A 72,089-nucleotide genomic window follows, 5' to 3' on the forward strand; every position below is an offset into this window, starting at 1 on the left:
CACGAAGAAACGTTTAGCACAGTAGTCAAACCGGCTACTATTCGCACTATCTTGTCTCTAGTTTTTTCTTATAATTGGTCTCTTTAGCAACTTGACGTTCGAAATTCCTTCTTGAGTGGGTACCTGCAAGAAGAAGTGTACATGAAACAACCCCCTAGTTTTCATGATCCCTAGTGTCCTCAAACTATGTGTTCGCTCCATAAGGCTCTCTATGGCCTTAAGCAGGCCTCCCGGGCTTGGTTCCAAAGCCTCAGTACCTTTCTTCTTGCTCGGGGATTTGTTCATAGTCATTCTTATGCCTTGCTCTTTATTCATCTCTCCTTATATTGCACAGTGTATGTTCTAGTATGTATGGATGAATTCATTATCACTGGGTCTAAACCACAAAGTGTCCACCGGTTTCTTAATCAGTTGTGTTCCAACTTTGATAATTGCCGAGTGGGTGAGCTCAATTTTTTTTTTTTGGCATGGAAATTAGTTGGTTTCCTGATAATTTATTTCTCTCTCAAACCAGATATGCAGTTGATTTATTGAAATGGTTTAATATGACTGAATGCAAACCATGCCCTACACCGTTGCCTTCTGACACTTGACTATCTTGTATGGATGGTGATCCCTTATTTGATCCGTCTACCTATCGAAGTATGGTGGGTGGCCTCCAATATCTTACTGTATCACGACCTAACATTTCCTTTACCGTCAATCAGGTGTGTCAGTTTATGCACAACCCTCATTCTTCCTATCTTCAGGTTGTTAAGCGAATTTTTCGGTATATTAAAGGTACGGTTGAACAAGCGCTTGTCTTTCACAAGTCCACTTATTTTACTTTACGCAGCTTCTCTGATGCTGATTGGGACGGTTTTGTCGATGATCAACGTTCTATCACTGGTGCTTGTATCTTTTTCGGACCTAATCTTCTCACATGGAATGCCAAGAAATAGACTAACGTTTCTCGTTCTAGTACTGAGCAGAATACCGTGCTCTTACCAGTACTGCAGTTGAAATTCTGCTAGTTTGGTTTCTTGTTTTGTGAACTTGGTATTCCTCTTCATTCTGCACATTGTATCTATGTCGACAATCTCTCCGCCATCTATATGGCTGCCAATCCTATTTTCCATGCTCGCACTCGGCATATCGAGATCGACTATCACTTTGTTTGAGAATTAATTGCTCGGAAGGCTCTTCATACCTTCTATGTTCCTTCCTCTCATCAGATTGTTGGCATATTCACCAAAGGCCTTAGTCATGATCGATTCTTAGTTCTTAAATCCAAGCTCAATCTTCGCGTTGCTTCGTTACGCTTGAAGGGGAGTAAAGAGAATACTGCCCCAGCAGATTCTCTTCAATATGGCAACACCATGAAATCAGCCAAACCCAATAATAGTGCAATTGACAATTCCTCATCACAGCATCATCATGATATCACTTGAAATTGATTTATTAGTTAATTTGTAAATTATGGGATTGATTGTACTTACCTTAAATCACTTAGTTTTTGTAAATAGACTTGAGAAAGTCTAACCCATGTACTATTATATATACAGCTACTAATAGAATGAACAGACCAACTTGGCTGTGGCAATTATCCTTCTCTTCTCCCTTTCATCTCTTTCTTCCATCTTTGTTTTCTTATAGATTACATTTCCTTGTCATCTGAAGTTGGAATACGATTCTCACTCAATCCATTCATGCTTCAATATAAAGCACCAAAGTATAGAAATTTGATTGCATAGAAAATAATAGCGGAAGAAAATTGAACGTGCTCCCTTGAAAACTTTTATTAAAAAAAAAAAAAAAAACTATACTTAATGGAAGATAATGGAATGTCTATAAATTGTAAACTTTGGGAAATACATTGACCAATTTGGCTAAATTTTTTTCTCAATGACCAAATTGAATTTTCATATAAAAACTAGTGATCAAAAAGTTATTTAACTTAACTAATTATTGAGAAGCGCAAAAGGGGTCCCACTATGGAGGGACAATGAAACCAACATGACCTTGGACATATAGGAATAATGACAATGAAAATGTTGAAGATTTATACCAAGAAAATGATGGCAATGAACATGTGGGACACGTAAGGAGCTTATTTTCATACTTAAAGTACTAGTAAAATTCAAAGTTTGATGAATTTGATTTGTGATTGATTGCATGCTAATTCATCTTGAAATTTTACTTAAAAGAATATTGTTTTATAGCATTAAGTCATGGTGATGAGCCCCAAGAGGCTGTGCGATCTTTGGGAGCTTGAGTGATGAGCCCCAAGAGGCTGTGCGTGAAAACCCAGAAGAGGACAGCCAAGGCGCCAAACTCAAAGCTCCTATGGCCGAGACACCGAGCACTGTGAAAAAGTGATTCTAATGTATTATTGGTGTGCCTGTTTGTTTCGCCCTTTCCTTGTATATATATTTTTTTTCACTCGGAAATAAAAGAAAAGAAAGTTGCAAAAGACAAAGACAAAGACAAAGTAAACAAACTTCCCAAACTTAAAACGAAAGAAAGACGACAACTGGAAAAGAAATGCAAACCACAATGCACCAGAAAATAGGGAGGAAAAGAAAGTAAAGTGAAAGTAGAAATGCTTCCCCTTAAATGGACATGAACGGCAAGACGATGCTCTGGATATCCAAAGTGTTTTCGGCTCCCTCATCAACAGATGTCTATTTAAACCACTTCTCAGTTGAATTGAGGAGTACCCTGCTTTTCTTCCTGAAAACTCAGATAAGATCATTAGATAATCAAGAAAAGCAATGGCAACCTCATCCACTCAGATCGATGATCTCAATCTTGAGTTATCCCTTGCACCACCGAATGCCCAGATAAGGGCTCCTCCAAACCCTATCTTCCCAAATTCCTCTTATCACCATGACTCGGCCTCAAACTTCGCTGAGGCAGTGCCGTGTAGAGTAGTACTGCCAGAAGGCATGACTGTCAGCAGACTCACACCGGCAGATCATCTGCATGTGGCACAGAGGTCTGACAAGGTAGCAGTGGAGGAGTCCCACAATTTAACTGTGCTCCACGCAGTCTCAGCTACAAATTTGGGTATGCGATTACTAGCGAGGACGCGAGAGTGTGCAGCGCTGAGTGAGGAGGTGGCTGCCTTGAAAGCTCAAGTGGCAGACTTGCAGAAGTGGCTCTACTGTGCCAACCAGCATGTAGAAATGCTGCAAAAGAGAAATGAAGACCATGTAGAGCTATTGCAGGTTCTACAAGCAAGAGAAAATAGAGGCAATTAGCATGATGACTCAAGTGGCTCAAAATGCAAAAAGAAACATGTGATCTAAAAATCTATGTATGCATTTTCAAACTTATGTTTATAATCACATGTTATGGAATGAAATAAGCATTTAAGCCAAATTTCTGAGTGCACAATCATGAAGCAATCTACTTCCCAAACTTAACAACAAATTATAAACACAAACAAGTAAACGAAAGCAAAAGAGTAAGAAAAACAAAGAGAAACAACAAGAAATTCGAAATTACCTTGGTTGGAGATTGAAACCCTAACTCAAAAAGAAAATAAATAAATAAATAAAATAAAATAAAAGTAAGTTTGAGTCTAGAGAAACTCCACTTTGAAGCGATTAGGACGACAACAAACTTCTTCTCTTCACCTTGGGTTGCCTCCCAAGAAGCGCTAAGTTTAAAGTCTTTTGCCGGACTTCCAACATACTTTGGTCACTTGGGGGGTTTTGGCTTAATCGCCTCATTGTGCCGAACATGAAGCTTCTTCAAATCTCTTTGCCATCTAATCAACCCCTTTCGTATTCTTTTCTTTTTACGCACATGAGTAGATTTCAAAAGTAATTTTAAGCGCTCTTCAATACGTGGATTAGATGGAGGAGGCACATATTCAGGATTAGGTAGCCTTCTCACTTGAGTAGAAACATATTCAGGATTATTCAGGATTGAACATGTGATTGGTGCTTGGAACATGGATGTTGAGCTTATCTTCCTCTAGTACTTGAAAAGCAGAATAAGGCATTAGATTAATTGAAGCACCTTAATCAATTAAAGCTTTCTCAAACAATTTATCACCAATTATACAAGGAATTGTAAAACTTCCTGGATCTTGTAACTTAGGAGGGAGCTTCCTTTGCAAAAGAGCAGAAACCTCTTCCGTTAGTGCAACTGTTTCATCATCTTTGAAGTCACTCTTGTTGGTACAAAGATCCTTCAAGAACTTTGAATCCTCCAAGAGAGGAATGTTGACTTGCACCTTCCTGAAAGTTTCCAATATGTCTTTGGCATGTTGATTTTTCTTGGAACACATTAACCTGTGAGGAAAAGGAGCACGTAAGATATCTTCATCAGTAGGTTCATGACATACCTTCTCCTTCCTTGCCCTTCTAGCAATTTCGTGCCTTGGGATCCACTCGGATGAAGAAGCTGCTTGTTTATCTTCCTCCTCTTTGATTTCATCCTTTTCCTTAGGCCTAGTCACTTGCTCAACCTGCAGCTCATCATCATTTTGAATCAAATTTTCAGAATCATCAATTTCACCAATTATCTTACCAATTCTCAAGGTAATTGCTTGAACATGCTCACGCCCAATTGGATTAATCACTATTTGGCTAGGCATCATCCCAGGTTCCTTTTGACTCAAAGCTATGGCAATTTGCCCTACATGATTTTCTAGGTTGGCTATGGCATTGTCTGCTTTTGTCTCCTTCATGAAAGTATTTGTGGTTCTAACCATAGAATCTACGGTTCTAGCCATAGAAGCAACAAGTTCTTCCAAAGATTGTCCTGTAGGTTGTTGGTGAGATTGGCTAAGTGGTGGTGGATTGTAATGTTGAGATTGATCATGAGGTGGACAAGTATTATGTTGGCCTTGATATGGTTGATATGGCCCTTGTTGAAAATTTGGATTGTTGGTCCACCAGAAGTTCGAATGATTTCTCCACTCCGGATTGTATGTTTGTAGGAAATATTCATTCATAGGCAAATCATTCTCAAATGAGCCAAATGCAGTTGATTCCTCCATCACAAATTCATTGAAATATTCTTGCATAGTAACTACCACAATTTCAGCTGCAGCCGCCATTGGTGATGGTGGAGGTGACTCATCGGATGTTCCTGTAAGAAAAAGAAACAAAAACAAAACAAGATAAAATGAAACAACAAGGATAGATTAAAATAGTGAATTGAAATTCATCAACAAAATCTAGAAATTCATACACTCAAGCATCAAAACAATAGAGTAATCATGTTTAGGGCTTCAACCTAAGCCCTAGCTATGGAGTTTAGTTCCTCATACTTATTTCAAATACAAACTCAAAACAAAATTAGAAAGAGTTTACAGATTTTGTGAAAATGGTGGGAGCTCAAGGTCTTCAATGGTGGAAATCTCTTCCACTTCTTGCTTTGTTGCCCTTGTCTTCCTCCTTGAGCTCCCTGGCTCTAAGCTCCCAAAAATCTCTGCAAAGTTGTAGAATGATGGAATTGAATTCAGATTCCAATGGCTGCCTCCTTCTTTGCTCCCTTCTCTCCCCCTTTCCAGCTTTTACTTTTAATATAAAACTCATTCTTTTGCCAAAGCCTTTTGCCTTGTCTCCTTGCCATGATGGGTTCTTTTGTTCTTGTCTTCACCAAGATGCTCTTTGTTTCAGAAAATATCTCTTAACCAAAGTAATTTCTTGTTACCAAGTGTTATGGTAACAAGAAGAATCAAGATGACACTTATGGAGGTAAAAACTGGAGCAAGACAATTCTCTAGAGCTGCCGTAACATGTAGGATCAGTTGGATAGGCTATACTTGTCCAATGGAGCTCAAATTTGGATATGTTGTAGTTAACATCTATTGGAACAAGTTTCATGGAGATCTTTACCTCATCCGAGAACCAGAGCATGCTGATCCAAGGCCAAGAAGTCGACCTACGAAAATGAACAAAATCAGAATTTATAACCAGTAATGCACTTTTAGCTCATTTTCATTCTAACCAAGGTAAAACTTATGAAAACACAAAAAGGAAGTAAAAAGCTATAAAATTTCAAGAACTAACTCAAAATATTAGGTGAATAACATGATAAATCATGTCTAAAAATGAACCGAACATCGCCCTCATACCCACCCCAAGTAACGAATTCTCGAGTATTCCCCTACTCTGCAAAAATTTCTCTAGACTCCATAGTCAGCTGACATAAGCATTAAAGACTTTTCGGTCATACCACACTTGTGCCTAAATGCTTACTGATTATTCGCTTATCTTACGGATTCACCTCCACCTACTGAAAGATCTCAATGGCAACATTCCTTAAAGTTGCATCCAAATTTGGACATCAAATTTGTCTTTGTATAATGACTACTATATACTTTCAGGAACATCCCCTAATGTGTTTGGAGGTTACAAGTATTGGATGCCTATAAAAGGCCACTCCTCTTTCACATTTGAACACACCACAATCAGATTTCTCTATTCTCTTACTTTCATATATTCCCTACTTTTCATATTATTTTTGGGCAGCGGTTTTGTGGGTTGGAGATTTCTTTTTTACTGTGAATGTGCTCATATCGGACCTTAAGCCTGCGTATTGGGGTCATATCTTGGAGTCTGGTAGACCGTCATTACCTATACGTAGCTAAGGAGGCTACAAAGGCTTTAGGACAACGTCTTATATATTATTTATATTTAAAGGGTTTGAATAAGAATTTTATAAATAAAAATAATAATTAAAAAACCACAATTTTTAATAACAGTCTAAAGCCTTTTGCATGTTAAAATTATTCTTATCGTATTTGTTGTTGCTATAAGTTTCATTTATTTTCCTTCTTATAAAATTCAAATAAAAATAATAAAAAAAAAAAACCAAAAACAAAAGTTGAGTACACCTTTGATTTTCGCTAAACTAATATAACGTCTCTTTTAATCTTACTACTCAAAGCAAATTCAGCGTATTTGTTTTAATGTAACAGCCTAATTAAATACATAGTTGGATTTTTGTTATAAATAAAAAAGGAAAAATTTCTCCAAATAAATAATGTATGTCTTCATTAGTTGGCGGGTTTTTTTTCCTATTATTGCTTGTCAACACGATTTTCAAAACTGAAGCATTAAAGTCCAAAGCTAAGGAAATTTTAAATTAAAAAAAAAAAATAACAATAGATCTTAACGTTTGTCTACACAGTTTTTTTTTTTTTTTTTTTAAATTTAGAAAAAAAAAGAAAAAGAAAAAAGAGTCAGCTACACGTTTTTTTTTTTTTTTTTTTTGAGAAATTCTAGGATTGCATTCATAATTCAGCAAAAAAAACCATTAGCCACAAAGGGCGATTACATTTACGGAGCGGTCTAACATCACAATTAAGACGATCTGGTGCGCCTCTACTAACAATCACGCAGGATCGAATAAAGTCCAACTTTACACAAATCTTTACAAACAAATATCACATAGATTACAAGCTTAATAAAGTACACAAATATTATACAAATCTTTAAAGCTTTAAGTGAACAAATTAAATACACCAGAAAGCTTTAAACAATATCACTATTCAAAAGCTTAAGAAAGTTACTATTCCAACGTTTAACCAAACTTTTATAAAACAATGTTATACTATTGCTTTTGGTCTGCACTTTTGTTTTAAAAAACAAATATCTAAATTCTAATAATAAAGTTAATTTGGTATTTTTCTAATTTATTGTTTGATTATTATTAAATTTCAACTTCTTACATTTAAATTTCATATTTTGTTGCTTCATTATTGTTTATTAGAAATGAGATGGATAGTATAGAGACCAATAGTGTTAAACCTGGAAAATTTAATGGGACAAATTTTAAGAGGTGGCAAAGACAACTTAAATATTGGTTAACAGTTTTAGGGTTAGTTTTTGCCTTAGAATATCAAACTACACCTAATAAAACTATTGAAACCACTTCTAAAACTAAGGAGAAGATGACAAAAGACGAATTAGAATATCATTGTCGTAACAGAATCCTTAGTGCTCTCTTTGATGATCTCTATGATGTTTATCAAGATACAAAAAATGAAAAAACTTTGTGGGATGAATTAGAAGCTGAATATGGTTTAGAAGATGCGGGAATAGATCGTTTTACAATCTCAAACTTTTATAACTATATGATGGTTGGGAATAAAACTGTGTGAACAAATTCATGAGTACCAAGATTTTTAAAGAAAAATAGAACTTAAGGGTACAAAGTTTAGTCAATAGTTTAAAGTTTCTTGTCTCATTGATAAATTACCCCCAACTTAGTAAAAACTTTGCAAAAACCCTTAGGCACAAACAAGGAGATTTAACCTTAACCCAAGTATTAAACTCCCTTAGGATTGAAGAGAAACATAGATCAAGCAACAAGCCTAAGGAAGAAAAAACAAACGTGAGGGGGGAAAGGTAGCTGTTGTGGGGTGGTTTGGGAGAGAGAGGATGAGGAGGATGGGATATTGGTTTTATTTTTTCTTGGGTAAGTTTTTGGTTAATTTTTTTTTTACAATTAAAACTAATTTTTATATGTAATTTTAAATTTAAATATTTAAATATATAAAATTATGAAAATGCCCATGCCACGTTAGCAAATTAATGATTTTACTGACCAAATTGATGGAATTTAGGAAAGGGGGAAGCGAAAGTCAAGCATAGTGGGCACATTGATAATTAAGCCTAGTTTTAATGTTTAGAAGAGAAAATGAGAAGCTATCATACAATGTAACCTTGAGAATCTAAGGGGAGTGAGCACAACAAAGTTGCATATGAACTTATTTGGGTTGATGAGAATAGATAACAAAAAGTTAGAAGTCCTATTGTGGTGTCACCTTCTACCTTTTATTAAGTTTGTTAGTTGGTTGGAGCAGAATTTTTAAGTTATCAAAAGAGGAATGCTAAGTTTTCCTTCTACTTCAGCAATTTCATCTTGAATTGTTGTCTTTGACCCCCTCAATCTTGTTGTGTCTAAAGACATTCTTTTTTCCTTGAAATTTTATGCATTGCTAGTTTTCTCAAATTTTAAAACTTTAATCAAACCAGAACCTCTAATTGGGCAGAAAGCATATATCTTCATAAAAACCAGTCATTTCCAAAAACAAAAAAACTCAAACAACAAACCCGTATGAAAATACATTTTTTTTCTTTCTATTTTATGCTTTACCCCATATTTTGGAGTTCTTCTTGATCCCTCCGAATTAGAATGGAAAACTTAATTGATCATGGATTTCAAATATATGGAAAACAAATGCAGGCAATTCTTTAAAAACTTAGGTGAAGATGATTCAAACTTGAGATCCTTTCAATATTGGAAATAAAAATGCTAGACTAGAAAATAATTTGTAAGGGCAAAATGGGTCCTCGTCAAGACCTAGGAAACCGGCTGCTACATAGGGATGTATCATAAAAGGACTAGTTGTGTGTGTACATATGTATAGTCTCCTTCTATTGAGAGACACCCTTTAGAGTCCCCTACGATTATTATTATTTTTTTTAACAATCCATGCTGTCTATTTTTCAAGTCTCCATTTAGATATCCTCATTACAAAAAATAGGCAAATAAAAAATTATTAAGGCATTTAGTTGGAACCAACAAAATACACAAACATTGTGTTTTGCCTCTGTACGAAGAACTATGATGCTTCTTTAGATCGTAGGTGGCCTTTCTTTCACATTATTTGTGTAGTGATGGGATGTGCTTCAATGGCTTTTTGGTTGGTGGTTGGTGGTTGGAGAGATCTGTGTTCATCTCCATAGTATATTTTGTCTATGTACGAAATTATGATGCGTTCTCTAAATTATAGGAGGCATACTTTGACAGTATAAGCGTAGTGTTGGGATGGTTGGGTTCTACGTTTGTCTGTTTTCGCATAAGTTGTTTGACTCTTCTATTTAGTCAATAGCATGGGTGGTACTCTTTCCTCCCCCGATGATTTGTTTTCTCTAGGAAGGTTTTAATAAGGCCACTTTTTATCATGCTAGTTTATTCCCATGTACTGGTTCTTATGCGATTAATGCAAATATAATCTTTTCTCAAAAAAGAAAATACTATAACAACAACCATTTAATTGAGTGGTCAAATGGTTTTGGATTTAAGTGATTTTTTGCTTAGATGATCTTTGAGGTAATATCTTAAACCTAGACATTTGGATCATTGAAATACAATGCACGATGGACCCTACAAAGGTGTCTCTCCAATAAGTTATTTGAGAGAACTAAGCTTATTTGAGGGATTGATAAAAAAATAAAAAAACTTATTTGAAGGATCCCTCAACTAAAGAACACGATCGCTAATATAACTTAGATCTACCCAGTACTTTAGGCCCTGTTTGGTGTCCTACTCAAAAATGAAAACTAAAAAGCTATGATTTTTTTTTTTAAACATGAGTTTTCAAATAGTGATTTTGAGATCTAAAAACTTGTTTGGTATTGAACTCCAAACTATTTTTAAGATCTACAAAAAATCAGAAACCCTAGTCCCTAAATTGAAATTAACAAAAGAAAAGGAAAAAGAGGTGAGAGGTGAGGCATAAACCCAATCAATTTTGGTATTGCCTAACAACTTCAACACTTCGGTGGTTTTGGTGGTTATTGTTTCGCAAAGACAAACCCAAGAGAGAGAGAGAGAGAGAGAGAGAGAGAGAGAGAGAGAGAGAGAGAGAGAGAGATGGTGATGGAGAGGGAGGAAAGAGACAGAGGGCGATGGAGAGGGAGGAGAGAGACAAAAAGGGAAGAAAGGGAGAAAAAAAAACTATAAAACCTCACTTTTTTTGTTTTAAATAATAGATGTGTTTTTGAAATTTTTTTTTTTTTGGGTTTGGGTTTTTAAAAATGGGCTTACCAAACAAGTTTTTGGAGCAAATTTGTTTTTGAGTTTATAAAATTGAATCTAAGTAGGATACCAAACATGCCCTTACTATTGTGGAACTTTACACACGATACTACAAATTCGAGTTATCACCTGTTTGGGCCCAAATTTAGCACGCCGAAGACAAAAGCCCACACCATCTCCTAGGCCGCTTGTATCAGATGACCTCAAGCCCATCAGCACGACCCAGCCTATTAAATGAATGGACGGGCCAAAAACACGGCCCAAAACATTAAAAGGCTTGGGAACAATAGGAATCAGAAAAAACTTGGGCCTCGAAGAAATCCAAAATTAGGCTAAAAAGCAAACTAGACTCAAGCTGGCCTTCAAAACGGAACAGTCCCACGTGATCCCTGACTTGGAGGAGTCAATAATTTCGGCTGAAAACTGAGAATAGAACAGGAGCAGGTATAAAAGAAGAAAAAATCTAAAGTAGCTTGCTGCCAGAAGATTAGAACCCGCTTAGTTTATCTAAAAGATATTCTGATATTTTGGAGGAATACCATTTTCGAGGATAAGCAGACTCTGTTTTTATAAAAAGAGAGATAAGCAGGAAACATGAAACTGTCCAAAAGCTGAGAGCCAGCCATCTCCAAAACTCCAGACCTTTTGCAGAAGCAGGTGGAATGGAAGAACAGGCAGGGCACTCCATCAAAAATACAGAAGTAGTCACCTCAGGAACTAATCGTTGAGTGCTTACTCGCCAGAAAATGGATAGAACCCCTGTTTATTTCATTTTAAAAATTAAAAGATCTTTTGATTACTTGCCGCCCATTCTCGGAGGAACACTTCCTATATATACAAGAGAGGGTGAATAGAGCAAAGGACAATCAATCAACCAACCAACCAAAACTCAGTCAAAAGACAAACACTCAAAATGATCACTTGATCACAAAAATCCTAAACAAGTTCCAACAGACTTCGAGCCTGAAATATTCAAAAGCTTGCCAACAAGCTTGCAGAATCATCCTGTCTTCTCCCAGCAAAGATAAAGTTTAAATCGCTACCTCTGGTTCGAATCCCAGTTCGCTAGTCAGCAATAATGAGGTTTCTCTCGTTACAAATTTGGTTCAGTAAAAGCCAAACTAAGCAGAGTTTCGAGTTTCCTCAAATATGAAAAACTCAACAAATTTGTGAAGAGCCCTGACTAAGCAGCACAGGTATTACAGCCCATTTCCAGCTCGAGTCCAGCCACTTCTGCCCCTTTTAGACTGGAGAAGTCCCAGTTCTGCCCATCCAAAAGCCTTCCAGGGTTCGAAATAGATTAAAGCTCTGCCAAACTCAAGCTTTGGTATCGATTTGCAGCTGAAGCCTAGCAGTTGAAGTTGTTAAAAGTCCAGTCCAGCACAGGCGTACCCAGTCCAGCCCAGAACAGAGGCAACTATCCAGACAGAAATGGAAGCACAGCCCTCTTCTTGTCCTTGTATAGTCAGTTTTTCCCTTTTTGAGTCTTGTAAAAGGGAGTTCTGCCTGAAATTGGTTCAATCTGTCATCTTTCATTCTGGCCAGAACTGCCGGTTTTTATACTGAGATAAATTGTAAAAGTCCTTACCAGTCTAAGGCATAGAAAAGAACTTACTTGGGAGATATTCCTCACCCAAATTCACAATCGTTTGGTAAAAGTTAATAACTTGGGGCGCAAGTTATTTTACCATAAGTCTGTTAGGGTTGAAAAATTGCTAACAGTGGCACGCTCAACACATAAAGAAAGTTAATTCACTGACCAAAACATGGTCTTTGAATTAATGGGGAACTTTGCCCTGTCATCTCAGGAAGTAAATTAAAACGGGTGAACAATTTGGCACGCCCAGTGGGACTTCTCAGTATATACACCCTGCAGTATTTTGAAAGTATATGTATATTGGAAGTTCTAGCCAGAACCCATATCACACGATGGAACGAGACCAAGCAGCTTTCCAAGAAGGACCAGACTCGGAAGAAAGCGACGCTAGACAATCAGCTCATGGCAGTACAGGAAGCAGACGTTCCAGAACTGGTTCCAGGAGGCTGAACCAAATACAGGAAGCCGTGTTCCGACAAGAGGCCACAACACAAAGGAGTCAGGAGTCTTTGAACAACATAACAGCCATGATGCAGTGGCAAGTTAACAGGCAGTTCAGGAAAGACCGCGAGGCTGCTATGGCCAGGATTCCAAATCCTGACGCCGTAGTGCAACAGTTGGACCTTCCCTACGGTCCTCCACCAGGACTGGCATGGCCATATCAAGAGAATCCTCTTATTGCACAGATAGCTGGAGTACCGGGACCCGAAGAAATCCAAGCTGGACAGAGGGGCGGAGCCCTTCTAGCCCAAGAACACGAGGCCCCAGCCAGGCCAGAAGGTCTTGCACCAGTTCAGGTTCCCCAGAATCGGCCAGAACCGCCTGCACCACAACCTGTGGCCCCACGAGATCAACCATTGCCACTTCTGCTTGAGGCGCCAGCCGTGCCACCCTACAGACCAAGAAGAATGGACCCCAATCCATTCCCTCCATTAGCAAGGGGCAGGAGAGGCAGAGGGGGAATTAACCCTTTTGCCAACAATGACAGGAACAGACCGGGGGCAAATTGGAGAAACCATCTGGAGATTGAAGAAGAGGAAGAACACAGGGAGGAAGCTCTGCCCCGACCATACAGAATAGAGCATAGGTTTGATAATGATCAGCCAGAACAGGGACGAAATCCACGTCCTGTCAATGCTTTGAATGACATGGGGGCACTACAGAGAATGATCAGAGAAATGATGGAGCCAGAGGCCAGGAGAGGAGAAAGGCCCACCTACAGAAAGCCGTACCCGGCTTACATAGATCAGATTCCTTTACCTGCAGGTTTCAAAGTACCAAACTTCACCTTATTTAACGGAGAAGATCCTCATGCTTCGTCCGTTGAACACATAGGCAGGTTTTCTGTCCAGTGTATAGCCATAGAGAATAATCCTCTGTTAAAGCTAAGGCTTTTTGGGAATTCTCTCTCCGGACAGGCTTTCACCTGGTATACCAGTTTGCCAGCCAATTCTGTTCAAACCTGGGAGCAAATGGAAAACATTTTTCATGACTATTATTTCAGGATCCAGCCAGAAGTCACCATCAGTGATCTTGCCGCTCTTAAGCAAAGCGAAGACGAACCCGCCCAGGATTTCATAACCAGATTCAGGAAGCTCAAGATGAAGTGCCGAATTCCCATGGAAGAAAGACATTTCATTCAGATGGCTCAGACCTCCCTCAAAATTTCATTAAGAAAAAGATTTGACGGGATGCTGTTCAGAGATCTGGCAGAACTGGCAGACAAAGCGTCCAAATATGAGGAACTGCTGAGGGAGGAACAGCAAAAGAGGAACTCTTCCAAAGGCACATACTACAAGTCCCCTTCTTCTTCAATTCATTTGATTGAAGTAAAATCAGAAGAAGACACAGATGGCTCGGAGGAAAGAGAGGTTGCAGTGGCAGAAATGGCAAAGTTAAAGCATCCTATCAGTTGCAAAGCTCTTACAAAGCCACCAAAGGACCAGAAGCCGCCACCATTTACAGGAGGATTTGTTCCAAACAAACCAACACAGAACAAGGTTTACTCTTTCGATCTAACCAAGGTCGATGCTCTGTTCGATGAAATGTTGGCGCAAAAGGCAATAGAGACGCCTCACAAGCTGCCCAAACCAGAGGAGCTTAAGGGCAGGCAGTATTGCAGATGACACAACTCTTGGAATCACTCTACTAACAGTTGTGTCGTGTTCAGAGATGTCATACAGGAAGGAATAACTGCAGGAAGATTGAAACTAGCAGAAAAACCACCTTCAGTCACGACAGATCCGTTTCCCCAACCTCAAGTTAACATGGTCAATTTAAATTGGCCAGAACGGAGGGAAGATGCCAGTTCCAGTAGAAGCAGGAGAACTACAAAGGAGAATTTTCAAAGGCCAAAGGCGACCATCTCGGCCGGGATAGTACTATGCAGTAAATGCAAGTGTGAAAGTGAGTTAGAAGTTACTCTGGACAGGCAGAAACAGCCCACACACAGCGTATTTGACCGGATTGGAACGTCGCACCAGCGTATCTCAGGCCAGTTCAGCAAAACAAAAGAATGCCAGGACAACCTAAGGAGGAGATACCAATTAGGATGCCAGGAAATGACAAGCCTTTGGCAACTATCATAGAGGGAAGATGGTATTCCGTCGGAAAAAGCGGCAGACCAACCTTGGAATTAACCAGAACTCAGAAGAGAAGGGTTCAGAGGCAATATTCCACCTTCCTTAGAAACAGGAAAGCTGTGCAGGTGTTGACAGAACCAAATTCTGCCAGGAGAAGAGAAAATCCAGAAACAATTCCTCAGGCAGAACAGACAAAACATAAGTCCCAAAAGCTGATAAAGACAGAATCCTTCATCTGTTCAACCTCATCTCCCGCCGATCAACCCAAACTTCAACAAGTACAAGAAGGGCCAGAACCCGTTCCAGAAGAAGAACAACAAGGCTGGACAGAAGAAAACGAGGAGGAACAGTTGGACTATGAGCCATCTGCAGATGATCAAGCTGGTTCCCTCGAAACAGGAGAACAAGGAGAATGGACAGAGGAGATGGAATACGATGGAGGATTAGATGAAGAAACCGAAGCTTTTGGGGCAGAATTGGAGAACTTGTTGCAAGGTGATCTTGGCATTAACATGGTATTTATCCTATCAGAGAAATTCAGGGCAGCAGAAGGACAAGGAAGCACTCTAGAGGGAGACGTACTCTCGCAAGAAAGCTTCGAGTGCAGACTGACGGAAATAGAAGGAGCGCCAGAACAGCAAGTGCCTGCTGCCAGAACAGGCGGAACCACCATGAAACTAGTTGCAGAACAGCTTTGTTTCTCCAAACCAACCGGGGAAATGGCCAATCACCTCAGGCCTCTATTCATAACTGCAAACTTTGGAGGCATTCCTGTTTCCAAGGTAATGATAGATGGAGGCGCAGCCATTAACCTTTTACCACACAGACTGTTAAGTAAAATGGGCAGAACAGAAAAGGATCTAATTCCAACACGTCTGACCGTCACCAACTTTGTCGGGGGCATCACTAAGACTCATGGAATTTTGGACGTGGATGTCATTGTTGGGACCAAAAAGCTGAAAATTGCATTCTTTGTGGTGGACACTACTTCTACTACCTACAATGCATTGCTCGGAAGAGACTGGATTCACCAAAGCCTCTGCGTTCCTTCTACTCTGCATCAGCAGCTAGCTCTTTGGCATGAAGAAGGTTACATGGAGATAGTAGAGGCCGATCCACGGCCATTTCTGCCTTCTGCCATGTGTTTTGAGGCAAGATACTATCACGATGACCTTGGTCCTTTCACTTTCTTTGGAGTCAACCAGAACGGCCGCCCTCATGGTGTCACGGCCCAAAGGCTCATTGAAGACGGTCTGGCCAGTTCTCTAGAAGACTGGAATAGGCCTTTTGTTCTGAACCTCCAGAACTCCGATGTTTAGTCCCAATCAACAGGAAAAGGATCGAGCTGCAACAATCCGATCCATTACAAAAAGATTGTTGATATACTGGGAAGAAAAGAAACTCATTGTGCAGAATCCAGCCATTAATATGGCAGAATTCACGCATGAGAGCATCAAAGAACAGGAAGAGAGTTTACAGGAGGAAATATTGGACTTTGCACCATCAGCACTAGATGATTCCTTACCAGAAGTGGAAGATCCATTACAGGAGATTAATCTAGGGACAGAAGAGGATCCAAGACCCACTTTCATTAGTGCACTATTGGAAGAACCGCTCAAAAACGAAATCATCGCACTTTTACATGATTTTAAAGACTGTTTTGCTTGGCATTATCACGAGATGCCAGGATTAGACAGGAAACTGGTAGAGCACAAGCTGCCTATCAAAGAAGGCTACCTTCCAGTTAAACAGGCCAGAAGAAGAATGTCCATGGAAACAGAATTAAAAGTCAAAGAAGAGATAGAAAGACTGCTTAAAGCAGGATTCATCAGGCCGGCCATCTACACTGACTGGCTAGCCAATATTGTGCCAGTTCTAAAAAGGAAAACAGGGGCAGTTAGGATCTGTGTGGATTACAGAAATCTGAATGAAGCATCCCCCAAGGATGAATATCCTATGCCTATGGCAGATATGCTAGTAGATGGAGCTGCCCAGAACCAAATGCTATCTTTCATGGACGGCAACGCAGGGTATAACCAGATCATGGTAGCAGAAGAAGATATCCACAAAACAGCTTTCATGTGTCCAGGGCACATAGGTGCTTTTGAATACACTGTGATGCCTTTTGGCTTACGAAATGCAGGAGCCACTTATCAAAGAGCAATGAATTCTGTTTTCCATGATATGATAGGACATTCTCTAGAAGTATATATAGATGATGTGATAATTAAATCCAAGGAAGCTGAAAGTCATGTGTCGGATCTGAGAAAGGCATTCCAAAGAATGAGACAGCATAAATTGAAAATGAATCCTAAAAAATGTATTTTTGGAGTGCAGGCAGGAAACTTCTTGGGTTTTTTGGTCCATCAAAAAGGAATAGAAGTCGATAAAAATAAAGCAAAGTCCATCATAGAAGCTCAACCACCTCGGAACAAGAAGGAGCTGCAAAGTCTTCTGGGAAAAATTAACTTCCTAAGAAGATTCATATCCAATTCCGCGGGAAAGATTCAGCCCTTTTCTTCCTTGTTAAGGCTAAAACAGGAACAGATCTTCAAATGGGAGGAACAGCACCAACAGGCTTTTGAAGAAATCAAACACTATCTGTCAAATCCACCAGTTCTGTCCCCACCAAAGAAGGGCAGACCGCTCAAACTCTATGTGTCTGCATCAGGAACATCTATTGGAAGTCTGTTAGCCCAAGACAACAACGAAGGGAAGGAGCAAGCGGTATACTATCTGAGCAGAACTTTGACAGAAGTAGAAAGAAATTATTCTGTGATCGAAAGGCTTTGTCTGGCTTTATATTTCACTGCTATAAAACTCAGACACTACATGCTGCCATTTACCATCTATATCATTGCCAAGACAGACCTAATCAAATATATGCTAACAAGGCCAATGCTAAGAGGCAGAATTGGGAAATGGACTCTGGCTCTGACAGAATTTGCTTTCAGATATGTCCCTCAGAAAGCTGTCAAGGGGCAAGCTGTAGCAGACTTCCTAGCCGATCATCCAGGAGAAGAAATTGAAAATATGGACTCTTTGGATATAGCAAATGTAGATCTATTGACAAGAGCTCATGTTTGCCTTAACAAACCCATTTATTCGATTCATCTCACACCATGGAAGCTGTATTTTGATGGATCAAAAACTGACTTAACTTCCGGAGCAGGAATTGTTCTAGAAGAACCTTTGGGAGTCAGACATTGTTATTCTTTCCAGTTGGATTTCCAATGCACCAACAACAGAGCTGAATATGAAGCTTTAATCATTGGCCTTGAAATGTTGGTGGAACTGGGAGTCCAGTCTGTGGAAATTTTGGGAGATTCTATGCTTGTTTTGAAACAGATTGCTGGAGAATACAAATGTTTGAACCCTGCTCTAGCTGTCTATTTAGTAGCAGCTAGGAATCTGTTGACAGAATTCAGGGAAGCCACTTCGGAACACATCCCAAGAGAAGAGAACTTTGCAGCCAATGAACTGGCTCAAATAGCTACAGGAATACAGATCCCGGAAGATTGTGTGCAAAGGATTATTAGGGTAGGAAAGAAAAGTCTGCCATCTGTTCTGACCAGAGGAATGGAGGTAGATGTCAATTCTGCCATAATCACTGAAGATGATTGGAGAACTCCCATCATAAACTACTTGCAGTATCCAATTCTGCCTTCTGAAAAGAAAGTCAGAATCATGGCTTCAAATTATCTTATGTGGAATGAAGATTTGGTCCGGAAAAGCAAGGATGAAGTATTATTAAGATGTTTGGGAAAGAAAGAATACATGAAGGTCATGGGAGAAACTCATGAAGGAATATGTGGAGCACATCAAGGTGGAAGGAAAATGTGTTGGCTAATCAGAAGGTATGGTTATTTCTGGCCAACCATGATGAAAGATTGCATTAACTACTCCAAGGGATGTGAAGCTTGTCAAAGACATGGACCGATCCAGCAAGTTCCTTCGGTTCCCATGAACCCAGTAGTCAAGCCATGGCCATTCAGAGGATGGGCAATGGACCTCATTGGCAAGATTTATCCAGCCAGCAGCCAACAGCATTGTTTCATCATTGTAGCAACGGATTATTTTACCAAATGGGTAGAAGCCAAGCCTGTTAAGTCTACCACGTCTCAAGAAATCATCACTTTCATAGAGGAACAGATCATACAGAGATTTGGTATTCCAGAATCAATCACTACCGATAGGGGATCTTCTTTCATATCCGGAGATATGCTGAACATGGCAGAAGCGTTCAAATTTAAGCTACTCCAATCCACGCCTTATTATGCTCAAGCCAACGGACAGGCAGAATCAAGTAACAAAGTGATAATCAATATTATCAGGAAAATGCTTGAGAAAAATCCAAAGCAATGGCATGAGAAGCTGTCAGAAACCTTATGGGCATATAGAACTTCGAAAAGGGAGGCGACTGGTATGACTCCATATGCTTTGACTTATGGTCACGATGCAATTCTGCCTATGGAGATAGCAGTCCAATCCCTCAGAATTGCCCATCAAAACGAATTGGTTGGAGAAGACTATAACCAAGCCATGTTATTAGAACTGGAAGGGTTGGACGCAAGTAGGATTGATACCCTCAACAAACTCTTAGCAGGAAAACAGGCTGTGTCAAGAGCATACAACAAGAGAGTTAAAAACAAGAGTTTTGAAGAAGGAGAAACAGTCTGGAAAGCAGTTCTGCCCCTCGGAACACATATAGCTGGTTATGGAAAATGGTCACCAACTTGGGAAGGACCTTTCATAATTAACCAAGTCCTAGGATTAGGGGCGTACAGACTACAGGATCGAGATGGAGAAGTCCATGCTGCGCCAATCAATGGCAAATGGTTAAAGAAATTCTATCCAACTATGTGGGATTCACAGGCTGTGCAGACAGATCCTGGGATAGAAAGGCAACAACTTGAAACTGTTGTTTGATCTTGTTTTAAGATTTAATTCGGTATTAGTATAAGCTTTTATTTCAGTTTGTCAAGAGAAATCGAAATTCCAAAAAATAAATAAACTTTCATTTTCAAATAGTCATTTTGGTGACTCAACCAGTTCATTACAATTCCAAAATCTGAATGTTAAAATCCTAGTTTTCTAAGGGTTTCCTGCAGACTCGTCTTCTTAATCGAAAGCTCCTTCTGAAGCAGTACTCCCTGGTGGATTGAAGCCTCTGCAACTTCCAAAGCTGGCCTGGAGGCTGAAACCATGGTCTGCACCAGGAAAGTGGCCTTGGTCTTGGAGCTCAGTCCAGCACCCAGCTTGCGCTGTACCTCCCTGCGTTCTGCCAGCCGCTTTTGAAGCTCCTCAATCTGCTTCTCCAGCCTGTCTGCAGTAGCCTTGGCCTCTTTGTACCCCGCGACCATCTGATCCAGTTCTGCCTTTTGTTTTGCATAATCAGCCAAATTAGCGTCATGAGTTGTCTTGCAGAGTTCAGAAGTCTCGAAGGTAGGCTTGAGATCCTCATAGCGATCGTGAAGGTTAAGCACATCTCTGGCCAGGTTCAGACTTATCTCAAGAATTGGCCTAGGAGCCATGTTCTGCCGGTGCAGCAGGTCCAGATCTTTCATCAATTGTTCTACAGCTTCCCTATTTTCCTCCAGTTCCAGCTCAGTAGATTGCCAGACCTTCACCCTCTCCATGGCCTCATCCACTGCTTTGAATTTGGTCTTGTTAGGGGTAGAACTGAGTTTCTCCAGCCTGTCCAGTTGGGCGTCCAAGTCCATAGCCTCGAATTCAGCCAATTCTGGGTCAGCAAAGGAGGCTGTGATGGTTGAAACAGCACGGGATTGGACAGGCATCTGCAAAACCAAAACTGTGGATTAGAAAAGGGAGAAATAAAAGAAAAATTCATGACATGGTGAAAACTTACAGCTGCGAGAACAGGCTTCAAAGGGCTAATAACCACTGCCATGGCTCCTGCGGCGCCGGGCACTTCCACCTAAAAAAAAATAATAAGATGTAAAAGAAAACAAGGACAGGATAAAGCACGAAGGATGGACAGAAATAAAAGGACAAAGACTTACCATGGCTTCAGAAATAGTAGCAGTTAATTCTGCTTCAGATTCTGGGGTTGCAGCAGGAAGCTCCACCTGCTCCACAGGCCCCGAGGCAGATGGTTCTGCCAGGCTCGCAACCGGAAGTTCTACCCGTCCCACAGGTCCCGATTCTGCCAAAGCCTCCATATGCTCCCCAGACCCTAGCATTGCCTGTTCTGCTTGAGCTGTGACAGAGAGTTCTGCTTGTTCTACAGGCTCGAATGCAGGTTGATTGGTTGAAGCGGCTACAGGAACTTCTACCTGCTCCACTGGCTCTGAAACAGAAGGCTCTGGCTGTTCCTCAAATACTGGAGCTGCAGTAGAATGTTCAGCCTCCGTGTCCTCAAAGGCGGCCAGTTCTGAGCTAGTCAGCTCTGTCCGGGGAATGGCACGCTGTTGTTGAGCCAAGGCAATGCTCTCTGCGATCACCTCAGCCGGGATCTCCTCCTAAACAGACAAACAGAAATCAGGAGTTAGAAAAGAAAAAGCAGAAAGAGCATGTCTACAAATGACCAGAATTCAACCCCACCTCTTCGTCGAGATCTTTCCCTTTCTTTTTTAGAGTTTCCACTGCCGTTTCTTGTTGCTCCTCTTTTTCAACAGCCTTAAAAGCTTCTCTCAACTCATCATCAGTCCCAGAGGCTTCATTCGGATTGGCAGCAAACTCTTCTGTCTCATCAGAATCGATCTCACGCCTCTTCCTAAGTCTTTTAGACCTGGTGCGAGGAGGAGGAGGAGGAGGGCTTTCAGCTGCATAAAAGAAGCAAGGATTAGAAGAAGGAACAAGGCAGAACAAGTCAAAAGGAAGTGGGACCTAAACACAAGGACCCTACCAGAAGTTTCAGGCTGGGCAACGCTGCCCTGAGCAAAAGTGCTCTCTTTCCTTTTCTTTCCAGCAATTGGAGTGGCCACGGCAGGCTGTTCTGCCAGATCTTCATCCTCCTCACCAGAAGGAGGCTCTAGGTCCCCAGCAGCAATGATAGAACTGACTATATGAGGAAGAAATTTGAAGTCAGAACAAAACACAGTATAAGGAAATAAAAGGAACAGGGTAGATCGAAGCTTACCAAACATTGCTCCAGCTTGAGCCGTCTGTTCACCAATGATTTTCTTCATGGAAGGGTCTGATACAGGTAGAATTGATTTGTCAGACAAGTATAAACGACAGAACAAGAAATTGTAGACAGAACGAAGAATTTACCTTCTATGATCTGATCATTGACATCTTGAATAGTCTTAACTGTGAATTTTCTGGCCTCAGCCTCGCCAAACACATTTCCACAGGCCCAGCCCTCAAAAAGCACCTTGACTGTAGCAGCCGAAGTAGGCATCCCTCGAAACCTGGCCTTCCACCAAGCATCAAAATCGGAGGAACTGGATGAATTCGGCTCCCAGGATGGATAAAGACCATCCAGATTGTTATTGATTTTATTAACTGCACAACGAGCATCCTTGTGCACCTCCAGATTATCTGAATCTCTCCAGGACGAGGCTCGATTGCAACTTCGGTAGTATTTGAATGGAATGACCTGTGGACAGCCAAGTTGTCGTGCACAGAAATTGGGATGGTAGACTTCTGCCCCCAGATGATAGCTTGGTGGCTTCCCACCTCCATGAGGCAGATCCCTCAGCAAGGCTACACTCAGAAATATCTTCCTGTATTCTGTCCTGGCAGCCTCGTCTTCTGGCTCCTTTTCAAAAAGCCGGTGCCCAGGCTGGAACCAAGGATAGGTTCTTCTGATCACCACTTGCCATTGAGCCGCGGAGCGCTTAAGACAGTGTCTGAACCACATCAGGTATTCGTCAATGGAACGCTTGGGCACTTCTGCCGACATCAGAGGGAGAGCCAGAACCTGCTTTTCAGGCAGGACTAGATCAGGAAATCGGAACTCTGGAAAATACACCTGCAACCAGACCTGGATCATCCAGAATGAGCCAGGAGCAGATAAATTCAGGGGATTCTCCATTGTGGCAGTATGCAGGTTCTTGAAAAGATGAGCCAGAACTGACGGCCCAAGTCCAACGTCGGTATGGTTGTGTAAAGCTTCTGCCAAATGCCTATACTCAAGCAGAACAGCAGAAGAACGATTGGGGAACACAAATCTGTTCAACCAATACAGAAGGAATAGCATATGCTGCTGATCCTTGTCCTTCTCCACACTGAATTTCCTCAGAAAAACGGAAAAGGAGCAGTTCTGATTGATAGTAGCAGGAGAGACAGTGAAAGGCTTGGCTAGTTTCTCCTGGTTCCTCCTACGATGATAGTCTCCAACAGCATTCACAGGTCACCCATGGGGCCTAAACCCAAAGATCTGAGCCATGTCCAGCAGAGTTGGCGCCATTGGACCCACACGGAAATCAAACGTGTTGCTGGCAGAATTCCAGAAACATAGGGCAGCGGCAAGCAGGTTCTCATCCCGGTTGATGGATTGCTTAGACAGAAGAATCGCATCATAAATTCCTGCCCGCCTCCAGTGAGCTCCAAACTTGGGAAGAAGTTTGTCAATCCAGTCCGCCCACTTCACAGGGCTATTCCTTACTTCACTGGACGGAAATGAACGGCTTAAATTCTTGCTGACCCAAGAATAAGAGGATAGGGCAGAGTTCCCTTGGTAACACAGAGGTGCTTCGGCATCCTTCTTAACTAACTCTGCCATCTCAGCTGGGACAGGACCAAACCAGCGAGGTCCCACAGTCAGAGTACTGTCAAACAAGTGAAGGACGTTTTCGTCCAATTTTTTCTGAACAAAAGGATGAAGTCTGCTTCGAACTTCCATGGCGTGAGCGTCGATTCCACTCCCAGTGATGTAGTCTGGAGGAACCGAGGAGGAAGCACTGTGGGCACGAGTCCTTGGAGAAGACATTTTCTGGGTTTACAGGCTAGGAACGAAAAAGGGTTTAGGGATTGAACGAAGCAAAGGGAAAGGATTCTGACAAAAACCGAGAAAATTGAACTCTGAGAAAGCTAGGTTTTGAGATGAACAGGAACTGGAAATTTCAAATTTCTTTTAAAGGACTCAAAATCGTGGGAAAGGGAAGACAAGACGCCACCTGAAAGCTAATAGTGACGAGCTAGTGACGAGCTAGTAACTGACCAGTTTCCCACGAAGTCTAGGTAGGTGGACGTGGCAGACAGGGGACGTTTTAAACTGGCGCGCCCAAATTAATAGCCGAAAACATTAAATCTGAAAACCGGTTGATAAACGGTTCAGATTTAATGGGGGCATTGTTTGGGCCCAAATTTAGCACGCCGAAGACAAAAGCCCACACCATCTCCTAGGCCGCTTGTATCAGATGACCTCAAGCCCATCAGCACGACCCAGCCTATTAAATGAGTGGACGGGCCAAAAACACGGCCCAAAACATTAAAAGGCTTGGGAACAATAGGAATCAGAAAAAACTTGGGCCTCGAAGAAATCCAAAGTTAGGCTCAAAAGCAAACTAGACTCAAGCTGGCCTTCAAAACGGAACAGTCCCACGTGATCCTTGACTTGGAGGAGTCAATAATTTCGGCTGAAAACTGAGAATAGAACAGGAGCAGGTATAAAAGAAGAAAAAATCTAAAGTAGCTTGCTGCCAGAAGATTAGAACCCGCTTAGTTTATCTAAAAGATATTCTGATATTTTGGAGGAATACCATTTTCGAGGATAAGCAGACTCTGTTTTTATAAAAAGAGAGATAAGCAGGAAACATGAAACTGTCCAAAAGCTGAGAGCCAGCCATCTCCAAAACTCCAGACCTTTTGCAGAAGCAGGTGGAATGGAAGAACAGGCAGGGCACTCCATCAAAAATACAGAAGTAGTCACCTCAGGAACTAATCGTTGAGTGCTTACTCGCCAGAAAATGGATAGAACCCCTGTTTATTTCATTTTAAAAATTAAAAGATCTTTTGATTACTTGCCGCCCATTCTCGGAGGAACACTTCCTATATATACAAGAGAGGGTGAATAGAGCAAAGGACAATCAATCAACCAACCAACCAAAACTCAGTCAAAAGACAAACACTCAAAATGATCACTTGATCACAAAAATCCTAAACAAGTTCCAACAGACTTCGAGCCTGAAATATTCAAAAGCTTGCCAACAAGCTTGCAGAATCATCCTGTCTTCTCCCAGCAAAGATAAAGTTTAAATCGCTACCTCTAGTTCGAATCCCAGTTTGCTAGTCAGCAATAATGAGGTTTCTCTCGTTACAAATTTGGTTCAGTAAAAGCCAAACTAAGCAGAGTTTCGAGTTTCCTCAAATATGAAAAACTCAACAAATTTGTGAAGAGCCCTGACTAAGCAGCACAGGTATTACAGCCCATTTCCAGCTCGAGTCCAGCCACTTCTGCCCCTTTTAGACTGGAGAAGTCCCAGTTCTACCCATCCAAAAGCCTTCCAGGGTTCGAAATAGATTAAAGCTCTGCCAAACTCAAGCTTTGGTATCGATTTGCAGCTGAAGCCTAGCAGTTGAAGTTGTTAAAAGTCCAGTCCAGCACAGGCGTACCCAGTCCAGCCCAGAACAGAGGCAACTATCCAGACAGAAATGGAAGCACAGCCCTCTTCTTGTCCTTGTATAGTCAGTTTTTCCCTTTTTGAGTCTTGTAAAAGGGAGTTCTGCCTGAAATTGGTTCAATCTGTCATCTTTCATTCTGGCCAGAACTGCCGGTTTTTATACTGAGATAAATTGTAAAAGTCCTTACCAGTCTAAGGCATAGAAAAGAACTTACTTGGGAGATATTCCTCACCCAAATTCACAATCGTTTGGTAAAAGTTAATAACTTGGGGCGCAAGTTATTTTACCATAAGTCTGTTAGGGTTGAAAAATTGCTAACAGTGGCACGCTCAACACATAAAGAAAGTTAATTCACTGACCAAAACATGGTCTTTGAATTAATGGGGAACTTTGCCCTGTCATCTCAGGAAGTAAATTAAAACGGGTGAACATCACCATTTCTTCACATGAATGCATGACGTTGTCGTTGGGCACACAATTGCTAGACCAGTTTCTAATAAGCCTCGCTATAGTCACTACTATAGTATATATCAACTCAGACTCAGTGCTATTTTGTTGGGGGCCTCATCAACAACACAGTAGCACAACGTGGGGTATCACAGACTCCTTCACCCAAGTACTTTGACATCCTCGTCAGGCACATAGGGGGAAATTAGTTCAGGGGTATTTTGACGATTTAACCAAGAAAGTTTGATGGGAACATTGTTGATTAAATCATAATTCACGACTCATTGCCGATAAAATACGAAAGTTAGCCTAAATAGGCGCCAATGATACAGGAGAAAGACTGCCATAAGAAATATTTTTCTTTTAAAACTAGAAGTTGAATGGGGCTCCATGGCCAGCCCATGGAGGTTTATGGTACAATGAGGGGTTCGAATCAATAAATCTGCTTTTCCGGGGTTCTCTTTCTTCTTGCCAGGAACCAGTTGACCTCCAAAATTTGAACTTTGAAACAAAAACAAACATAAAAAAGTTATGTGGTTATTATGCGGTAAATTTGCAGTTTTGCAAATAAAAGGGGTTTTAAGCAAGTAACATGGTGACCAAGTAAGAAGAGAAGAACAATGTTTTGCTTCTTCTTTCTTACAACGAAGATCACAATCTAACACATACGAAAAATTGCCACATTAAAACTACCCAAACAACAATTTTATGTACGCATATATGTATGGTGGAATAGTTCCGCATTAGTAAGGAGCCAATATTTTTAGTTGGAATTGCTTGGCTCTTACATGTAAGCAATTGGTCTTCTTTACCTACAAATCACTGTACTCACACACATATAACAACATCCAATTTTCCCCTTACTGAAATCCCCCTTGAACTTGTCGCTAATTTCAATCTGCCAGTAATATTTCTTTTAAAATAATTGCCACTTGAACTAATAAAAATAGCTAATTTCTCCTATCATCAAATTTCCTAATCTCTCTTCTAATTTGATGTTAAAAACTTCATGTGGACTTAATCTATTGAAATTAATTTCATTTAATGAAGAAAAAAATATAAACAAAACAAAACGAAACGAAACTTTTCGTCAACATAGTTCCCCACCAGGGACCACCAATTATGGGCTATAGGCCAAATATTATTATGTAGGGTTGAACTTTTCCATCTCCATCGATGCACGACTATATTTTAGGGCCTTCCATATTTTATTATTTTGAGAACTTTGGTACAACACTCATACATTCCACTACTATATATTGTTTAAAGAAATGTGGAATGAAATCAGTGTGAAAATTTTTGAAGAAATTTGGAGGTATTTATAGATATATTTTAGGTTTTTTTATAAAAAAAAAAGACCCACAACGGCTATTTTGAAAAAATTGCTGCATTTCAAAAAAAAAAAAATTTAAATGAATTATATATATATATATATATATATATATATATATATAATTAAACGTTAAAAGAAAAAAAAAAGTTAACATTCCAGCAGGTTATGACCTCCAACGGTCAGAACCAATTTTTTTTTTTTAAATTTTTAAATTTCTTATATCTTAAATAATTAAACACGACTTTATGAAATTTTAGTATAAAGTATACATTGACTTATTGAACCCCAGTGACCACATCATTGAACCCAAACGGCAAGAGCAAGTGCATGGACTGGTGAGTCTTGATCTTGAACCGGAAGATGTTGGGTTGGGCGGATTCATCTGAATCAGGTTCCGCTTCTCGGGAGTTGCCGAAGAACGACACCTAAGAGCGTGGCGTAGTGGAGGAGTCATCGAGGCCCTTCATCAGACTGTTCAAGATGTTGAAGAGGGCGAAGTTGGAGCCAAAATTCGCTAGAAAGGGGTGAGGATGATTTTGAAGGCTGATAAGGGGATGGTCAGATAGAGAGAGAGAGAGAGAGAGAGAGAGAGAGAGAGAGAGAGAGAGAGAGAGGGAAAAAAATAGGGAACTGATGGGGCAGGAGGAAGAGGCTATCCTGATTCCAACAAAGCGAGGGAGGAGAGTGAGAGAAAGGAGATATAGATTTTTATTTTAATATTTGCCAAAAATTTTAATTTTTTAATATTATTTCTTAAAAGTTAATTACACCTAAGCTATAAAAGTGGACCCCATATTTGCCACATCATCACTTAACAGAAGACCAAATTGTCAAATTGACGGAACGTGTAAATTGGTCGAATTTTAAAACATCATGGCATAAATTGACAAAATTAAAATCCCGTGGTCTATTTCAAGAAGGCTTAATTATCCATATGCTCCTATGCTTCAATAAAAATCTCACTTTGCCCCATTCATTTCAAACTCAGTCAATATGTTATGCCCCCTGTGCTTTATTTTTGCATCCCCTATTACCCTATTCCATTAGTTTGATCAGTAAAACCGTTAACTTGTTAACATGGCATAGGTATTTTAGTAATTTTAACTATTAAAAACTCTCAAAAGTTAAAAACAAACATTTGAATAATAAAATAAATTAGAAAATAGGGAAAAAATAAATCCCCAAGCACCCGAATAGCCCCCCACCACCACAACCCAACCCTCCCCCATCGCCAACAACCACCCCCATCCCATGCTTACCATTCCCTCCCCATCTTGCTGCCACCCTGGTTTCTCCTCCACCATGGTAAAACAAATCGAAAACAAAATGAAGTTCTTTAACATGAGTTTACTGTTTATAAACTCCAATCGCATAACCCTCATGTCTGCACAAAGAATATGTGAAAATGACAAGCATGAAATCAATTCAAACCCAGTTGGAGAAGATAAGAGAAGTTCTTGTGCCTTGGGGTTTTGGCGTTTGGGTAATTTGTTGGGATGGCAACGGCTTGGGGCAAATTGGATTTGTGAGGTTGGGTGTCGATTTAGGGTGTCAGCTCGGGGTGAGTATGGCTAGGGGTTGAAAGTGGCTAGGTGGGTTGGGATTGATTGTTGTTAATGGTTTGGGGTGGGTGCATCACTTGGGTGGGGATATCATATTTGAACAATGGCGGAGTGGTGGCCATAGGTTGGGGGCCGTGGTGGGGAAGGGTTGGGTTGTTGTGGTGGTGGGGCTATTCGGGTGCTAGGGGCTTTAATGTTTTTTTTTTATTTTTAAAAAAGAACTTTCTAAAATATCTAAAATCCTCATGCCACGTAAGCAAGTTAACAGTTTTACTGACCAAACTAACGGAAGGGGGTAACGGAGGACAGAAAAATAAAGCACACGAGGCATATTGACTCAGTTTGAAGTGTTGGGGGCAAAGTGAGATTTTCTGTGAAGCACAGGGGCACATCAATAATTAAGCCTGTCAAGAATGACACCAAATCTGCAAGGGGTAAATTGATGTTAATCCTTAAAAAAAATGCATTTATGAATTGTCAAGCATGATTTCCAAATACAGCACGCCTCATAATAAAATCACAAGCATAAGCAATTAACCCTATCAGCACGCATTATCACAATAAAATTAACAAGGATGAACCCCTAATGCTCATTCCCAACATAGGTAATCTAATGGAGAGCAAAGATAAAACCAACCAAACCACAAAGCATCCCCAGACAAAAACGAACCACATTTCGTAAAGAATCATGACCACAAAATCCAATGCCTGCTAAGACTTTGTACCACCAGAAAATCCAAGTTCTTGAACAAAACCACCAAGTAGAAAACAGGGGTAGGGGGGACCTAAAAGCAAACCAACGCAATCTTCCAACAACAAGGTAGTTGGAACTTTAAGCAAGACCAAGGCTAATAATAAGCATCCCGATAGACAGAAAGGGGAAAGCCAATGCCAATTGAAACTTGGCGCCAATGGAAAATCCATGTTCTCAAACAAAACTATCAAAGTACAACAAGGGTTGGGGAACCCAAAAGCAAACCAATGCAATCTTCTTACAACAAGGCATTTGGAACTTTAAGCGAGACGGACATTTGTAGCACGTAATAAACTTGAAGAATTCAAAGATTTTGTACGACATACACTACACAAACACTTGTATAGTCTAGAAATCATTACTTGCTTAGTAGACAAATATTTAGGATGCGTTCAATTAATCCTAGCCAATGCAATATAGGCATTTTCCTTATTCTAGTTTCTAAATAAGCTCAAGTTGAAATTAAGCCAAATGCCCAAGAAAGTAAGCAAGCATTCTTCTTTGGAAATTAAAACCGACCAGAAGCAGCTAGTGACATGGTAGAACGCCACAAACATCAAACAAAGCTTCTTTTAGTCTATTGTTTGGAGATCACCAAGGAAATTTTCATAAAACGACTTTATTATAAGATCTCAATTGAAACCATAGAAACCCAATCTAAATTCATATAGCATGCCTTAATTTCATAAAGTACCGAATTTATGACCAGGAAAAATACTTCAACAACACAACAATGACCATAAAGAAGATATATTAACTTATTATGCGAAACACGGACATATATTATGCAATACTTATTAAAACATTAACTTATTATACCAAACACGAACATATATTATGCAATGCTTCATATAGTAAATGAAGACTACCAGACACTCAAATCCCAAGTCCCACACCTTGGATGAATCATCATATCTTATCAACTTTCTCTGCCTTAACGACAGGGTTTGCATGTTCAATTGCATCTTGGCCTGCACTCTTATAATCAAACATGCAGTTGTGCTTGTTGCAGTAACGATGCAGTGAGCAAAATGTCTGCCCACACCTACACTTAAAACCAGTAAGACCAACCCACTTCATACAAAAGTTGCACCTATTTGCAAGTCACTTCTCAGGGTTCTCGGAAGTGGTCCCTTCTTCAACTTGAATATGTTTTACTTCCTCCAGTACTTGTTGAACATGGCGTTTATTCTCCAAATTATTTTAATAGAAAATCTTGTTGTGCGAAAACACTTCCAAGACCTTGTCGTTGGTGGACTACCCAACAATCACAACACAAGCTACGCAAAGATAAATCGCACACGAAACCACAAAAGTAAACACACACTATTTGTGCCTAATAAATCACGGCCATGAACTGACCGAAGGGGCCCCTTTTTCTCGGCCCTAACACTTGCTCGTGAAACTAAAGCGAGGCGTTTCGCCAAGATGTTTGGCCTTCCTAAAAAGCAAAGGGAAAATTGCGAGGGCATGATCATCTCGGCCTTGATTATAGGCCGAGGCCGAAGTCGAACAAAATCACGGCCAAAGGTAATAACGTCAGATCATCAAGTGGCAGCAGGGTCCCACGCTTCATTTAATGAAGCAATGCCTCTGTTTATTGCAGCAAACCCACTGGCCACGAATAAGCATTTAATGCACGAGGGAAGGTGGGAAGTGACTGAAGTCAGGATTTGGTGATAGGAATCAGAGTGATTAGACGCGGACATTCTCACAAGAATTCTTGCAGTTTGAGAGATTGGGTCACCAACTATCAGAACAATAAATGCGTCTCCACGGCCAGAAGCGCAGAACCCACGATTAGGGCGGCGGCCGAGATTCACTGGGATTTATGGGGTCACACCACCATGTTTCATGATCCCAAATGTCGATTGGACTACCGACTTGCTCTAATCAGGCTCCACCATGCAGATTTTTAGCCTCGATTACTCCTCCAAGAACTCTTCCTATAAATACAAGGCTCAAGCTACATTCACAGGGTTCAAACACTAAACAAAAGCTTCCCACGGAGCAAATTATATTTTCCTGTAATGTACTTTCAATATCTTTACTTGCTTTCCTAGGAGTAGTGTTAATTTGTAAGGAAAATCCATTCATCAATATATCATACGACCCTTGATTTTCAAGGCGTCGGAGCATCATCTCTGTTACTCATTCATTCACCCCATATATCATACGACCATCGCTCACTGAGCAGCGCGCCGGAGCACCGCCCAAAACCCACCATTTTCACCACCCCTAAACGGCCTTGTAGCTCAGGCCGTGAACCTAACAGCCGAGATCAGTTCCTCTCTCGGCTACAATCGTTTGATTAGAAGACGAGTTCAAACAGGCGCACCACTTGACCATTCTATCCACATCAACATCACGACTCACGGTAGAACGTGCTGGCACGCCCGCGCACAACCGCACCGCATCCAAAAGCAGGAAGCCACGTGTCAACGCACATCCCCTCGGCCCGGAACCCCAGGCCGTGAGATTTGCGCAGCAGACACACACAAGAACACAGAAGAATTTATAGAGGTTCGGCGTCGTGCCTACGTCCTCTCTGGTGATCCCCGATAAAATTCACTAGTATGAGAAAAATCCCTTTGGTTACAATAAAGAACTCCATTTGATCTCTCTCTCTCTCTCTCTCTCTCTCTCTCTCTCTCTCTCTCTCTCTCTCTAGATCTCTTTTTCTCTCACCCTAGGTTTGTATATCTTGAATCTCTACTAAACCCTAGTCTAAAGTACCTATTTATATGTATAGGCCTTTAGCACAATAATACAAGGAATAGGAAACTAAAAAAACCTCCCAAAAATAGGCCAAAAAAACCGACCTGTTTTAAAACAGGAAATTGTGACTCGCTTGAGTGCCTGTCGAATTTTCCTTCTGCCGCTCGAGCGCCTGCACCAAAATGCCTCTGCTGCTCGAGCGCTTGCATGCTGGGCTGCTTCCTTCTTTCCTTCGTTTAGTCGAGCCAACTCCAACAATCTCCACCTTGGCGAGGCTAAACACCTTTGTGAAAACCATTGATCCCTAGAACATCTTCAAACCTCTTGGAAATCGTTCTAGTAACTCCCAAGAGCTCTACCTCAATCTTTAGCATGTAACAAGATTGAGCAAGCTCAAACAATGTCTGAACTTCTCAGCTGTAACTGGCTTGGTCAAGCAATCTGAAGTGTTCTCAACTGTATGAACCTTCTCTATCGCAATGTCCCCATCGTTCACCCAATCCCTTATCCGGTGGTACCGTACATGAATATGTTTGGATCTTCCATGATACACTTGGTTCTTGGCCAAACATATAGCACTCGGACTGTCACACTTAATCACCACCAGGTCTTGAGCTATCCCGAACTCTTGTGCCAATCATTGCAACCATAATGCTTTCTTAGAAGCCTCTGTTAGCGCCATATACTCTGCTTCAGTAGTAGACAATGCAGTGGCTGATTGTTAGGGATGGCAATGGGTCGAATCGGGGATGGGTATGCCATTCCCATCCCCATCCCCGATAAGCATTTTTCCCTCATCCCCGCATTCATACCCGTAATATTCTAAGCAGGGATTCCCCATCCCCGCCTTCATTGGGGAACGGGTTCCCCTACCCGCCCCATTACTGAAGAAAAACCAATAAAAAAGTACTTTGTTGAACGAGAAAAAAAAAACTATAAGCACAAACATTGTATCAATTCAATTATTATTAACTAAAAATCTAGACTAAGAAAAAAATTAATACATATCAAAATTACATGTCCAAGACATGTTCATCATTATAGAGGTAGTCATCACACATCTCAATCGTACAAAGTGATGTTTTCAACTTCTTCAGTGTAAGATCCCTGACACAAATAAAACAAAATATAAATTTTTCAATCATGTAGAGTAGGATATTAAACATCATTATCAATTATATAATATAATTCGTATTTTACCTCATTATCAGATGTGCAGCCCTGGGACAATGCTGTAGAGTTTGAACCTATTCACAATAACGTGAATAATTAGACACAGGAAAGTAACAATTACATTTAATAGTAAATTTATATAACATATTTTCAATACCTTTTATCTTATTCCATAGCCAATCTCTAGCACACATCAAGGCCTCCACAGTTTTTGAATGAAGTCGATTACAATGGGGGCTTACAATTCTTCCACTAGTGCTAAATGCTAACTCTGAAGCAACTGTAGACACAGGAATGGCCAAAATATCTCTACCAATATCGTGCAAAGTAGGGTATTTGATGCCATTAGTTCTCCACCATGATAATATATCATAATCAAGAGTCCTAGGTAAAAGAGACTCTTCCAAATAATGGTCCAGCTCTGATTTAATGAGCTCAACATTAGTTGAATTAGAAAGAAAAGATTCAAACTTATTCATATAGTTCCCAACTCCAACTTGATATGCCATCGATGAAGAGGTAGAAATTGAAGATTGACAAAATTCATGAGTAACACTTGAATTAGACTTGGACTGATACTTGTTTGTGCCTAATAAATCACGGTCGTAAAAATTACCGAAGGAGTTTCCGCTCGGCCCTAGCACCTATTCATGAACTGGAACGTGGCGTTTTGTCTTCCCAGAGACAAAGGAAAAGCTGCGAAGGCATAATCATCTCGGCCTCGACCGCGGCATTATGGGCCGAGGCCGAAGGACGAAGGAGACACGGCCAAAGATATTGGAGTCAAATCACCACGTGGCAGTAGGGTGCCACACTTCATTTCACAAAGTAACGCCTCTAACTAGCAAACTCACTAGTCGCAAGAAGGCATTTAATGCACGAGGGAAGAGGGGAAGTGACTAAAAGTCAAGATTTGGTGATAGAAATCATAGTGGTTAGGCGCAAACATTCTTGCAAATATTCTTACAACTTGAGGTCAGTTCAATCAACCACCAGACCAGGGCATTAAATGTGTCCCCACGGCCAGAGGCGCAGAACCCACGATCAGGGCGGCGGCCGAGATTTACCAGGATTTATGGGGTCACACCACCATGCTTCGCGATCCCAAATGTCGATTGGACTACCCACTTGCTCTGATCAGGCTCCACCATGTAGATTTTCAGCCTCGATTACTCCTCTAGAGCTCTTCCTATAAATACCAAGCTCAAAGCTACATTCAAAGGGTTCAAACACCAAACCAAAAGCCTCCCACAGAGCAAATTATATTTTCCTGTAATCCACTTTCAATACCTTTACTTGCTTTCCTAGGAGTAGTGATAGATTGTAAGGAAAATTCATTCATCAATATATCATACGACCCTTGATTTTCAAGGCACTGGAGCATCATCTCTGTTACGCTCTCATTCACCCCATATATCATACGACCGTCGCTCTCTCAACAACGCGCCGGAGCACCGTCCAAAACCCACCATCTACACCACCACTAAACGGCCTTGTAGCTCAGGCCGTGAACCTGAAGGCCGAGATCAGTTCCTCTCTCGGCCACAATCGTTTGATTAGAAGTCAGACTCAAAACAGGCGCACCACTTAAACCATTCTATCCAAACTACATCATCATCTCGACGCACGGTAGACCGTGCTGGCACGCCCGCGCACAACCGCACCGCATCTAAAAGAAGGACGTCACGTGTTAACGCATATCCCCTCGGCCCGAAGAACCAGGCCGTGAGATTTGCGCCGCCAACAATACTCTTTGATAATATCATAAGCCAATTTGCTATCCTCTCAATTTCCAAGGAACACTTCTCTTTATATATAAGAGGAAAACAAAACTCAATCAATTTCATCTTAAATCTTGGATCCAAAATAATTGCCGATCCCACCATGTCATGCATTGTATCCCAATATTTTTCAAACTTTGTTACCATTTTTTAGGCCATCAATTTCACTTCATCTTGGTCAAATAAGATCCAATCATAAATTGCCAACCTAATCACACAAATGTGTGGAAAATAAAGGTTTGTTGTAGGATACTTGGTCCTAGAGAATAATTTAGTCATAGTATAAAAAATATGCAATTTTTCAGCAATGATACTTGCCTTCGTCCAATCTTGCTCACTAGGAATAAGTTTATATAGGGACTCACGTTGTCTCAAGCGAGGAAAAACAATTTTGTATATCATTGCCGTCTTAAGCATCAAATAGGTACAGTTCCACCTAGTTTTGCAATCTAGCTCTAATTGCTTAGTGCTCTCAATTTTCAATTGACGGGCTGCCTCAATAAATTTTTCTGCATTTGGAGTGGCTGACCAAAAGGCAACACTAGAACGAATTTTCTCAATGCTAGTGTTGATAACATCCAAGCCATCCTTAACAATCAAGTTCAATATATGTGCACAACAACGCATGTGGAACAACCTTCCATCCAACAACAGTGAGCTAGAAATTTTTTCTAACAATGTTTCAATCATGGAATCATTAGTTGTGCAATTATCTACAGTCAAAGTGGATAACATAAGATCAATGTTCCAATCTAGCAAACAATCCATCAAAGCACTAGCAAGAGTCTTAGCTGTATGCGGACATGGCACATATATAAATCTAGTACCAAAAAAAAAAGACAAATTAACACAAACTATAATAGGCATTTAATAAGACTTGGCACATATAATGGCACATGTTAAAAGTTTTATTTCAAAACTAAATAAATTACCTCACAAGTCGACTTTGCAAGTTCCAAGATTCATCAATGAAATGAGATGTGACGGCCATAAATCCTCTCTTTTGGTTATTTGATGTCCACATATCAATTGTAATTGCAATTCTACTTTGATTTGTCTCCAACAACTTCATTGTTCTTTCCCTCTCATACTCAAATATTTTAAAGATGTCACTCTTAATTGTGCTTCGAGAAACCATCTTAAACAAGGGTTGCAAAGCCATTGAATATCTTCTAAAACTGACATGTTCAACCATGGACATCGAGTACTCATGCAAAATAATCATACAAGCAAGCTCCTTCCTTGCATTTTGTTGATCAAAATTATACGTACCAAGCTTGACACCCCCATCATTTGATTTAGGAGGATGCAACAAAGACTGCTTTATATCTCTTCGCTTCCTCAAATGACATATTTTGAAATGATCATACAAATGTGGAGTTCCATTTTTGCTTCCGGCTGACAGCTTTTTCCCACAGTTATTACACACTGCTTTCCACACATCTCCGATCTTTTGTTTTTTAAAATGATTCCAAACAACAGATCTTAACTTTCTCTTATTTTGATTGTTATCATCACACCCACCAGAATCTTGGTTTGGGTCTTCATCAGATGGTTGTGCAGTGTGTTCTTGGTTCTCATCCTCATTCTCAACTCTTGTTGAGCATTCAATTGGTGTCTCCACATTTGGAGAATCTTGTTGTTGAGTACCACCGTCAAAGTCCAAAATGTTCTCAATATCAATGTCCATCTATGAATAAGATGATCAAGAAATCTATTAATAGGTAAATATAACGAATAATTGTCTAAGCATAAACTAAGATATAGTATTGGTAATTCTTATTTCAACTAACAAATGTAATAATATATTAATATATGTTTTTACTTACAGTGATCATGTTAGATGATATGAAAACTAAAAATAGAACAAAAAAATATTATCAATCTTTAAAAGTTGGAATCGAGTACCTAGAATAGTGGTGCTTGCAGTATGTTGATAATCTACTCCTCTGACTTTGAAAGAAGGAAGGGTGCAAGTGTTCCAAGCCTATGTGGGAGAGAGCCCTAGATGTCGACTTTGTAAGATGTATAAACAACAACTAGGGCAATAATGAAATCTCTTTAATAATATATTTATATATAATAAATAAATAGAGAAGATTTCCTATTATTACATTTACTGTTACAGTCTTACAAGGAGCCCTATGTCGGCTAATTTGATTATTTCCTATTACTCTATATTCGCAATATAATACTAGGAAATCTCTTTAATAATATATATATATATATATATATATATATATATATATATATATATATTCTTAACGGGTCGGGTTCGGGTTGGGGATTAAAATATCATCCCCGCCCCTCCCCGATCACCATACCCGATAATTTCCCCATACCTGTTTTTGTCTTTCATACCCGACCCATTAGGGTCGAAGCCCCGCAAAGACCCGTACCCGCGGGGAAAATTGCCATCCCTACTGATTGTAGCACCACTCTCCAGCTAATTGGTCCTCCACCACAAATGAAAACATACCTTGTGGTGGACCTTCTCTTGTCTAAGTCTCCCGCATAATCCGAATCCACATATCCCAACGCGCATGCCTTTCTTTGTTGTCTTTCAAACGAAATCCCAAACCTCTTGGTGCCCTTCAAATACCTGAAAATCCACTTCACCACATTCCAGTGTTGTTTGCTCGGATTTGCCATGTATCTTGAAACTACACTCACAGCTTGAGCCAAGTCAGGGCATGTGCAAACCATTACGTACATGAGACACCCTACTGCGCTTGCATACGGAACCTTACTCATCTCATCCTTCTCTTTGTCACTAGAAGGACTCTCTTGGGCACTTAGCCTAAAGTGCTCCGCCAAAGGAGTAGACACGGGCTTGCAATCCAACGTATTGAATCTTTTAAGTACCTTAGCTATGTACTTGCTTTGTGACAGCCACAACTTGCCCTCATCTTGGTCTCTCCTTATTTCCATTCCTAGGATCTTTTGTGCGGGTCCAAGATCCTTCATGTCAAACTCCTTCCCAAGTTGGATCTTCAACTCTTGAACCTTTGACACATCTTGACACGCAATCAGCATATCATCCACATAAAGTAGTAACAGAATGATCTTCCCATCCTTGAACACATGAGAATACACACAGCAATCCGATTCACATCTTCTATACCCAATCTGCAGCATATAAGTGTCAAAGCTCTTGTACCACTGTCTTGGAGATTGCTTGAGCCCATACAAAGGCTTCTTCAACCTGTAAACCAGATTTCCCTTACTTGCTTCAACGAACCCTTGAGGTTGACTCATGTAGATATCTTCCTCTAAGTCTCCATGGAGAAAATCTGTCTTCACATCCATTTGCTCCACCTCCATGTCCCACTATGCCGCTATGGAGAGCAATAACCATATAGAAGTATGCTTTACAACTAGGGAAAAGATCTCATCATAATCAATTCCTTCCTTCTGTAAGTATCCCCTAGCCACTAGACGAGCTTTGAATCTAGTTGGCTCCTTCTCACATATTCCCTCATTCTTCCTAAACACCTACTTGCTGCCAATCACCTCTTTGTCTTTAGGTTTAGGAACCAACTCCCAAATGGAGTTCCGGTGTAGAGATTCCATCTCATCCATCATAGCACTCATCCAACTTTCCCGCTCCGCACTCTCAACTGCTTCTTGGAACGTAGTTGGGTTTCTTTCACTTATGTTTATAACATAGTGAACTACGTCTGTCTCCCATCCAAATCGTTGAGGAGGTTTGATGGTTCTCTTGGGCCTGGACCTTGCTATGGGTGGCGACTCCACCTGATCTTGAGCCTCTTCTTCTTCTTCTTCGCCTTGAGTCTGTTGTTGTTGCCCAAATTCCTCCACCTCAGTGTCGGACTCCACTGCTTCATGGACGTCTCCAATTGGCTACAAACTCGGAGTACCCCCGAACACTCTATTAAATGATTCTGTAACGGTTGTTTTTGTCCCAGCAACATTCTCCTTCACCTCTGGTTTCTTGACTTTAATCATAGGCATAGTCTTCTCATCAAAGACAACGTCTCTACTGAGTATCTTCTTCCGGTTCACTGGATCCCATAACTTGAAACCCTTCACACCGCTCTCATCACTAGGTACAAGAGCATAGGCACTGCATCCAAATACTTTCAAAATAGAATACTTAATAGACTTGTTAGGCCATACCTCTTCCGCACACTTGAAATCAAGATACTTTGATGGTGACCGGTTAACCAAATAGGAAGTGTGGTTAACCGCCTCCGCCCAAAATGCCTCGGGCAAGCCTGCATGAATCCTCATGCACCTCTCACGCTCCATGAGAGTTTTGTTCATCCTCTCTGCGGCTCCATTCTGTTGGGGCGTCTTCTTCACGGTAAAATGCCTCTTGATACCTTCGCTCTTGCAAAACTCCAGAAATTTGCTATCTTTATATCCCCCCCCCCCCCCTCCCTCCCCCAAATTGTCACTCCTAAGGACCTTGATCTTCCTTCCTGTCAGGTTCTCTACTTCTGCTTCCACACCTTGAATTTGGTGAAGACCTCGGATTTCTCCTTCATGAAATAGACCCAAACCTTCCTAGAAAAATCATCCAAGAAAGTAACATAGTAGCGAGCTCCACCCAATGACTTAACTGGCGCCGGCCCCCACACATCCGAGTGAATATAGTCAAGCACTCCCATGCTCCTCTTTTCCTTGTCTTGCAACTTGCAGAACACAAGTTTGCAACTATGCATGCCCTTTAGAAGCTTCCGTTTGTGCAAATCTTGAATGGCTCGCTCACTCATGCGCCCTAGCCTCAAATGCCAAAGCTGAGTATCATCTTCTGAGTTCTTCTTGGTAGATATAGCTGCTCAACCGGTCACTGTTGTACCACATAGTCGATACATGCAGTTAGGTTGAATCTCCCCTTTCATAATCACAAGTGAACCCTTCAAAACTATGAGCTTTCCTCCCATACACTTGTACGAATAACCATTCTTGTCAAAAGTACCCAAGGAGATGAGATTCTTCTTCAGCTTAGGTATGTACCTAACCATACCAAATGTTCTAACCACGCCGTAATGCATCTTCACCTTGATTGTACCGGTTCTTTCGACTCTACAAACTGAGTCGTCCCCCATCATAACTTCGCCGCCATTGTCCGTCTCATATGTGTCAAACCAAGACTTGTTTGAACACATGTGATATGTGCACCCGGAATCCAAAATCCAATCAGAAGCAGAAATCCTGGAAGTAATAACAAGTGCATCAGTATTAACAATACTATTAGTAAGTAAAAGCTCACCGTCGCCATCTAGGGCAATTCTTCTTCTAATGATCCTTTGACCCACACTCGAAACAACCATCTTTCGCCTTGGATTTTGACCTTCCCTTATTGCTCTTCTTGCCCTCACGCTTGCTCGATCTACCTCTCTCTCCGGACTTGACCACAAGACCTTCACCTTGAGAGACTCCACCAGAACATTGAACCATTCTGTCATGCGTCACGATGTCTTACATGACCTCTTCATACTTCAAGGTTCCCTTCCCGAACATAAGCGTCCTGCGAAAGTGTTTATAAGACGGTGGCAGGGATGTCAACAACATCACGGCCTTGTCTTCCGACTTATAAACCTCATCCATTCTCTGCAAGTCAGCAATACACCTATTAAATGCGCTCACGTGCTCCATCATGCTTGCGCCCTCCGCCATCTTAAAAGAGTGAAGCTCTTCCTTCAAGAAAAGCTTGTTGGACAATGATTTTGACGCAAACATCTCTTCTAGCTTTTCCCATGTTTGCTTTGTGGTGTCTTACATCGCATTACACAACACCTCATCGGTTAAATGTTGTTCGATGGATCCTCTAGCAAGCTCGTCTAGGTCATCCCACTCTGCATCTGTCATGGTTACCGGCTTCTTTTCCATGCCTTCTAAAACTTTGTTGAAACCCTGCTGCTTAAGAACATGCTTCATTCTTCTTTGCCAAAGCGTGAAGTTCTCCTTGCCGGTGAACGGCTTTAACTCCACCTTCGTGCTTGATACCCGTTGTGACTTAGTACCGGAACATTCTTCGTCCTTGTCGCCTGCCATCTTCAACACACCACCACTCTTAAAGTTATAAGAGCACTTGGGCATAAACCAACGCCCGCCGCAACCTCATAACCCCTAACTTTCCCTGAAATTCAGATGAAATCAGAAGCAAAATTCAGATCATAGGTTACCAAGTGATTGGCTATAACATCTAGGGAAAAAAAAAATTAAATAATAATAATAATAATAATAATAATAATAATAATAATAATAATAATAATAATAATAATAAAATATATTTATTTAACCTTAATTATGAGTTTAAAAATAAATAAATAAATAAGGCAACGTGTAAGCAAAACCTTCATTCTTCCCCCCTTCCCTTATACATTTTCTTCAAATATTTGACCTTGATCTAAAATTGGAATGAGTTGTTCATCTATTGGAGGTGAATCACCTAGTCTAGACTAAGGGTATTAATTGCATAACTAACAGTGTGTTTGGACGAGGAAATTTAAAAGTACAAAGGATTTCATAAATGACATAATTTAAAATGACAGAAATTAATGTTCTAGAATTTGTTAAGTTTCTTGTTTGGGTGACGGATTTAAAACACGGAATTGAACATTTATTTGTAAAGTTATCTTTTTTAAAAACTCAATCTCTCTTGGGATTTTAGAAATGACGACATTTAGATAGAATTTAAAGTTGGGATTTATGATCTCCAAATTCCTTGTTTTTCCTCACGCGGAATTTCTAAATTTCTAAGTTTTTTTATCCAAACATAGGAATTGGTTCATGTCAATTTAGAAATTCTGAGTTTTGTCAAAATCCCAAGTTTATTTCCCTCATCCAAACGCACCATAAGATAAGATTGGAGGATGAAAGAGATGGAATTTGGGTGAGGAAGAGACGAAAATTTTGGTTTTAACTTTGTGATTGTGTGATTTTAGTCCCATAAAGAGTAATTTGAGTCACATGAGTGTATTGAATTGGATGAGTTTGAACTGCTATTTTCGGGTTGGGTGGATAGAGCAATTTTTTCAAGTGTGGGTTTTGTTGATTTTGGTTCCATTTTGAGTTTTTGATGAGTTCGACTGATAGGTATGAAGTTTAGAAGAGTTTTAGAAGCCTTAGGAACAACTTGGGGGTGTTAGAATGGTTGAAAACAAATCTGGAAAATGCTGTTTTTTGGACATTTTCAACCTGCAAGCCTCACTTTGGCTCTCTTTTTCTCCCAATACTTTGAGTGTTTGAGGAATTCATTTGTTGGTTTTAAACTAGACATCGCAAGAAACAAAAACAAATTGGTTTCATCGAATTTGGTTGAGTTTTGATACGTCAAACACATGTGCAAAGTTTGGAAGAAAAAAAACAAATATGTTTTCAGCAGAAAACCAGCCACTAGCCCAATTTTGGAGCTAGTTTTCTCCTTCATTTTAGCTCCGTTTTCAGTATGGTTTGTTGGGTTAGAAACTAGAGGTATTGAGTTTCAAAATAAGTTTGCCCATTTTCATTGACGTTTGGTCGGTCAAATTGTCTCACGAAATCTGGGATTTAGTCTGAAAAACAAGGGAAGTTGTAGAATATTTTTTGGGAAGACGATGAACAGTAACCGAAAAACAAGCACATTTGTGGCTCCGGTAGCCTTCGACGCCATATGTTTAGTCTATCCGACTCGATTTCTCGGTTCGAGTCCGATGGTATAGGTTTCGGGTCGTTTCAAGAGTTTTAGCTTGGAGAGTGAGGTGCACTCTTTATGTTAAGAGAAAAAAATATTTTTGTAAAATTAAATTTTCTAACCTCATTATGTTATTCATTTTTCAAATCTAGGAACGGGAGAGAACCCGGCAACCTCCGAAGGGTAATTTCATCATTTTAACTTCTTGGACACGAGGTAGGGTCTCTAACTTTTTTCCCCAATGATTAGACTATATCACTTTTAATCTCGGTGTTCATAAATAGTACTAAATACAAATATCTTGTTGTTTTGCTTGGTGGGTATTGTTAGGTGAATATTATTGTTATTGTTTTATGACTGTTTATTGAATATTATATGATGTTGGATGAATATTACTATCCATGTGATTAAACTTGAAATGTTATTATTTTTATTTGAATTATTATCTTTCTGTAAAGATTAATAAATGTTTGAGCTGCATTACATATGGATCATAAATACAGTTGTCTTGGGTCTGTGTGTAGTTTAAGGTATATCTAAGGGGTGGGAGAAAGTTTTAGATATATCAGAAAAAAAAAAAAAAAAAGTGGAATATATTCAGTTGACGGGAGCAAAGCTTGAATATATTGAGGTGATAGAAGCAGGGCCTCTAATGAAAAGTGAAAGTTGAGAAATTAGTAAACAAAATAAACATGGGGTAAGGGACGGATGGGCACTAATTTATATTTTAGGGTATTCGGATGGGCACAAAATAAACATGCTAGTTACTGTTTGTAAAATTATTAAGGAATAAATTGTTGGAATATTACTCTAGTGTGTGTAACTAACTTTGTTTATATAACTATGGTATGATTCATGCCTTAATTTGAAGATAATTCCTATTTTCGAATTGGGGCGTGACATTAGCTGACAGGACCCGACCCAAATTTCCCTTTGGAATCTGCGCTGAACCCTGTGCGTGTCCGACACCAGGCAGGTGCTGAGCAGACTTGACCAAATTGCCCTTCTAACGAAACTAAAGTTTCTTTAGGGTTTGACTTCTGCTAAAATTCGACATAGTCTCCCTTGTAAATTGCTCGTTTCCCAAACTTTTTCACATGTACAACAAGCAATATGAATAACCACAACCGTTCAACATGCACAATAATAGAATTCATGCAACCAAACATCAAATCTTTATCGCCTCAGGCCTTACAGAAATCCTAGGGCAATTTCAGAGCAAGCTAATTTAGTAATTTACAATGAAATAGCAAGATCACAGCAGAATAGCCTACATAGAGAAAAAAGAGGAGAGATGAGTGATGACTGTTGTGTGGATTTCAGCTGCACCAAAATGGATTCAGTTGCATCCTCAACTTGTGATACTCGCAAGTGCACGAGCCGTTTGGTAGTATAGCATATGTAAGTGCGAGGTCGATCCCACGAGGATTGGTGATTGAATGATCCAATTCATTTTCCCTACACAAAACAGAAATGAAAAAGAAAGGAAATAAATAAAACAAGGAAGAAAGAAAATAACTAACTCAAGTAGATAAGTTCCCAAGTTCAATTAGATTAATGGATTGATTCTAGCTAAAGTATGATTAAGCCATGGTGTGTGGTCATAACCTTGTGTTCCTAATTCCCTAATTTGATCATTTGTTGTCTAACCTAAAATTAAGCATTAGGAACCCATTAAGCATAGAAGAACAATTTAAACAACCAAGCATGTATCTAATCCCTGTTGTCGAATGTCCATACATACTCTTCCTATTCATAGTTCAATTCGAATTAAAGCATGGTGTCTACTCTTAATTCAAACCAAGATAGCTAACATGCAAGCCTAAATGGTGATCAATCATTCAAACTAGCATATTAACTTATAAGCATAATGAATAAGAACAAAAACCATAATTGAAACTTGGAAACTTATCAAACTTGAATACTTAAGAAAGAATGTACATTACAAGAAAAATAAATTACAACTAAGAAAACATTAAAGAGAGACTAAGAGAACTTTGAGGAAGAAAGGAGAAGTGTTTGGGAAAAGTGTTTGAGGACATGGAGGCTTTTTGGAGAAGAAAGTAGAAGTAGAGAGTTGTTTGAGAAAGTGTTTGGAGAACATGGAGAATGTTTGTGAACTTGGAGACTTTGGGAACTTAGGGAGTGGAGAGAAAGGTGTTTGTGAAGTGTTTGAGACATGGAGACTTTTGGAAGAGAAGGGAAATGTGTTTGGGAAATTTGGAGAAGGGAGGAGAAGTGTTTGGAGAACTTTAGAGATGGGAGAAGTGTTTGAGAGATTTGGAGAAGAAAATTTAGTAGAATGATCTTATTACAACAATTGAGAACTACAAAGGAAACTAAGAGAATTTGAGGGAGAGAAGGGAAGGGAGCTCTAGAGAAGTGTTTGAGAGCTCCCCCCCCTTGGGGTGTTCTTACAAGCTTAGAGAACTTCCCTATTTATAGGCCTAGGGGAAGTGAAAATCAGAATTCAATAAGACTAATGCATACAACACTTGAATTATAAAATCTGAAATGGTTGATGCACTTGTATTAGAAAATCTGAAATGGGTGATGCACTTCACCACTAAATCCCACCAGCAGCCCTAGCTCATCTTCATGTCACCATGACCAAGCTTCCAACCAGAAATGATAGCTCATACCTAGCTCACCATGACCAAGCATCCAACCAGCACATGCTGAGGTCAGCATGACCAGCAACTTCAAGGGCTTACAACTTGGGCTTCTCTTAATCAAATTAGGACTTTAAGCACTCTAAATTGAAGTTCAGAATGTCTTCTTTCCAGCCATATGTTATTTGGGCCAATCCAAGGTCGGAGAAAGAAGTTAAGGCCGAAACAAATTGCTAACTCATTTTCCGCGCTGATAAGATCCATCCTGAGCATGGTTCTGTGTTTGCTAGGTAACGGACTCCAGATTTATCCAATGGGGCTGAATTTTGGATATGTTATAGTACACACCAATTGGAGCAACTTTCATGAAGAATGTGGCCTCATCCGAGCTATGTAGGTTGCTGAAACAAAGCTTGCAATATGACCTACGGAACTGGACTGGCAGGGGGCTGTAGCCATAATGAATTTGTCTTTAAGCTCTTCATCAATTCATCCAAATTAGGCCTTAACATGCTTGAATTGCATGAATTATGTTCTCCAAAGCCATCATTGTTACCTAAAGCTCAATTAACTGAAAGATAAACACAAAAAGGATTAAAAGCACAAGTTTAACTCAAAAACATAACCAAATCATAAGCTAGAAGGGTAAGAAATAATATACAATTATGAACCGATCAAATACCCCCAAACCTAGATTTTGCTAGTCCTCGAGCAAAACAACACAAAACAAAGTTAAAAACAAAACTAGAAGTTAACTAAACCACTTTCGTAGGTAACTCGATTGCATTTAACATATGCAACAAGCCTTTAAACCTCTAGGCATCCCTAGTAGGAGGAGTTGTGTCTCCTGAGGGTTTAACAGATACGATACCCACAAACGTTTTACTGACTCTGTAAAACAAAGTAATTAGAAAACTTAAAGATTGTTAGTCCTTAAGCAAAACCAAAAACAAAAACAAACACAAAAACACAAAGAACTTAAAACAATTTTTCCGAACATTTTCTGAAGAGAAATGACTCATGCACATGACTTAAACGTTTTAACAATAAAAGCTCAATTTTTAGACATTATTTACAAAGCGGCAAAGTTCTAAACACAATATGCTCAAAGTGTAGTAGTGTGATAGCCAAATGCAACAAATTCCCCAATCTTAGTTTTCACACAATTTCAAAAATCATACAAAGCATAAGTTCAACTTCAAATCTCACCAAAGTTGTCCTCTCACAAATGAATCACTCAGAAGAGGGCTATAATGCACACTCAGTTATAAACATGAGAATAGAGTTAAACCATAAGGGACTTAACTCGCAATAGAAATATGAAGAACTTGCATTAATATGATCTCAAGAAGGATGTCAAACACTTAAAAGTAGAAAAATGAATGCAATTCAACCACATGACATTTAAGATCAATTTAGGTCTTTAACATGGGTTGTAATGGGGCCAAGGGTGTAAGGTGAGTAAGAAATGAAGGATATGGATAATACAAAGTCCAAGGAACTCGCAATGCAAGAGCATAAAAAAAATTGTTTACAAGACTTCGAATCATCACGATTAGATTTTTTTCTTTTACCTGATCAAAACTCCTTATACCCTTCATTTACATTGATTCACTCCTTTCCTGAACAACCACCAATTTATTTTGAAGGCCCAAAAATGAAATTTCATTCAACCACCACTTAATCACAACTTTTCTCTTTTCTTTCACCAATTGTGTGATTTTTTTTTTCTTCGAAATTCCCAAACTTAGTATGAAAAACACATCCCAATTAAAGCTCATGAGTTCTTTAGAAAGGTAAATATTTGTTTTTCAGGCTAAGGCGAGGAAATATAATTGGTTAAATGAAAGAAAAGGTTTACATGTAGGCTCAAAATGGTTAACAATGGAAAATCATGCTTAAGCATGCATAAGGTTAGCTTGAAAGGCACAAACGATCCAAAGAGGGCCTTAATATCACTTCTTAAATGTCGTGAAGTCAAATTGCATAAGAATGAATGACTTTTAAGTGTTCAACCAAATCAATAAATAATGAGATCAAACAACAACTTTGATGACAAGAAAATAAGAGTATGTATATAACACTCATGAATTGAAGTACAAGGCTCAAAAGCTCACTTTATATGGTTATATAAGTCTAATTTGTGCTTGATACAATTCTTTGGGTCATGCAAATCCTTTAATTGGAAAATTATGAAACAAATGGCAAGTGTAAAGAAGGTTTCAAACATATCATGCTAGAACAATGCCAAATTTTTTTTTATTTTTTAATAAAGAAAAAAAAAACACTAAAATAAAATGAAATCCAATTTTTATTTAAGTCATGCAAACATTTATCACTATCTCATCATAAGTGTTCGGAAAGTGACTCAAAACAAAAACAAAACAAAACAATACTTAAAATAAAAACAAGCAAAAAAATAAATAAAATTTTTTTTTTCAATTATTATTTTTTTTAATTTTAAGAAAAACCAAATTTACTTGCTAAACTCCAATACCCCCAAACCTAGAAATGAACATTGTCCTCAATGTTTAAAAATTAGCCACAACCAATGTCATAACAACAAATGAAGGGTATTAAAGCAAATAAAAATCACAAAACATACAAAAATAAAATAAAACAATTACAAAATAAAAATTACAAAACAAACAATCAAATAAAATAAAATAAAATAAAATAAAAAAAAAAAAAAAAACACGAAACAGTAAAACACTCAAAACAGTAAGCCCTAACAGATAGTCTTACACAAACTGAAACCCAAACAATTGAAAGCCCAACCCAAAATGAAATTAACCCAACAACGGTAAAACCCGACCCAACATGAAATCTGAAGCCCACACGTTTAAATTTAATTTTTTTCTTAAAAAGATAAAACGTGAATTATGAGCGCAAAGCGGGATTTCTAAAAAGAGGGAATGTGGTCCCTGATGTCGTTTCATGGATAGTCACGGGCAGAAAGCAGGAGCCACGTGTCGACGCATAGAGGCGCCGCAGATCCACAAGCGAAAATTACGGGCTCATGGAAAGGCGCGACAACTTTGCTGAACGCGTCCGTTCAGACAAAGCAAGTCGTGACAAATGTGTTGGAAACGGTTGGAAAGTGAGAAGGTTGTGGGACTCGAGGAACGCTGGATATTCAGAAAACGCTTAGACGCTGCAACGGCTAGGGTTTGTTTGTCAAAGACTACATCTATAAGAAGGAAAAAGAAGGGAAAAAAACAAAAAACAAAAAAACACACAAACTCAGAAACACAAAAGAGAAAAGAAGCAAGAAAAAGAAAAAAAAGTGAGAAATCAAATGGCTTCTTCCTACCCCTTTTCGTTAGATCTCAACCTAGCTCCACCGACTCAGACACGAGGCCAAGCAGTAGCACCAGTATGGATGCCCTACTTTGCCTCCGCACGGGGGCCTGTGACTGTCAATGACTCAATACTCCTGGACAACGATGTTGCCATTGGAGTTTGCAGAAATTTAGTGACTCCCAAAGATATACGTGTGTTCGGGACAAGGGATGACAACCGGGTCACGAGTGATGCCCTGGCACTGAGCGTGCAGAGTACAGCATGTGTCGCAAGTTTGGGTCATCGCCTACTTGCGAAGTCCCATGAGGTAGAGGTGCTTAAAGCTCAGTTGGCGGCGGAGCGAAGTTTGGTTGAAGACTGTCAGAGTGCTATAAAAAGCTTGAAAAGGGAGAGGTCAAGGATTGTGGAGGTGAATCGACACCAGCTAGAAGTATTGCGAGACGAGAATAAAAATCTATCAAAGATGGTAGAGTTGTACTCTCGCGACATGAGAAAGCAACTGGAGGACCTAGACCGACCGGGTAAACGCAAGCAAGCGGATCGCGAGAGTAGTTACGCTCAAGCTAAGATTGCGATCTTTGGGAGCTCAAGTGATGAGCCCCAAGAGGCTGTGCGTGAAGCCCCGGAAGAGGACAGCCAGAGGGCCAAACTCAAAGCTCCTATGGTCGAGACACCGAGCGCCAAGAAGAAATGATTTCAGTTTTTATTTATTATTTAATTTTAAAGTGTATGTGTGTTTTTTTTTTTTTTCTTTAATTGGGAAATAAAAACGTTAGCTATCTCAAAGAAACGATTGACCCTAAATGTAAAGAACGACAATCAAACAAAAACACGAAGACCCAAACAAGATTTTTTTTTTTTTTTTTTTTTTTTTTTTTTTTAAATTTTTATTTTTAGTTAAGTAAATACACAAATAACTGCTTCTTCTTTTAAGAGAAAAACTTAAGGATGACCAGTTAAGGGCCTCAGAAAACACAGCCAGGGGTTCCGGGAAGGTTGGAGGGGTCACAATGGTCCCGCTTAAAACCCTAACTTCTTAGACACCGAAGGTGTCGCCTTAAAGAACTCCTAGACACTGTATAGACTGCGGTTGCTCACTGGAGTTACCAAAAATTTAGCTCATTCAAAGAATATCCTATGAGTTTTAAATTATACTACCTAATTAAATAAAAAACAAAATAAATAAATAAACTGAAATAAACACGCAATTCAAACAATAATTTAAAAGAAGAGTTGGGATTCTTGCACCAGGTGTCCAAGACGCATCTTTAATTTTGTCTCTTCTTCCAACTACATTATTAAGAAACCAGTCAAACAAGAAGAAAATAATTGAAAATAAAATAAAATAAAATAAAATAAAATAAAATAAAAACTGAAAAAGCAAAAACACAAACATCAGAAAACAGGGAGGCAAAAGTAAGTGAAAGTGTAGACATGCTCCCTTTTAAAAAAAAAAAACGTGCTCGCAATTTGCGCCAGAAATGAAGGGATCCGAGAGAAAAGAGCACAGGATAGCACCCTCGAGATCCGAAGTGCTTTCGGCTCCCTCATCTGCATAAGTCTATTTAAACTCATCTCGGTGAAGTAGAAGAGCACCCCGCATTTCTTCCTGCAAATTTAGAGAAAACATCAAAAAATCCAAAAACAAAACAATGGCATCCTCATGCACTCACCTTGATGATCTTAGCCTTGAACTGTCCCTTGCACCACCGAATGCGCAGATAAGGGCTCCTCAAAACCATGTCTTCCCAAACTCCACATATCATCACGGTACGGCCTCAAACTTTGCTGAGGTAATACCGAACTTTTCTGAGGCAATGCCGAACAGAGCAGCGCTGCTTGGAGGCATGATTGGCAGCAAGCTCACACCGACAGATCATCTGCATGTGGCACAGAGGTCTGACAAAGCAGCGGTGGAGGAGTCCAATAATTTAACTGTTCTCCATGCGGTCTCGGCTACCAATTTGGGTATGCGATTGCTGGCGAGAACACGGGAGTGTGCCGCGATGAGCGAGGAAATAACTTCCTTGAAGGCTATGGTGGCGGACTTGCAGAAGCGGCTCTACTGTGCCAATCAGCACGTGGAAGCACTGCAGAGAAAAAATGAGGACCATGTGGAGCTGCTGCAGATTCTGCAAGTAAGAGACAATAGAGGCATGCCATGAAGATGAAGATGAAGATGAAGAAGTTGTTTTTATTTTTAATTTACTTGAATGTTTTTTTTTTGTTTTTTGTTTTTTTGTTTTACTTTTTTTTTTCTTTGTTTGTAATGTTTGAAATGAAATAAAAATGTGTTTTTAACACTCAGAAATAAACTAACTAACCACACCACGTAAATAAATAAACTAACCTAACAAAACAAAAAAAAAAACATAAAAGAAAACAAAGAACTTCCAAATTGATTTTTTTTTTTTTTAATTTATTATTATTTACAACTAACTGACCACACAAAGAAAAAAAAACAACAAAGAAGTTCCAAATTGCAATTTACAAGGAAAATTAAATAAAAACTCAAATTTCAATTTTTTTTTAAACTTTTTAATTTTTAAATTTTTAAATTTTTTTAATTTTTTTTTGTTTTGTTTTGTTTTGTTTTGTTTTTTTTTGAAAAAAAACACACAAATATACAAGCAACTCATGGATGACCAGTTAAGGGCCTCAGAAAACACAGCCAGGGGATCCGGGAAGGTTGGAGGGGTCACAATGGTCCCGCTTAAAACCCTAACTTCTTAGACACCGAAGGTGTCGCCTTAAAGAACTCCTAGACACTGTATTGACGGAGACGCTCACTGGAGTTACCACGAGTAAGCTAATATAAAAAATCTTTTTTAATTTTTTTTTAATAAAAGAAATAGAAAATTAAAATTACTGAAGTAATAACAAAACAACTAAAGAGAAAGGATTGGAATACTCCCCCTTGAAGCGATTAGGTCGAGCATGATGCATTTGGAGGTCGCGACTTCTCCCACTGCTCCACACTCCCCATTCTTATGATTGAGGTTGCCATCTCTCTCCATTTTTATTAAGCTATCATAAATTGCTAAAACGAACACAAAAAACTTGAAACAGAATTAAAGGATTACGAAATATAAAAAAAAAACTAAAAATGAAAAGGAAAAATCAACACATGTCAAATTCCATGCTTCAAAGCAACAAGCACCAATGGGTTGTGTAAGCTGGGACTTAAACCCAGTTCTCTTGCTTGTTGGGCAATTGTCCTTTTCTGTTGGACTACAAACACAACTTGTCCATTAATGTCATTAACTTTAAAACTTGAAATTGTCCAGTTAAGAAAAAAAAAAATAAAGTAGGAAAGCCAAATAGAATCAAACAATGTTACCGATCCCCGGCAACGGCGCCAAAAACTTGTTGTGTGGATTTCAGCTGCACCAAAATGGATTCAGTTGCATCCTCAACTTGTGATACTCGCAAGTGCACGAGCCGTTTGGTAGTATAGCATATGTAAGTGCGAGGTCGATCCCACGAGGATTGGTGATTGAATGATCCAATTCATTTTCCCTACACAAAACAGAAATGAAAAAGAAAGGAAATAAATAAAACAAGGAAGAAAGAAAATAACTAACTCAAGTAGATAAGTTCCCAAGTTCAATTAGATTAATGGATTGATTCTAGCTAAAGTATGATTAAGCCATGGTGTGTGGTCATAACCTTGTGTTCCTAATTCCCTAATTTGATCATTTGTTGTCTAACCTAAAATTAAGCATTAGGAACCCATTAAGCATAGAAGAACAATTTAAACAACCAAGCATGTATCTAATCCCTGTTGTCGAATGTCCATACATACTCTTCCTATTCATAGTTCAATTCGAATTAAAGCATGGTGTCTACTCTTAATTCAAACCAAGATAGCTAACATGCAAGCCTAAATGGTGATCAATCATTCAAACTAGCATATTAACTTATAAGCATAATGAATAAGAACAAAAACCATAATTGAAACTTGGAAACTTATCAAACTTGAATACTTAAGAAAGAATGTACATTACAAGAAAAATAAATTACAACTAAGAAAACATTAAAGAGAGACTAAGAGAACTTTGAGGAAGAAAGGAGAAGTGTTTGGGAAAAGTGTTTGAGGACATGGAGGCTTTTTGGAGAAGAAAGTAGAAGTAGAGAGTTGTTTGAGAAAGTGTTTGGAGAACATGGAGAATGTTTGTGAACTTGGAGACTTTGGGAACTTAGGGAGTGGAGAGAAAGGTGTTTGTGAAGTGTTTGAGACATGGAGACTTTTGGAAGAGAAGGGAAATGTGTTTGGGAAATTTGGAGAAGGGAGGAGAAGTGTTTGGAGAACTTTAGAGATGGGAGAAGTGTTTGAGAGATTTGGAGAAGAAAATTTAGTAGAATGATCTTATTACAACAATTGAGAACTACAAAGGAAACTAAGAGAATTTGAGGGAGAGAAGGGAAGGGAGCTCTAGAGAAGTGTTTGAGAGCTCCCCCCCCTTGGGGTGTTCTTACAAGCTTAGAGAACTTCCCTATTTATAGGCCTAGGGGAAGTGAAAATCAGAATTCAATAAGACTAATGCATACAACACTTGAATTATAAAATCTGAAATGGTTGATGCACTTGTATTAGAAAATCTGAAATGGGTGATGCACTTCACCACTAAATCCCACCAGCAGCCCTAGCTCATCTTCATGTCACCATGACCAAGCTTCCAACCAGAAATGATAGCTCATACCTAGCTCACCATGACCAAGCATCCAACCAGCACATGCTGAGGTCAGCATGACCAGCAACTTCAAGGGCTTACAACTTGGGCTTCTCTTAATCAAATTAGGACTTTAAGCACTCTAAATTGAAGTTCAGAATGTCTTCTTTCCAGCCATATGTTATTTGGGCCAATCCAAGGTCGGAGAAAGAAGTTAAGGCCGAAACAAATTGCTAACTCATTTTCCGCGCTGATAAGATCCATCCTGAGCATGGTTCTGTGTTTGCTAGGTAACGGATCAATGACCGCCCTGTGGTGGTGCTCTGGTACACAACTACTGCTTGGGGGGCGCAAAACATTTAAAAGTGTGAGTGGACAAAATAAAGTTTTGGAAAAGAGAATATTAGCATACTAACACTGTTAAAACGATTTGAAAATTCAATTATATACATGTAATCACGCATTCAATCGAATCATCAAAACCTTTTGAAAGCATTGTAAAGAAATAATCCATTTCCACCTAGGTGTTGTAACATCCCGACCCAAAATAAAAGGAATAGTGGATTAATTAATTTCTAGATTTATGAATTTACAATTTTGCCCTCGGAGTAGGGGTAATTTGGTCATTTTATTTTCGAAAGGAATTGGGGGCAGCGGGTTGTATTTTTACGTAGATCGTACCGAGATGAGTCCGTAGACACGTAGTGGGCTTGAATCGGAGTTGTAATGAGAAAGTTACGATCAAAATACCTTCAGTGGCACAATCGTAAATATTTCAAAATTTATTTTAAATAAAATCAGAAATTCTCTCATTTCTCTCTCTCTCTCTCACGATCTGCAGAAACAGCCCCCCCCCCCCCCCCCCCCTTTCGAATTTTCTCTCCGTCGCAGCCACTTCCCATCGTCGTCCCGGGCACCACACGCCGCCACTTGGGGCAGCACTGGTCCCAAAAGGACCACCACACGACCCTCTTCCAGTTCCAGCCCATCGCCGCCCCGATCCACCGTCGTGGTCGCCGAAAACAGCCACGAAACAAGCGGTTTTGGGCAGCATTTTCTTCAACTTTCGGAAGCTCATTCGGACGCATCCGGCCACCAAATCTTGCGATCCAGGTATGGAGCTTGAACCTCTCGAGCTGTTCTAGCTGCTGGTTGGGTTAGGTTTGAGAAATTTATGCGTTTTGGTAGTTATTTAAGCGATAGAAAATCTGCCGGTTTCGGCTTCCGATTCCGGCCACTTTTTGGGGTATGTCTAAGAACAAAAGTTATTCCAAATTAGGTGTATTACCTAGGGTAGGAGTCTTGGCCCAAGATTCTGAGATTTTCCAGCGATGCGATATCGCTTTGGACATCCACACGCTGCCAGCGCGTGTGGCAGCACGTGGGCACTGTGTCAGAGGGGCATTTTGTCCCAATGCGATCCCCTGGTTGTCATGATCGCGTAGGATTTTACGGATATCGATTCGGATAACGTTTGAACCCCGAACGGATTTTACATATTGTGTGATTTCCCGGTTCGATAGGTTAGAACCGTTGGATCACTTCCAAATTAATATATGTTGATCTAGGTATTCCTAGGATCGTGTAGGATTCAACGGATCGTGAATCGGAGCCCCGGAGGTTCCGATTTAATAAGTTAAAAGTTTGTGTTTCACAATAACCGTCCGATCGTGCAATCGGGAGCGATCCTACCGTCCGATCTGAACCAAACTTGCAGGACGCGTATCCTAGACCTTGTGGAACCCATAGAAACTTTCGGATCATAAAACGGAGGTCGTGGGCCCAGCGGGCCTAGTTGACCAAATGTGGGTCTAAGAGATTATTTTTAGGATTTTGTGATGGAAAGTTTATGCTTATTGTTTTAATGGTTTGTTATGAGATTTATATTTATATTTATAAGTAGATTGTTAATATGTGAGTAATCCTATTATTGTTAATATTCGAGTTTCTTGAGGTTTTATACAATATTTGAGAAAGTACTATCCTTGTTGATTTTGTATGGGGTACTTAGAATGTTATTTTGAATGCTATTAGCACTACCTTAGGTACCTCCCCGATTATGGGTTTTATGTTTGAGAGTTTATTTTGCCCAGGCCCTTCGGAGTTTGTGCAGGCCCTTCGGAGATTTATTTTGGAGATTTATTTTGCCCAGGCCCGTCGGAGTTTGTCCGGGCCCTTCGGAGATTTATTTTGCCCAGGCCTGTCGGAGTTTGCCCGGGCTCTTCGGAGATTTATTTTGCCCAGGCCCGTCGGAGTTTGTCCAGGCCCTTCTCAGATTTATTTTGCCCAGGCCCGTCGGAGTTTGTCCAAGCCCTTCGGATGTCTTCTTAATACGATGCCCTGGGAAAAATTGGATTAAGGAATGGAATATTACTTTATAATATTTATATAAGGATTACGAATTCAACCATCATACGTACCTCCCCCCTTGGATGATGATACTTGGAAACAGTGGTTATGGACACTGGGATACATGGAAATGGATATGGATTTGATATGGTCTGGATATGACGGAACTCGGGGCATCCTTGACGGGATGTCGTTGTATACCCTTGATTGGGTAGTCTGCATGCATAGGACGGTTTTCAGACGTACGGGTCTTGATTCTTCGTCCGTACGGGCTGGTTAGAGTATCAGTCCCCCAGTTGGACGACTCATCCCTAGCCACATGGACGTTTGAGGGCCGGATAATTGTGAGCTAGTCAACAATCCCCTGTTGGATTGTGTCCCCCAGTACATGATGTGCATCATCATATGTACCTCCCCTTGGATATTGATATATGGAAATGTGGATATGGTCTGGATATGACGAAACCCGGGGCATCCTTGACGGGATGTTGCTGTAGACCCTTGATTGGGTAGTCTACGCGCGTAGGACGGTTTTCAGACGTACGGGTCTTGATTCTTCGTCCGTACGGGCTGGTTAGAGTATCAGTCCCCCAGTTGGACGACTCATCCCTAGCCACAGGGACGTTTGAGGGCCGGATAAGTGTGAGCTAGTCAACAATCCCCTGTTGGATTGTTTCCCCTGGTACATGATGATGGTGAGAGGTGGGTGTTATTATATTACACATATGTATATGTGGTTTTGATTCTGGTTTGAGATTTGTCAGCTTGTACATGTATGAATGCTTAAGCCCTGGTTATTGGAAAGTGGTACGGCAACATACGCCTTGGATAGGGTATGGTTGCGGGTTTGAATTGTTATAAAGGGAAGAAATTGATGATATGTTCATGATGTTTTGTCAGGTTTGGAGTGGTGATAAATTGGAAATGTATCGTTGATTTCTGCTTTAAATAGTTGTGGTTTGTTGATAAGAACTACGTGTGGCTTGATCCCTTGTCCAAGGGTACGTAGGCAGCCTGGGGTCTCACCTAGGTGCAGCCGCGAATCATATTATATTTAAAAGGTTTGAACGATTCTAAGTATGTGAATGGGTTTTGATGTGATTTTTGGATTTGAATCCGGTTTAACGATTATTGGGGGTATTCGTATAGTTGTTTGAGATCATTAATCGTATGGTTTATGTATAGTGCGACTTAAGAGCTTGTTGGTAGTTTGGTTTCGGAATATTTGAAGGCCGGAGGCCAATTAGATGAATTGCCTAAGTTTATATTGTGCATGCTGCCGGTTGGTATTGTTAAATGTGTTTTATGCAGGTTGGAATTTTTGGGGAATGTTCAATTTACAGGGGAGACTTTGTCGAAATTTCGGCAGAAAGTCTCGTGCTCTTTTCCCTTAATTTGGAAAAGAGGCTAAATTTTTAGTAAGTGGGCCCGGCATCGGTATGATGTCGAAAAATTCCCGCAGGATTCATCTCGGGTTCCGAGGAATTCGGAGCGGGTCCTGTCAGGTGTACCCATCATATATCCGTTAATTCCATTATTTTCTATTTAATTCTCACATTATACTGTCAATTCCTTGGGTCACAAAATGCGACACATCCTCACAGGTCTCTATAACACAAAGGCGACCCGAGCAACATCCAATGCAAGACTCAGGGGACAATTGGTCAACCTGAGCCACATTCCTCGCTCCTCACGGTCCGAATATCCCTAAGACCCGTGGGGCAACGGTCAAATGCACGCTGACTCAACCGAAGGCAACTAGAATGTCCGTGGACATCATTATAACCGAAGGCAACATATTATCTGAAAGCAACATTTTGGGTACCTATGGTGGTATAAAAACCTTTCCTGGAAAATTATAATTCTATTTCTTAATAAATCCTTTAATCTTGTTATCACTTCCTTTCCTACTTTCGAACCCATTCACATTTTAAATATAAATAGAATTTAATAAAAAAAATATTTTAATTCAAATATTTATGCTTGTAAAGTAATAGTCATAAATAATTCATTCGAGATCAATTAATGAAACTTTAATTGCATAAAATCCATTTATAAAACAAAAGTTCACTCACTGAGCGTCCGACCTAGCCTGGCCCTTTGAGAGTCCTTCCTGCGGGTTCACCAAAGCCAGAGTACCTATTTAAGCAAATTAAACATTTACTTAATAAAATGGTTTAACCACAATCATTTAATCAAAACCCTGACCCCCGGCCTCATAAGTGTGTGTACGTAACTTTAGAAGGTTCCTAGGCCCATTTTCAACATTTCTGACAAATGGTCTGAAAAGACCCGAGGTTCAATAAGCGATTAATTTTCCAAAATGGTCCACCCTGTGCCCCGTGGGGTCCATGATCGGTTCATAATTGTATATCATTTTGTACCCTTCTAGCTTATGATTTGGTTATGTTTTTGAGTTAAACTTGTGCTTTTAATCCTTTTTGTGTTTATCTTTCAGTTCATTGAGCTTTAGGTAATAATGAGGGCTTTGGATAGTAAATGATGCAATCCATGCATGTTAGGGCCTAATTTGGATGAATGGATGAAGAGCTTAAAGACAAACTCAATTTTGGCTACAGTCCCCTGTCAGCCCAGTTTCGTAGGTCATATTGCAAGCTTTGTTTCAGCAACCTACATAGCTCGGATGAGGCCACATTCTTCATGAAAGTTGTTCCAATGGGTGTATACTATAACATATCCGAAATTCAGCCCCATTGGATAATTGTGGAGTCTGTTACCTAGCAAACACAGAGCCATGCTCAGGATGGATTTTATCAGCGCGCAAAATGAGTTAGCAATTTGTTTTGGCCTTAACTTCCTCCTCCGACCTTGGATTGGCCCAAATGATATATGGCTGGAAAGAAGACATTCTGAAATTCAAGTTTGAGTGCTTAAAGTCTTAATTTGCTTAAGGGAAGCCCAATTCGTAAGCCCTTGAAGTTTCTGGTCATGCTGACCTCAGGATGAGCTATTATTTCTGGTTGGAAGCTTAGTCATGGTGACATGAAGATGAGCTAGGGCTGCTGGTGGGATTTATTAGTGAAGTGCATCAACCATTTCAGATTTTATAATGGAAGTGTTGTATGCATTAGTGAAGTGCATCAACCATTTCAGATTTTATAAAACAAGTGTTGTATGCATTAGCCATACTTAATTCAGATTTTCAGCTTCCTTAGGCCTATATATAGTGAGGTTTCCCAAGCTTGTAAACACACCCCAAGGGGGGGAGCTCTCAAACACTTCTCTAGAGCTCCCTTCCCTTCTCTCCCTCAAATTCTCTTAGTTTTGCTTTCTAGTTCTCAATTCTAGCTTTCTTTAATGTTTTCTTAGTTGTAATTTATTTTTCTTGTAATGTAAATTCTTTTCTTAAGTTTTCAAGTTGAATTAGTTTCCAAGTTTCAATTATGGTTTTTGTTCTTATTCATTATGCTTATAAGTTAATATGCTAGTTTGAATGATTGATCACCATTTAGGCTTGCATGTTAGCTGTCTTGGTTTGAATTAAGAGTATACACCATGCTTTAATTCGAATTGAACTATGAATAGGAAGAGTATGTATGGACATTCGACAACAGGGATTAGATACATACTTGGTTGTTTAAAATGTTCTTCTATGCTTAATGGGTTCCTAATGCTTAATTTTAGGTTAGACAACAAATGATCAAATTAGGGAATTAGGAACACAAGGTTATGACCACACACCATGGCTTAATCATACTTTAGCTAGAATCAATCCATTAATCTAAATTGAACTTGGGAACTTATTTGCTTGAGTTACTTATTTCTTTCTTCCTTGTTTTATTTATTTCCCTTCTTTTTTGTTTCTATTTTGTGTAGGGAAACTAAATTGGATCATTCAATCACCAATCCCTGTGGAATCGACCTCGCACTTACATATGCTATACTACCAACGGTTCGTGCACTTACGAGTATCACAAGTTGAGGATGCAGCTTAATCCATTTTGGTGCAGCTGTATTTACACAACAAGTTTTTGGCGCCGTTGCCGGGGATCGGTAACATTGTTTGATTCTATTTGGCTTTCCTACTTTATTTTTTTTTCTTAACTGGACAATTTCTTGTTTGAAAGTTAATGACGTTAATGGACAAGTTGTGTTTGTAGTCCAACAGAAAAGGACAATTGCCCAACAAGCAAGAGAACTGGGTTTAAGTCCCAGCTTACACAACCCATTGGTGCTTGTTGCTTTGAAGCATGGAATTGGATGTGTGTTGATTTTCCTTTTCATTTTAGTTTTTATTTCCTCATCCTTTTAATTCTATTTCAAGTTTTCTATGTTTGTTTTAGCAATTTATTATAGCTCAATAATAAATGGAGAGAGATGGCAACCTCAATCATAAGAATGGGAAGTGTGGAGCAATGGGAGAAGTCGCGACCTCCAAGTGCATCCATGCTCGACCTAATCGCTTCAAGGGGGAGCATTTCAATCCTTTCTCTTCTTTGAATTCTGTTTATTTCTGTAGTTGTTTTTGCATTTTGGTCCGCGAAGAGTTCTTTGTTTTTCTATGCTGAATCCAACCATATAAAGAACGTAAAATTTGGACTTACGGTTGGAAAGTTATAGCCTAAAAACTGAACAGAGGTCGAAGCTGAAAAACATAGAAACGAATCTGTCCAAATGGTGATAAAAGGGTGATAGAAAGTGCTGTTTGTTTTTTTTTCTTTGGTTTCTTGGTTTGTTTCTTTTAGTACAACAATTTATGTTGTTTGTTTGAATTTGTTTACAGTACTTAGTTCATTTTCGTTTATGGTTTGTTGTTTCATTTTATCTTAATTCGTTTTTGTTTCTTATCTTAAAAATTTTAAAAAAAAGATTTTTCATATGAGCCGACTTATGGTAACCCCAGTGAGCACTTCCGTTAATACAGTGTCTAGGAGTTCTTTAGGCGACACCTTCGGTGTCTAAGAAGTTTGGGTTTTAAGCGGGACCATTGTGACCCCTCCAACCTTCCCGGATCCCCTGGCTGTGTTTTCTGAGGCCCTTAACTGGTCATCCGTGAGTTGCTTGTATATTGTGTGTTTTTAAATTAAGTTTTTTTTATTTTCTTTGTTTTCTTTTCTGTTGAGTCTTTGTTTTTGTTTTGTTTCTGTTTTTGTGTTGTTATGTTAGTTTATTTATTTATTTACGTGGTATGGTTAGTTAGTTTATTTCTGAGTGTTAAAAACACATTTTTATTCAAACATTGCATTCAAAAAGATAAAAAGTTTAAAACAAAAAAACAAAAAAACATTCAAGTAAATTAAAAATAAAAACAACTTCTTCATCTTCATCTTCATCTTCATGGCATGCCTCTGTTTTCTCTTACTTGCAGAATCTGCAGCAGCTCCACATGGTCCTCATTTTTTCTCTGCAGTGCTTCCACGTGCTGATTGGCACAATAGAGCCGCTTCTGCAAGTCCGCCACCATAGCCTTCAAGGAAGCTATTTCCTCGCTCATCGCGGCACACTCCCGTGTTCTCGCCAGCAATCGCATGCCCAAATTGGTAGCCGAGACCGCGTGGAGTACAGTTAAATTGTGGGACTCCTCCACCGCTGCCTTGTCAGACCTCTGTGCCACATGCAGATGATCTGTCGGTGTGAGCTTGTTACCAATCATGCCTCCCAGCAGCGCTGCTCTGTTCGGCATTGCCTCAGAAAAGTTTGGTATTGCCTCAGCAAAGTTTGAGGCCGTGCCGTGATGATATGAAGAGTTTGGAAAGACAGTGTTTGGAGGAGCCCTTGTCTGGGCATTCGGTGGTGCAAGTGAGAGCTCAAGGTTGAGATCATCAAGGTGAGTGCATGAGGATGCCATTTGTTTTGCTTCTGAATTTTTTGATGTTTTTCCTTGAGTTTGCAGGAAGAAATGCTGGGTATCATCCGCTTGCAGAGGTGTGGTTTAAATAGACATGCACTGATGAGAGAAAGCCAACACCATTTCGGATTTCCCGGGCATGCTCGACCTAATCGCTTCAAGGGGGAGCACCTTTACTTTACTTTTCTTTTTTTTTCCTCCGTGTTTTCTGGTGTTTTATTGTTTTGCCCGTTACTTTCATTTTCTAGAGCTTTGTGTTTTTGCCTTTCCCTTTCAGCTATCATCTTTATTTTATTTTAGTTAGGGAACTGTGCTTCCATTTCCGTTTGTCGTCTTCGTTTGATTTTAGTTTGGAAAGTGTGCTTTCTTTTCCGTTTTCTTTTTCCTTCTGCAAATTTACTCTTTTATTTCCAAAACAAAATAAAGACAAAAACAACCAAAAAAATAAAATAAATTAAAATAAAAACATCAATAATGCAGTAGAAGTCATTTCTTCACAGTGCTCGGTGTCTCGACCATTGGAGCTTTGAGTTTGGCCCTCTGGCTGTCCTCTTCCTGGGCTTCATGCACAGCCTCTTGGGGCTCACCACTTGAGCTCCCAAAGATCGCAATCTTAGCTTGAGCGTAACTACTCTCACGATCTGCTTGCTTGCGTTTACCCGGTCGGTCTAGGTCTTCCAGCTGTTTTCGCATGTCGCGAGAGTACAACTCTACCATCTTTGATAGGTTTCTATTCTCGTCCCGCAATACTTCTAGCTGGTGTCCATTCACCTCCACTATCCTTGACCTCTCCCTTTTCAAGCTTTTTATAGCAGTCTGACACTCTTCAACCATACTTCGCTCCGCCGCCAACTGAGCTTTAAGCACCTCTACCTCATGGGACTTCGCAAGTAGGCGATGACCCAAACTTGCGACTGTTGCCGTACTCTGCACGCTCAATGCCAGGGCATCGCTCACGACCCGGTTGTCATCCCTTGTCCCCAGAACACGTATATCTTTAGGAGTCACTAAATTTCTAGCCACTCCAATGGCAACATCGTTGTCCAGGAGTATTGAGTCAGTTACTGTCACAGGCCCCCGTGCGGAAGCAAAGTAGGGCATCCATACTGGTGCCGCTGCTTGGCCTCGTGTCTGAGTCGGTGGAGCTAGGTTGAGATCCAACGAAAATGGGTAGTTAGAGGCCATTTGATTTCTCACTCTCTTTTCTTCTTTCTTTCTTTTCTCTTTTGTGTGTTTCTGAGTTTGTGTTTTTTTTACCCTTTCTTTTTACCTTTTATAGACTTAGTCTGCTAAACCCTAGCCGCTGCGGTTCTGAGTTTTGTGCGGCCCTTACGGCTTATCTCTATATGTCGCCGCACCCGTTTCCCAACCCCCCTTAATTGCATTTTCACCTTTCACCACCTTCTAGTGAAAAAGTCGTCCCGCTTCACCCAAGAAGCCAATAATTCTGGCTTGAGGGATGTGACAGCTGCTTCTGCGCGGCGACACGTCTCTCACCCCTTTCACCCGTGACTTCCCAGGAACCAAGGCATCAGGGACCACGCTCTTCCCTTTCAGAAATCACACTCTTTGCGCTCCCATTGCACGTTTTTTTATAAAAAAAATAAATAAATAAATAAATAAAATAAACATAAAAATAATAACAAACGTGTGGGCTTCAGTTTTCATTGTGGGTCGGGTTTCACTTTAGTTTGGGTTTCAAAGTGGGTTAAATTTACCGTGGTTTGTGTTTCGAAATTGTGGGCTTTGGGCTTCAAAATTTTTTTGGGTTTCAGAATTGTGTGATTAGGGTTTACTGTTTCATTTTTTTTTTTTTTGTTTGTTTGTTTGTTTGTTTGTGTTGTAATTTTTATTTTATAATTATTTTGTTTTTGTTTTCTTTTGTGATTTTGTGATTTTTTTTTTTAATTTGCTTTAATACCTTTCATTTGTTGTTATGACATTGTTTGTGGCTAATTTTTAAACATTGAGGACAATGTTCATTTCTAGGTTTGGGGGTATTGGAGTTTAGCATGTAAATTTGGTTTTTCCTTATTTTTTTTTATTTTTTATTTGCTTGTTTTTATTTTTATTTTATTTTGTTAAGTCTTGCTTTTATTTTGATTTTGATTTTGATTTTGATTTTATTCACTTTCCGAACACATTTGATGAGATTGTGATAAATGTTTGCATGACTTAAATGAAAATTGAATTTTATTTATTATTTATTTTGTTTTCCTTGTAAATTTTTATTGTAAAAAAAATTAATTAATTAATTAATTTGGCATCGTTCTAGCATGACATGTTCGAAACCTTCTTTGCACTTGCCATTTGTTTCATAATTTTCCAATTAAAGGATTTGCATGATCTAAAGAATTGTATGAATCATAAATTAGACTTATGTAACCAACTATATAAAGTGAGCTTTTGAGCCTTGTACGTCAATTCATGAGTGTTATATACATACTCTTATTTTCTTGTCATCAAAGTTGTTGTTTGATCTCATTATTCATTGATTTGGTTGATCACTTAAAAGTCATTCATTCTTATGCAATTTGACTTCATGACATTTTAAGAAGTGATATTAAGGCCCTCTTTGGATCGTTTGTGCCTTTCAAGCTAACCTTATGCATGCTTAAGCATGATTTTCCATTGTTAACCATTTTGAGCCTACATGTAAACCTTTTCTTTCATTTTACCAATTATATTTCCTCGCCTTAGCCCGAAAAACAAGAATTTACCTTTCTAAGGAACTCATGAGCTCTAATTCGGATATGTTTTTCATACTAAGTTTGGGAATGGGTGTTACATTTCAAAAAAAAAGAAAAAAAAGAAAATCACACAATTGGTGAAAGAAAAGAAAAGAAAAAAGTTATGATTAAATGGTAGTTGAATGAAATTTTGTTTTTGGGTTTCATTGGTGTTTGGAAAGGAGTTTAAATCATTGTAAATGAAGGTATAAGGAGTTTTGATCATGTAAAAGAAAAAAAAAATCTAATCGTGATGATTCGAAGTCTTGTAAACAATTTTTTTTATGCTCTTACATTGTGAGTTCCTTGGACTTTGTATTATCCATACCTTTCATTTCTCACTCACCTTACACCCTTGGCCCCATTACAACCTATAATAAAGACCTAAATTGATCTTAAATGTCATGTGGTTGAATTGCATTCATTTTTCTACTTTTAAGTGTTTGGCATCCTTCTTGAGATCATATTAATGCAAGTTCTTCATCTTTCTATTTCGAGTTAAGTCTTTATGGTTTAACTCTAATCTCATGTTTATAACTGAGTGTTGCATTATAGCCCTCTTCTGAGTGATTCATTTGTGAGAGGACAACTTTGGTGAGATTTGAAGTTGAATTTGTGTTTGGTATGATTTTTGAAATTGTGTGGAAACTAAGATTGGGGAATTTGTTACATTTGGCTATCACACTACCACACTTTGAGCATGTTGTGTTTTGAACTTTGCCGCCTTATACATAATGTCTAAAATTGAGTTTTTATTGTTAAAATTTTTGAGTCATGTGCATGAGTCATTTCTCTTCAGAAAATGTTCGGAAAGATTGTTTTGAGTTTTATTTTTATTTCTTTTATTTTTGTTTTTGTTTTTGTAATTATTTTTGTTTTGGTTTTTGTTTTTGTTTTTGCTTAAGGACTAACAAATCTATTAAATTTTCTAACCATTTTGTTTTGTAGAGTTAGAAAAACGTTTGTGGGTATTGTATCTGTTAAACCCTCAGGAGACACAACTCCTCCTACTAGGGATGCCTAGAGGTTGAAAGGCTTGTTGCATTCGCTCAATGCAATCGAGTTACCTACGAAAGTGGTCTAGTTAACTTCTTGTTTTGTTTTTAACTTTGTTTTGTGTTGTTTTGCTCGAGGACTGGCAAAATCTAGGTTTGGGGGTATTTGATCGGTTCATAATTGTATATCATTTTGTACCCTTCTAGCTTATGATTTGATTATGTTTTTGAGTTAAACTTGTGCTTTTAATCCTTTTTGTGTTTATCTTTCAGTTCATTGAGCTTTAGGTAATAATGAGGGCTTTGGATAGTAAATGATGCAATCCATGCATGTTAGGGCCTAATTTGGATGAATGGATGAAGAGCTTAAAGACAAACTCAATTTTGGCTACAGTCCCCTGTCAGCCCAGTTTCGTAGGTCATATTGAAAGCTTTGTTTCAGCAACCTACATAGCTCGGATGAGGCCACATTCTTCATGAAAGTTGTTCCAATGGGTGTATACTATAACATATCCGAAATTCAGCCCCATTGGATAATTGTGGAGTCTGTTACCTAGCAAACACAGAGCCATGCTCAGGATGGAATTTATCAGCGCGCAAAATGAGTTAGCAATTTGTTTTGGCCTTAACTTCCTCCTCCGACCTTGGATTGGCCCAAATGATATATGGCTGGAAAGAAGACATTCTGAACTTCAAGTTTGAGTGCTTAAAGTCTTAATTTGCGTAAGGGAAGCCCAATTCGTAAGCCCTTGAAGTTGCTGGTCATGCTGACCTTAGGATGAGCTATTATTTCTGGTTGGAAGCTTAGTCATGGTGACATGAAGATGAGCTAGGGCTGCTGGTGGGATTTATTAGTGAAGTGCATCAACCATTTCAGATTTTATAATGGAAGTGTTGTATGCATTAGTGAAGTGCATCAACCATTTCAGATTTTATAAAACAAGTGTTGTATGCATTAGCCATACTTAATTCAGATTTTCAGCTTCCTTAGGCCTATATATAGTGAGGTTTCCCAAGCTTGTAAACACACCCCAAGGGGGGGAGCTCTCAAACACTTCTCTAGAGCTCCCTTCCCTTCTCTCCCTCAAATTCTCTTAGTTTTGCTTTCTAGTTCTCAATTCTAGCTTTCTTTAATGTTTTCTTAGTTGTAATTTATTTTTCTTGTAATGTAAATTCTTTTCTTAAGTTTTCAAGTTGAATTAGTTTCCAAGTTTCAATTATGGTTTTTGTTCTTATTCATTATGCTTATAAGTTAATATGCTAGTTTGAATGATTGATCACCATTTAGGCTTGCATGTTAGCTATCTTGGTTTGAATTAAGAGTATACACCATGCTTTAATTCGAATTGAACTATGAATAGGAAGAGTATGTATGGACATTCGACAACAGGGATTAGATACATACTTGGTTGTTTAAAATGTTCTTCTATGCTTAATGGGTTCCTAATGCTTAATTTTAGGTTAGACAACAAATGATCAAATTAGGGAATTAGGAACACAAGGTTATGACCACACACCATGGCTTAATCATACTTTAGCTAGAATCAATCCATTAATCTAAATTGAACTTGGGAACTTATTTGCTTGAGTTACTTATTTCTTTCTTCCTTGTTTTATTTATTTCCCTTCTTTTTTGTTTCTATTTTGTGTAGGGAAACTAAATTGGATCATTCAATCACCAATCCCTGTGGAATCGACCTCGCACTTACATATGCTATACTACCAACGGTTCGTGCACTTGCGAGTATCACAAGTTGAGGATGCAGCTTAATCCATTTTGGTGCAGCTGAAATCTACACAACAGTCCACGACTTCTGATTACCAAAACCGAGAGTTCCTATAGGTTCAACACACTTTACTAAACATGCCCTGCAAGTTTGGTCCGAATCGAACGGTCAGATCGCTTACAATCGCACAATCGGACGGTTATCGTTTATTTAAACGTTGAATTATTGAATCGGAGTATTCGGGACTCTGATTCTGGATCCGCGAATTCCTGCACGATCCTAGAGGTGCATAGATCAACATATTTTAAATTGGAGTCGATCCAACAGTCCGATCATATCAAACCCGGATAACGCCTAATATGCAATACTCGATCGACAATCAAACAGTAACCAAATTGAAATCTAAGCATACCGTCGTGCTCGGGACAACATAGGGATCATTCTAGGACAAAAATCCAACCTTGACACTGTAACATCTAGGGGGAAAAAAAGATTTAAAAAAATAAAATATATTAATAAAATATATTTATTTAACTTAATTATGAGTTATAAATAAATTTATTTAAAAAATAGAAGCAACGTATAAGCCAAGCCTTTGTTCTTCCCTTCATTCTTTTCCCCTTCCCTCATACAATCTCTTCAAAAAATTTGGTTTTGATCTCAAATTTGGATGAGTTGTAAACCTATGGTAGATGAATCACCTAGTCTAGGCTAAGAGTATTAATTTCATAAACTAAGATAAGATAGGATGAAGGAGATAGAATTTGGGGTGAGGAAGAAAAGGGAAAATAGAAGGAAGAGAAGAAAAAAATCTCTAAGGTGAGTCAATTTCGAAAATTTTGATTTTAACTTTGTGGTTGTGTGATTTTCGTCTCTTAAAAAATAATTAGAGTCATATGAGTGTTAGGAAAATTGAATTGGAAGGGATAGAATTTCTATTTTCGGGTTGGGTGGATAGAGCAATTTTTCCAAGTGTGGGTGTTGTTGATTTTGGTTCCATTTTGAGTTTTTGATGAGTTCGATTGATAGGTATGAAGTTGAGAAGTGTTTTGGAAGCCTTAGGAACAACCTGGGGGTGTTAGAATGGTTGAAAACAACCTTGAACCAAATCTGGAAAATGTCATTTTCTGGAAATTTTCAGCCCGCGAGCCTCACTTCGGCTCTCTTTTTCTCCCGATACTTTGAGGGTTTGAGGAATTCAATTGTTGGGTTTTAAACTAAACATGGAAAGGAACCAAAAAAAATTGGTTTCGTCGAATTTGGTTGAGTCTTGATAGGTCAAACACATGTTCAAAATTTGGAAAACAGTCTGTTTTCTGCAGAAAACTAGCCACGGGTCCAACTTTGGAGCTGGTTTTGTCCTTCGTTTTAGCTCCGTTTTTAGTATGGTTTGTTGGGTTAGAAACTAGAGATATTAAGCTTCACAACCACTACAAGTTTGCCCATTTCCGTTAACATTTAATCAGTCAAAATGCCTCTCAAAATCGGGGATTAAATCTGAAAAACAAGGGAAGTTGCAGGATTTTATTTTTTTTTTAAATGATGAACAGTAACCGGAACAAGCCCACTTGCGGCTCCGGCAAGGGGGGGCACGTGGTGGCTGTTCCGGCAGCCTCCGATGCCACATTTTTAGTCCAATTGACTCGATTTCTCAATCTGAGTCCAATGGTATAGGTTTCGGGTCGTTTCGAGAGTTTTAGCTTAGAGAGTGGAGTGCACTATCTATGTTAAGAGAAAAAGTTTTTTTATAAAAATTTCTAACATCATTTATGCTATTTATTTTTCAAATCTAGGAACGGGAGAGAACCCGGCAACCTCCGAAGGGTAATTTCGTCATTTTAGCTTCTTGGACACGAGGTAGCGTCTCTAACTTTTTCCCTAATGATTAGACTATATCACTTTAAATCTTGGTGCTTATATATAGTACTAAATAGGAATATCTTGTGGTTTTGATTGGTGGATATTGTTACGTGAATACTATTGTTTTGTTTTATGAATATTTATTGAGTATTATGTGATGTTGGATGTGTAGGGGCTTTTTTTCGTTTCGGCAGCTACTAACGGGCTAGGCTGCCATAAAGAGCAAAATGGATGAAACTGCCCCCTGTGTTTGAGTTCAAATATCAAACCCCAAGAATTCTTCGAAAGGATATTGAAGCCTTAGGAAACACCCTGGTTACCTTCACCAACCAAAACAATGGTTGCTTACATGTAGATTCTTAGCTTGGCATGAGAAGCTTGTGGCATGGAAGCAAAGTAGTCATGAGTTTAGCATGAGAGAGAGAAAGAGCTGCGATTTCCTCTGAGAAACGGAAGAGAGGATTTAACGAGGGTTTGGCTAAAAAGAGGGAGAAGGAGACAAGGTGAGGGCAATGGGTGGCTTAAGTGATTTTCCGGCAGCTCGACAAAGGTTCTGTCAAGTACTGGAACAGTTCTGCCATGAGGGAAAATGGGGAAGAAGGATGAATAGTGCACGAAATTGCTAGGTTTTGAAGAAAAGAGGGAAGCTTGCTCTCTGGATATGTGTTTGCTTGCCTTCAATTAGTTGTCTTCAATCGGTAGGAGACACCCCCTTTTATAGCTGCTGGAAGCTCCTCTTTTCCAAGAAACCCTAATGGTTTCTACTTCCCTTCCTTTCTCCTCTCTCTCTCCCTTTGACTCATCTTATTTTGGTGAAATCTTCTCTGCCCAATCGCACAAAAACAGAAATTTTTGGGAGCTCAATGCTTTTCCTGCAGCTGCCTCAGTGGTGAACTCCTATTCCCATCCATCTCCTTTCTTTCTTTCTTTCCTTCTTCCCTGGCCAAATCTGATGGGGGAAAGAAACGGGTATGCATGCTGGTTTGAAGGGTGACTCCTCTCCTAGCAATCTACGCAACAATACCCCTTGGTCCTTTGCATGTTTTCGCTTGAAATTTGTTCCCCCTCCCACATGCTAGAGCCTCCTAGCAGCTCTGCGTACGTGTACCTCATGGCTCCCTTCATGGCTTTTGTTCTCCAGCAAAGTGCTGGGGCTTTTGCAACTCCTTATTCTAATTGTATGGGCTTTCTAGGACAACAAGTTAGTTTACCAAGTAAATGGGCTAAAAATATATTTGGGCCCAGCCTTAAAATTTTTGGGCCTCAACAGGATGAATATTACTATCCATGTGATTAAATTTGAAATATTATGATTTCATATGAATTATTATCATTCCGCAAAGATTAATGAATGTTTGAGCTGCATTACATATGGATCATAAATACAATTGTGTTAGGTTTGTGTGTAGTTTATGGTATATATAAGGGGTGAGGGAAGACTTTAGATATATATGAGTAAAAAATGTTGAATATATTCAGGTGAGGGGAGCAGAGCTTGAATATATTGAGGTGATGGGAGAAGGGTCTCCAATGAAAAGTGAAAGTTGAGAAATTCGTAAACAAAATGAACGTGGGGTAAGGGACAGATGTGCATTAATTCACAGTTTAGGGTATTCAGAGCCACAATGGTAAAATGCATGGTATAGTGGGTTTAGAAGGGAGTGAGTTCATGACATCATCGCATATGCATAGCACATTTATCTGGTAACTATTTAATGCATGTCTCTTTGATTAGAGGTGATAATTGGCTTTGAGGGGGGGATGTTATAGTACTTTATTGGGCATTAAAATGCTCACACCCTAATAGATGATGCAGGTTCCAATGCAAATCTTGAGGAATGAGAAGTTTCACCAGAGGACTAGATCAGTGTTATTAGTTACTGTTTGTAAAATTATTAAGGAATAAATTATTGGAATATTGCTACCGGGACTCTGATTTTGTATTTATTAAATAAGTTTGTAATATTATTGGCTCTTCTTCTATCATATCATATTTATAAAAACTTGTTTCTAAAAATATGGTATGATTCATGCCTTAATTCGGAGATAATCCCTATTTTCGAATTGGGGCGTGACAGACACCCCACCAATGCGCCGCCACCTCCGGCAGTATGTAGAGCAATTTTTCGGTGATCAGAAAACTCCAAATCGCCGGCCAATAATCATACCTACAGATCAAGCACATCAAGAGGAGTAACTTTATACCTTGACTCGAAGATCAATTCCACCGTTAAAGCTTTCGAACAAACGATTTCCTCTCTTTAAAAACCTAAAAAAAATTTGGTTTGGATTCTTCAATACTAATAATAAATTGGGTTGGGTCTAGGAGGGAAATTACAAAGGGAAGGTAGGTGAGTGGTTTGGGTGTGATAGCACGACTAGTGGTGGCCAGAGTTGGCCCGAAAAACCCATGAAATTTTTGGTTTCAAAACAGCCCATTTTTGGGCTCAACTTTGGCTCGATTTTCGGGTTGATTCACTTGGAATCAAGGCTAGAAATTGTTTGGGTGTGAAGAGGGGAGAGAGAAAAAGATTTTGCAAGTTGTGGCGTCGGAATTGGTGACTGGATGGAGGAGAATCAATGTATGAAGTTGGCTGCTCATGGAAGTCACGAGGAAGAAGAAAATTTGTGTTTTTAAAAGCTAAACTTCGAAATATTTATGGTTATGTCACTGATCTTCCGTAGATCATAATTTCTTCGTTATAACACTGATTTAAGCCCGCTATGTGTCTGCGGACTCATCTTGACGTGCTCTACGCAATGGTACAACTAAAATCCTCAAATTCCTTTCTGAACAAAAAGTCAACTTTTAAACCATTAATATATTCCCTGGGTAAAATTGTCTTTTACTTGAATAAATTAATAATTAAATATTAATTTAGGATTGTGTTATTACATTGGCTGAGTATGCAGTTCACCTCAAACTCTTCCATGATTGGGGTCTGGCAAACACAGAAACCCTAAAAAGTCAAACCTCATAAACATAAGATCAAAAGAAACGAAACCCTAATCGCAAATCAAATAGCAAACTTTACAACCACAATCAATTAACAATGCATACAGATCATCAAATGAAGATGATGATGATGATAATTGTGATGATACATATTAGATAAGTAGAAAAAACAAAAAAT

General features: G+C 39.4%; 1 protein-coding gene and 1 pseudogene across 1 annotated transcript; both read right to left on the reverse strand.

The window, feature by feature from the left end:
- Nucleotides 1-20,030: 20,030 nt before the first annotated feature.
- LOC148293774 (uncharacterized) lies at nucleotides 20,031-20,750 on the reverse strand. Its single transcript, XM_088254859.1, has one exon. The coding sequence runs from the start codon at nucleotides 20,748-20,750 to the stop codon at nucleotides 20,031-20,033; it is 720 nt and encodes a 239-aa protein (XP_088110985.1).
- A 9,740-nt stretch (nucleotides 20,751-30,490) lies between these two features.
- LOC148293775 (zinc finger A20 and AN1 domain-containing stress-associated protein 9-like) lies at nucleotides 30,491-32,597 on the reverse strand (annotated as a pseudogene).
- Between the last annotated feature and the right edge of the window lie 39,492 nt (nucleotides 32,598-72,089).

The sequence above is a fragment of the Prunus avium genome, chromosome 6 (assembly GCF_965620075.1).
Source record: "Prunus avium chromosome 6, drPruAviu1.hap1.1, whole genome shotgun sequence".
Taxonomy (NCBI): Eukaryota; Viridiplantae; Streptophyta; class Magnoliopsida; order Rosales; family Rosaceae; genus Prunus; species Prunus avium.

What these genes read in the sequence shown, in the direction of transcription:
- LOC148293774 (XM_088254859.1), bottom strand. Translation starts at nt 20,750, where the DNA reads ATGCCTGTCCAATCCCGTGCTGTTTCAACCATCACAGCCTCCTTTGCT.